The sequence below is a fragment of the Crotalus tigris genome, unplaced genomic scaffold, assembly GCF_016545835.1.
Source record: "Crotalus tigris isolate CLP2741 ecotype Arizona unplaced genomic scaffold, ASM1654583v1 scf7180000017625.6296891, whole genome shotgun sequence".
In the NCBI taxonomy this organism is placed as follows: domain Eukaryota; kingdom Metazoa; phylum Chordata; class Lepidosauria; order Squamata; family Viperidae; genus Crotalus; species Crotalus tigris.
The window spans coordinates 142,589-214,677 of NW_024096520.1; the positions used below are offsets into that span (position 1 = coordinate 142,589).

At 39.8% G+C, this 72,089-nt stretch overlaps 1 protein-coding gene across 3 annotated transcripts; it reads right to left on the reverse strand.

Moving 5' to 3' along the window:
- Nucleotides 1-10,103: 10,103 nt before the first annotated feature.
- RESF1 (retroelement silencing factor 1) lies at nucleotides 10,104-42,030 on the reverse strand. Of its 3 annotated transcripts, XM_039333042.1 has the most exons (6): nucleotides 41,708-42,030; nucleotides 40,996-41,186; nucleotides 20,575-20,639; nucleotides 12,720-18,004; nucleotides 11,836-11,913; nucleotides 10,104-11,080 (listed from the first exon to the last, which is right to left on the reverse strand). In XM_039333042.1, the coding sequence occupies exons 4-6, from the start codon at nucleotides 17,971-17,973 to the stop codon at nucleotides 10,923-10,925; spliced, it is 5,490 nt and encodes a 1,829-aa protein (XP_039188976.1). In that variant the 5' UTR covers nucleotides 17,974-18,004; nucleotides 20,575-20,639; nucleotides 40,996-41,186; nucleotides 41,708-42,030; the 3' UTR covers nucleotides 10,104-10,922. The 3 variants fall into 3 exon arrangements, with proteins under 3 accessions (XP_039188976.1, XP_039188982.1, XP_039188993.1); XM_039333048.1 differs by lacking the exon at nucleotides 40,996-41,186; XM_039333059.1 differs by lacking the exon at nucleotides 11,836-11,913.
- Nucleotides 42,031-72,089: the final 30,059 nt, after the last annotated feature.

Consider the following 72,089-nt stretch of genomic DNA (forward strand, 5'->3'; position numbering starts at 1 on the left):
TCTGTGGGCACGCGCGCCCTCATCCCAGTTCTAGGCCTTCAACTGAGTTTTATAAAATCTTTTTGCTTTAGGCCTCCACCGCCGTGTGCAAAAAAAAAAAGGTTCAATCAATCAATCAATTTCAACTTCTTGCCAGAAAAAAAAGATCTTGCAAAGTTGGAATTGATTGAACTTTTGAGTCCCACCCAGTCTGCCGTTACCACTGCAGCCACGCCCAGCCAATGGGCCACGCCCACCCAGCACCCAATCATGCGTAAGTGGGTTTTGGGTTGCAGTTTGGGCACTCGGTCTCTAAAAGGTTCGCCATCACTGATGTAAACCATCCCAACATTTTTATATTTCTCATGTCAAAAAAACAAACACAAAAGGAAAAAAAAGAAGACATACTATATTACTTAAGGGGTTCATCCCTCTTAAACTAATCTTCATTTATATTCAAAATCTTTCTATTTCTTTAACCATATTCAAACGAATGTTTAATTTTTAAATACTCCCTCTGGTAATTCCCATCATCTAATTTCTTAATTCTCACTTTAGCCTTTTTTTTCCCCCAACATCTTCCCTGTTCAATATGCTCCAATGAATCAAAGAAACTTCTCATAATCTTATAAATGTTATTGCAAATACAAAAGGCAAAACAGGTAAGATGTTATTATAGGAAGGTTTTGCCCCTTCATATTCATTGAAAATCTTTTCCTTTTTTTCTTTCTTGATTTTCTTTATTATTTTTTGTCTCTCAAGTTCTCGTAATTCTTCTGGCAAAATCCATTTTGCCAAATCTTTTTTCTGGTCCTTATTTTGTAATCTTAAAGTGTGGTTTGTCTTTTCTATATTCAGAGTTTCCTGTAAATTTTTTTCCATCTGGGTTAAGTCATATTTCCTTATACTATTAAATTTCATCTTGAAATCTCTCTCCTCTGTCTTGTATTCAGTTGTCTGGTTTTTTTTGCTCACTCTCTATTTTTTCTGAGAATTTTTATGTTGTAAAGTTAAATTGGAGATGTGTTCATTTATGTTTTCAAGGTTATGTTTAATTTCTTTGTGGTTTGAGATTATTTTTGTTTGGATTAGTTGCAACATAGCATAGATCTCCTTCTTGAAAGTATTTGTTTTTTCTTGGTATATTCTTTTTGCAGATCTCTGGTTTTCTATGATAGCCAAAAATCAGGGTTTTCCTTCCTCTGCAGACAGCTTTAGAGTCATAGTTAAGTTAGTATTTGTAATCCAGAAAGGTCAATTCCTTTTTTTTAGAGTTTATAATTCTCACTTTGTAGAAAGCCCAAGATGTTTTCCTTTTTTTTTTTCTTTTTTGTCACAGCTGTTCTGTTATTAAGACATTGAAGGTCACCAGAAATCAAATTTTTCCTGGGCCTTGCCAATCCCTGTAATAGAGCAGCTATTGTTGTAAATTTTCATCCACCACTAGATGTCACCACCAGTTCTTTCAGTTCATTTCAGTAATAAACAATTATTTACTTCTATTTTCGTGATATAAAAGGAAAATCTTAACAGATTCCACCGATTTCAAACTTATCCAAATTTAATCTTATATTCTTTTCATTTCAATATATTTCTGTTCCCTCTGAAAGGTTTAATTCGCCGCTTCTGTCTGCAGGAGGGTGGGGCAAAGATCCCCCTCCTTCTCACTTTTGGAGGCTTTTTCTTGGGGTTTTTCTTTTTCCAGGAAATCAATTTTCAGGTAGAAGAGAGAAAATCACTGTTCTTACCCAGTTCCAAACATATTGTTTACACTCAGCTTGAATTAGTACTTTTGAACTTCGGTTGCTTGTAGCTTGGGCTAGACTCGGAAGTTAAGCTAGCCTCTTCTCCTGCTGGTTTCTGAAGGGCTTTTCCCAAACTGATTGGATCAACTTGGCCCAAAGGCTCCACATCCTCATAGAGCTCTCTCAAAATGTGGAGAAGTGAGAAGTGGAAGTAAAGAGAAGAATATGAGTAAACACTACCTTCAAAAAGTGAACAGAGATCTCTATAGACAACCAGGGGCAGATTGTCTATTTCCTGGATTTGACAGCTCACGATCTACAATGGTTTTTGTGAAGTTCGGAAACCCACCAAATAAGTTAGTATGGCATCCCCTGCCATTTGGAGTTTGCCTACACAAAATTCTAGTGAACATACAGCAGTCTTTATCCCATTCAACTTTCCCTGATAATGGTGGATAATAAGAGCTGTGCAATGTCTGTTCTATTCCAAAACTTTTGCAATTTCCTTCAGCACAATGTGTGTGAAGTGAGAACCCAACACTAAATTTATAATGGATAGCAAACTAAACGTAGCTTGATACAGTATCTTTCATTCATAGTGCAATCATATCTTAAATGTCTGCCTTTGAGGCCTGAGTATCTTCCACCCATCCAGTTGGTCTTTGCAAAATAGTATGTGTCTCCATCTTCAACAGGGAGATAGGGTGATATAGTCCAGGGCTTTTCAACCTTTTCACAGATTGTACTACTTTTAAGACAGGACAATATTTGAGTACCACCAGTGCTTAGCAAGATGTTAAAAACTTGATGACTAAAAAAAAGGGGGGGGTGGATTTTACTGATTAGATTCATTTGTTGTTATAGAAATGGCTAGTTTATAATATTATGGAAAAGTAAAAAGTTGAGGTTCAATGTTAATGCTTCCTTCTACTGAAACAGAGGAAGTCTGTTCCTTTTTCCTTCTCCCCCTCACTTTTCTCCCTTTTTCCTCTCCACTGTGTCCTACTATTTGCTTTTGTATTTTTGTATTTTATTCTATAATCTAATAAAATAATACACTGTATAAAAAAGAAAAAAGTACCAGTTTTAATTTCTTTGGTGGCTGTTCCTTTGCTGAATCACTTTCCCTTTGCACTGACAAATGTATGATGAATTTATCTATTTTTATTAATATGCATCACTACCAGCTAACTCAAGGGTCTTCAAACCTGGCACTTTTAAGACTTATGGACTTCAACTCCCAGAATTACTCAGCCATCATGGCTGATAGAGGAATTCTGAGAGCTGAAGTCCACAGGTCTTAAGTTGCTAAATTTGGAGACGCCTGAGCTAGCTAGTCGGCCCTTCTTCCTCTCTCCCTTCTGAGCTCTTTCCATAGTGTAGTAAGAATGCATCCTCCCTAATCCCTGTACCCTTAAAGACACAGGAATCAAGTGGAAAGCAAGAAAGGCTCACAAAATAAAGAATCACATAAACTCGGGGGGGGGGGTTAATCCCTTTAAACAAATAGGTTTAATCCCTTTAAACAAATTACACTTAAACCTAGGGAAGTCAACACTTTGGACTCTTTGCTAGCCTAAAATACAGACTAAAATATTCCAATAACCATAGCACACAAAATGAGCCTCTGAATTACAAAATGCTGAAAAAAACTGTACAAAAATCCTTATGGTAACCCAATCAAGCTGCCAGCTAATCCAGAGCTAAATAAATCCACCTCCTTTCTGACATGCTCGTCTGCCGGCTTCAGTGCTGATTGCAATCTCCTGACTGGAGAAAACAAACCAGGGGACCTTTTCTTCCAGCAACCGCTGCTGCTTCTTCCCTGTCCCTGTTTCCTCCCTGCTTGCTGAGCTCTCCTCCTATTTCCCTGTTGTCTTTTTTTCCCCTTTCCTGCCCAAACCACCTTTTATAGTTTCACCTCTCCTCCCCCTTTTTTTCCAGTTCGCCTTCAGCTCCATGTTGCTTCCAGAAGCACCAATCAGCTGGAGTCCTGCCATCTCCTGGGGCTTCTACCGAGCCCAGACAGTCCTGCAGCTGCCTCTCCCTCAGGCTTGGGTCACTTTGACTCATTCCCCTCCCCGCTGCACTTTTCTGAGACAGCTGCATACCACCTGCCATGTGGCAAAATACCACAGGTGGTACACATACCACTGGTTGAAATCTCCTGATATAGTCTATTTGCAGGTTCTCAAAAGATTGAGTTACCCAAGGCTGAGTTCTTTTTATGGCATTTGCATTCTTCCTTCACCTTGAGGTGTGAACATTCTGTTTCCACAATTGTCCAGTTGCCTGATAAATTCCTAAGGGATTCTAAATGGTAGTGTAAATGTTTGATATCAAAAGCTGCAGACAGATCAAGAAGAGCAAGAATGGATGGGTCTGCAGAAACCTGTACCTATTCTGACCCAGGTCACTCTGGCAAGTGCAGACTCTAGTTAAGAGTCAGTTTATTGCACAGTGACAGACACCCTAATGGGGTTAATAAGGCTCCAACCAAACCTCCTGACAGTAGCCTGTCAATACTATATAGTCCCACAACCCAAGTCCTGAGACAGTGACAAACACAATTCCTAGATCCACACGATGCAAGGTCCACAAAGTCCAGGAAGGTGCACATCAAAGCAAATAATTGTTCCTGACAAACGCACCTTACTCCTGCCTCTGCCTAAATCACCTGACACCAGGTGTTTCGTGTGAGAAAAGTCAGGGCTGCTTCCTTGTGAGCAACCTCAATGATCTCCTCTGTGCCTCCCCCCGCTACATTCTCCTCAGCCATGAATTGGGTAGGGGAGGCAGCTGTTCCTCATCGGAATGATCAGTAGTCTTTAATAGCTGGTGGCCCTCGGTAGCCTATCTTCTCATGTAGGTGGCTAAGGCCTGGTCGGCTGCTCCTCCATATGCTGGATAGGCCTGGGACTGCATTGTCCTTGGCCCCTGGGCTCTCCAGGAATTATGGGAGAACCATGTCATCCCCGATGGATGATACAAGTCCTTCTCATCATAGCTGGCATCCGACAGGGACATCACAGTACCTTCAGAGGTCATAATTCCATCTTTAGTCAGTTTTTCTGTGCTATCCATCTCACAGAGGAACAAGTTAGGAAAGAGGGACAAGTTTTACCTGACAAGACAGAGACTGAATTGAAAGTGGACCTATAAATGACATGCCACAAAAAATTGTTACATTAGACCAGGGGTAGGCAACCCGAAACACTCAAAGAGCTACTTAGACCTGTTTCCCATCAAAAACAAAATACTGGGAGCTGCAAATCCTTTTTGATATCTAAAATGAAGATAACACTGCATATATCCTTTTTTACCTTTATTATATATATATAATATATATATTAGGAAATAAAACGTGAGCACCAGGAAGAGTTAAAAGAGTTTTATAAAACGTTAAAAGTTTAAATATAAAACATTTAAAAGTTTTTAAAAAGCAGACCTAGCTTTCGTTGGCTCCTGCCAACATCATCAAGGTGCAAACGAATCAATGGGAGAGACATTTATAAACAAGCCAGCGCCTGCGCTCGACTTCTGGACCGCGTAACAGGTCCCAACCGGCCAATTGCTGTACCTGTGTCAATTGCTACACAATTATTCAGTTTGTCCTCATCCCCCCCATCCACATGTGTACTAGCTTTCATTTTCCCACCTCTCTGCATCTGTGACTCGAGAGGGCATACGGTCTTTCTACAATACAGCGTGTGATCATCATCACCAAGTTGCTTCCACCCCTCTCCCTTAAAACCTTCTGCACAGATGGATCTCTTCCCCCCTCCACCCTTTCAACATCCATCACCATCATGTTCCTGCTCTCTATTCCAGGATCCTATTACAAACATCCTGCACGCACTCGCACTATCTGACTTCCCTTCACATTCGGTCTTTCTAACCACCCCCCTGCTGCAATCCTTGACAGCATCAATCTCATTCCTTCTTGTAATAGTTCCTATTCCTTTCGGAGAACCAGTCCATGATTCCTGCTGTCTGCTAAGCGGGGCGGCAGATACTCTCCGGGGTGATTGTTTCAGCGCCCGATCTAATTGGCATCCAATAGGCACCCCCTCTTCTTTCATCACTCGATACGCTGCTGTCCAAGGATGTATGATTGTTCCTGAGGCAGGGAGCTCACAAGCGCTCTCTTCCCGTGCAACTGCAGGGGGCGTGGCTTTCCTCGAACGCAGTGAATAGGGAGGTGGGATGAACCTGCGTGTCGTCGTCCTTCTGTCTTGTGGCAATTCTGCTGCTCTATACGGGTGCAAGTGCATTCCAGATAAGTGGGTGAGGAAGTCCACAGTAATGGGGGCTTCCATACAAGTGTGGGGAGTATTCAGACCGATGGGGGTGAGGTCTCTAAGGTTGTTGGGTTGCCTCATACACGGAAAATGTGTCTCCATCCTTAAGGTCAGGAGGGTCTCTGATCTTTGGTTGTTATTCTCACGGGTATCAGTTCTCTGAAGTGAGGGGATGGGACTACAATTATTGGGTCGTCCATTCCATGGTGATCGAATATGGACTTCCCACGCTCTTAAAGCTAAATGCGCAGGGTGTAGGTCAATGTGGCGGTTGATGGATCCTTCGCACGAAAGCCAGGCCTCCTTTAATAGCCTGCTACTCTTCGTGGTGTCATTGGCTATCCCCTGGACCCCATCAAAATCAAAGCTGGGGCTTCCTCGTACGGCTCCCCAGCCATGTGCGCCTCGGACGGGGCAGCCCGGGAAAGGGATATTCTGGCCACGCTTCTCCCAGGGGGAGGGGCACCCAGGTGCAGGGCCAATTAGGAGCCCCATGAAGGGGCAAATCTGCATGAAAGAGAGAAAGAGAAGGGAAGCGCAAGTGCCTCTCTGTCTCTGTCTCTCTGCAAATGGTGGAGGAGGCTTGGAGCCACAGGAGATGGCTCAAAAAACTGCATGCGGCTTCGGAGCCTCAGGTTGCCGACCCATGCACTAGACATACAAAAGAAACTGGCTGTTTTAATAATTAAAAGGGATAAATAATAAATCAAGAGAATAACTTGGATAATTTTTCTGTATGGGAATTACAAAAGAGACTTGAAGAATCTCATGAGAAGGGATAAAGAAGAAATGAAATCAATGAAAAGAAATCAAGTTCTATGACATTATTTGAAAGGGCTAAAGATAAAGTTTGTTAAAAGTAAAAGGGAGAAATATAAAGTTGGTGTATTTGATCAAGGTTAAAATAGATATAACTCTTGAGATGGTCGGTTAAGAAATAAGAAATATAAATAAAAATGTTATTTCTGGTAACCCTTCATGGATTTTTGCAGACAACAAGACTGAAATGACAATATTTTATGGATTTGTTTATAGATAAGAGAGGGGATATGGGAAGACACAATCGTTTGTTGTGATTTAAGAGATGAAAAGTTACTAAAATTGCTTATACTTTTCGTGATGAAGGTTGGGATTTATTTCTTTATATCTTTTCTTTTTCTTTACTATATTTCTAGTTTTTTCATTTTTTCTTTATTCTTTATGTCTTTCCTATTTTTTCCCTTTGCTGCCTTTACTCCTTTTTTAGATTAATTTTTTACTTTTGTGATTATAACCTTTAATAAAATTACTTGGAAAAAAAGGAAGTTGACCAAGTTTAAAGTGATTTCCTGTCAAGGTTTTGCATTATTCATAACTTTTATCTTAAGAGTTCCCCAACTTTTTGGGCACCAGGGATCGGTTCCATGGAGAGAGGTTTTTCCACGGACCAGAGGGGGTATAGGTTTGCATCACACAGATGGGGCTTCACTGATTTGCACGGACTGATTTCTGGCATGCCACGGACCAATACCAGTCCACAGATCGGGGGCTGGGGACCTCTGTCTTACCTCACTCAACGAGATTTTAGGGGAAGTAGTTTTAATCATTCAGATTAAATGAGTAACATGAATAAATATGTATCACTTTTTTTTAAAAAAAAGTTTTTGATATAGTTTGGATTTCAAGGGAGTTGCCAAAAGGTAAGGGTAAGAAAGAAACCCTGTGACATATGCAGAAAATACAGCCGTTTCCTTTTTTACCATTTGCAAGTTTTAAAAACTTCTAAGTTATGGATTCCAACTCTCAGAGTTCTTATCAACGGGCATGCAGGTTATGTTTATTAACCACATAATCAGTGTGAAAATCCACTCTTAAACATTAATCTGAATATTAGATAGTCATATTTAATAATGGTTTATTTATAAAAAATGAACTGCAGCTAAAAATGAATCCGAAAATCTCTACAAAATAAATAGAAGCAGCAGCTTATTGCATGACTTCATCCTCTGCAGGAGATAGATATAAATATATATTATATACAAAGTAAAGAAACTAGGATCAGTCAGTTTCAGTTCTCTCTGAATTGAACAGGACTGATCGCTATTTTTGGAACCAAGCTAATGCATAGTGGAAGTCCAAAAATGAAATTACAATTAATATCCAATAGCTTATAAATGAACATTAAAGGTAATAACTTGGCATTCAATAGTTACAGTTTGCAGACTTAACATAGAGATTTTAAGCAATTAACAATCTGTGGGGAATTTAACACATTTAATTAAATGACAATAAAACAGGCAGGTTCAAAGAAGAATGGAGGAAATGGCATTTTGAGAAATGGTTCATTTTACTGGAGCAAGGCAGGGGTCAGGTATAAACTGAGGAAGCAGAAAAATAAAAATAGAAAGATGCAACATTAAAGCGTTGACTCAGCCCAACACTGGGTTTATTATACCTAGAGCAATTTGAGCCAATAATCATACTGAAAGAGGTAACTGGAACTCAACAATTTATTTCTGTGCAGAATTAAAGAGAGGTACGCCTAGGACCCAAGTCCAAATCAAGTGTGCCTGCTGATGTTCAACAAGCTGATTTTATACCATATAACCACATTTTGTATCAGAATTTTCTAATTTCATTATTTGTTTCTGATTTGTTGAAGATATGTAGAGTTTAGGCTAACATCTCGTAAGTTGAGAAGTGCTCTTAATTAGCTAAGCTCTCTACTTCTGGGTATGTTTTTAATATGCTAATGATGAAATGTTTACCTTAGATCAGGGGTGTCAAACTGCTAGCCCACAGGCTGGATGCGTCATCTGGAAGCCGCGTCCACCCCATTGCTGGCAATGGCAAAACCGCCCCGATAAGTTGTGTGACGTCACATGACCTCGCGAGTTTGACATGTCTGCTGTAGACCATTGCCTGGATATTCTTGACCACAGTTTAAACTAAATGTCATGTTACCTTTCTATCTTCTAGTAATGGCACACCACAAAACAGCAGAATTAGGCTGGATCTCTGACTTAACACTCATTGGGACTGGTCTTGGAGAATGGATCAGACCAGCACAAGTCTATGCTATCCAGCCCCAAACCCCGCAGCACACAACATTCATACATGTTGGGAAAGACTCACTGCAATGAAATAGAAGGAAAATGTTACTTGTTATAGTGTGCCTATCCTCTTGGTTACAACAAACGATACCCAATATTTAGCTACATTAGCCATGATGACATCTACATCCAACTTTGATGGTTTGACCATATTTACAGAGGAGTTTGGCATCTTCTTACAGAGTCTCTCATTAGAATCCGAGAAAAAAAGGGAAATCCTATTTTTTAAAAAAACCCACAAAAGGATTTGCTCAAGAGATTTCTGATTCTATAGAAATAAGTAAGTACATAAACGCAGGAGTTCCATTAAGTTTAATTCCTATGTTTTAGGCTGCTCTTTGTTCAATGGCCCTTATTTCTTTGTAGAACTTTTTACTTAAGTTATCAATAGAATCATCGTGATTTGGGCAGCTGTATGGTTTATCTTTTTTTTAGCAGAGAATGATCCCACAAAGTTTAAATGGGTTTCTATTCTGTGTTGTTTTCCATTCTGGAAAAATAATAGTAAACTTTGTTTAACTCTCCTGAGTATTGTGTCCCACAGAGGAAATACCAGACTGACTCATCTTATCACATACCTCAATACTGTTGCTGTGTTTCATTCTTGTCACTTTTTCTCTTTTAATTGCCAGAAAAACAGTACAGATTCTAAGACTCTCCCTGGCACACATACTGTGACTTTGGAAGCGGATGCCAGATATCTGAAAAATCATTTAATCAGGAGAGGAGTGAGAGATTTGCTTACAGCGCCATTCCCAAACTGGAAGTGTCCCACAAATCATTCAATCATGTTTGTTTGTTTGTTTGTTTGTTTGTTTTGCTGAAAAGCAATGTAAACTTTAAGTCAAAAAAGCAAATCTCTATAAAAGCAGAAGTAAAAAAACAGATTTTTGGAGATGAGTCATCTTGCACAAGATGTCATTTATAATCTTATCCAACCAACTTAAAATTTGAGAAAGTAATTTTTACAAATACACAAAAACCACTTATGGTAAAAATAAACATGTTTTTAATTCTGTAAACAAATAATAGCATTTGAAAGTAACTAAACATTTACTCAAAATACATATTGCTGCCAAAATAAATGAAGTAACAAAAGTGCCAAACAATAAATTTAGGCACTTAAAATCAACATTCAATACCACAGTAGTTTCTAGGCACAATTCTTTGTGACATTTAGCTAATATAGCTTACTGAGACATTTGTCTTGTAAAAATAACTGGAAGAAGTCATATGAAATGCTTGTTAAAGTGGTTCTGAATGCAAATTTTTAAATATATTTTCATTTAAATTATAGTGACCATTTCAACAATAGCCCTTTTGCTTTTACCTGGAACCCTCCTCCCCCCTAATGTCCCAACAAAACAAATAGCAGCTAATAACCTCCAATGCTCCTTGATAAACCTACTAAGGCTTATTACTAATTCTTGTTAGTATTTTAATTATTTCCACAACATTTAATAAAATACAGTTCCATTCCTTTAAAATGTCTACATAAAAATGCAAACTATTTGGCCTTGTTTTGAACTGATATTGCCATCATTTCTGAAACTGAGGCCGGGTACTGAACTTAACTGTACCTAGGAAAATCTCCAACAGTTGAAAGTATAATACATTCCAGAATCCAACAATTAACATACCCATTTACTTAAGATAAGTAAGCATCATTACACACTTAAGATAGGCATGAAATAAATTATGGACGGTCACATACATGGAAGTCACATCATATTACAGGCCTGAGTCATCAGGACCTTAATATAAGCACAAGCAGTCAAAAATGTGATATTCACAAAAGAAAGCTCCTAGCTTAAGGGACTGCTGTCCAGGCTTCGACTTCTTTTTTCTAGATGCATTTTCCGGTAGGTCTCAAAGGTGGCTTTGGAATCCTTCATGGATCCATGGAATCCTTCATTTCCTTCTAGTAGTTTTATTGCAGTGTCAAGTGGAATGTCATCATTAACTGCAAGATTAGCAACAAAACCATACCACTATTTTAGTTTGATATCTTACAATAGAAATATGCAAACAGAATATGTTTTGCTTCATGCAAATAACAAATATGTTGTATCCGAAAATTCAGCTGGACCATTCTGAGCAGATTACAGTCTGGATGAACCTGAATTGTTTCAAGTATTAAAAGCTTTGAAAGTAAGTAGGACAAGGCCACTCTGTCCCTCTCCTCCTCTATGGGGACCATGAGCCTGTCCTCATATATTCATAGCAACTTTATCTTATCTATTTTAGCTGCCACACACCTATCCCATATTGGTCCCTTCACTTATCTGTAGACTAACACTGGGAGTCTCTCCTTGAGAAGTTGTGTGTGCAGTCCTCAAAATCAAATTACAAAGAAATAATCCATCTGGCTCTGCCCACACGTTTAATTAGCCTGACATCTTTAATCCACCACAGCTAGATACAATTCTCTAAGAAGCCAACAAGCAGATTGCAAATCTGTCCTGTTATCAATTGATTAATTATGTTAATTTCACCTATCTCATTTTTAATAGCTAGATTAGTCTAGCAAAAGTAATTCCAAAAATATCAATGTGCTGGGATGTTACATATATATATACATATATACATACACACACACACACACAGACGTAAATGTAAATGGAAGTGAGAACAAAGTATTGTCTGGCAATCTGAGTGGTATTGATGAAACTTCTGCTCATCTCCTAAATCAAATGGCTAAGTTTTAGACATGGTTACCTTGAATTTCATTTTCTTCTGATTTTCTTCTTTTCACAGGACAGTAATTTAACCAGTCTTCTCTTTTACTTTTGACTGCTGTAAATAATAATTATAAGCTTGTTGTTTGATAAAAGTATATAAAAAGCTAGCTAGTTTGACTACATACGGTACAATGGCTAAGATACAAGTAGTCCTTGACTTACAACAGTTTGTTTAGTGACTGTTTGAAGTTACAAAAGCACTGAAAAAACTGACTTATAACTGTTTTTCACACAATCATTGCAGCATCCCCATGGTCACGTGATCAAAATTCAGCTGCTTGGCAACTGACTCATATTTATGACAGTTACAATATCCTGTAGTTATGTGATCACCTTTTGCAACTTTCTGATAAGCAAAGTCAATGGGGAAGCCAGATTCACTTAACAATTGTGGCAAGAAAGGTTATTAAAATAGGACAAAATTCACTTAACAACTGTCTCACTTAGCAACAGCAATTTTGGGCTCAATTGTGATTGTAAATTAAGGACTAATATTTGCCCTAGTGGCTAATACATCAAACAAATTATATGAATTTATGCTATTTTACTATCTATATTAAGTTTTTGAAATTTAGGGAATTTCCATCGGAACAAGATGATGCCTAGAGTAAAATCCAAACCTGTATCAGATATTACTGTTATTGTGTTGAGATCTTTAGCATGTTGCTATAGATTTCTACTGATTGATGACACCCAAAAATTAAGAAAAAAGCTTTCTAGACAAATTAAAAGGGATTTATAGATATTTGGCACTTTAGAAATAGCAATACAAATGCAGGATTAGCTTGCATTTGTAATATTTTCGAAAAGAAAATACCATTATATTTTACATTGATTGATTAAAAGGAAATCCAACTGTACCTGTAACAGATATCCTGTTTTTTTCAGGAAGCTTTGTTGCTTCTAAAGATTGTTCTTCAGAGGTGGACTTCCTAAATAATATTTCTGGACACATTTTGAATTCAAGCATTTGTGGCCTGTTTGCTTCAGACATCTGGGATGAAGAGCTGCCTTTTTGGTGGGGTTCAGAATCCTCAGTTCCATGACTTGATTTCACATGCCAAACCGGTTTGGAATGCACAGAATCCAGGCTTGTCAAATGAAGAGTCTTCTGGGCAGTCCGTTTAAATGCAACTCTGTTCAAATAATTTTTCTTCTGTTCCTTTTGCAGAAAAAGAGAGTGTTTATTTTTTCTTTTAAAACATTTTTTATCAGAAAGTGATTTCACAGACCACTTGTCTCGATTACTACTATCCAATGTGCCTTCTTTGACTGGAGAGTGGATGTTGGAAGGATTATCTCCATTCTGGGATGCAAAAATTCGATTATCAAAATGTGAGCTTTGACATTTCCATGCATTTTTCTTATCTTTTCTGTATGCATATTTCTCTAAATTTATTCTCTTAACAAGCTGCGCGAGATTTTGTTCAATATGCTGCTTAGGACAAATAGGTTCATTATTTTGTACTTTTTTGTATCCAAATTGTTTCTCCAAATCTTGCAATGTTGTTTTAATTAAATGCTTTTGCGAGCCCAAGGTAGAGTTATGCTCAGAATTTTCATGTTTTTCAGAAGCAAAGCTAATACAGTTTAATGTTGAAGAGTGTGTGACCTCACTAGGCTGAGTTTCCAATGATGTAAGCTTTTCTTCCTTCATCATTTTTCTCTTTAGACTCCTGCTTGAAATTGGTCCTTTAATCATGTGTGTTTCATTGGTGTCTCGTTTAATTTTGTATTTTTCAAAATTGGTACTATTCTTGGTTTCTATTCCTCTGTGACAATCAATATCTGTTTTTGATTTCCGAGTTCTATTAAAAGACTTTTTATCCAATTTCATTTTGGTGAGTTTTTTGATAATTATCTTTTTGAAGTCTGTATTTAAATGATACTGTGCTTCACTTTTTGAAATATTCCTTCTACCCTTTATCTGGTCGTGTATTTTATTAGTTCCAACTCTTTCTCTCTGTAGAGGCTGGGAATCTGCAGAATGAGACAGTTCTATACCTCGCCTTTTAGGTTCTTGTGAATTTGATTTTTCCAATAAAGTACATGGAGTAGTTGCTTGCTCTATTTTGGGTAGTTTTTTTTCTTTTACTTGAGGTTCAGTTTTATTTAAAGATTTTTTATTCTGATCTCCCAAAAGAAAGATATTATTGGCTGTGTCCAATATGGAATTCTGTACTTCATTTTTTAGGCTACAATCAGTCTCATTGGATTTTGATTTCTCTTTAGATTGTGAATACAGATCAATTTTTCCATTCAAACTAGGTTCTTTAGCTAGCATACACGAACAAGGCTCCACATTATATTTTGAAGCTAACCATCCTGGCAAGCAGCAATATGTTCGTTCTGTTTTTCCAAGTCTTTCAGACTTGGTAATTTTGCTGTCAACATTTAAGTCCTGGTTAGACTTCCTATAGCGTCCTATATTTTTATCTTTTGAATCCATTCTTGTCTGGTCATCTCCATATTTATGTAGCTTGTTAGATGATTGTTGATTGCTTTCAGGAAACACTTCATTCATTTGTTGGGAATTTAGGATTACTATTTTAATTTGCTCTACTGCATTACTAGGATCAAGATTTTTCTCATGGCTCATAGTATTTTTTTTATCTTCTCTTTCTGTCAGAATAGTTATAGAATCTTTGGTTTCCATTCCCTTTACCATATTCAAATAACCAATTCCGTAGGGAAATTCTTTTGAAAGCTCAGTTAGCTGATTGTTCAAAAACATTACAGAGGATTCAGTGCTGCTTCCCAAATGGGCTTCCTTGCCTTCAACCGGGGTATGTTCCAATTCCCCCTTTTTTCTAATACTGGATATGTTGTTTGCCTCACCCAGACCCTCCTGATTTTTAAACACCTCACTATTGGACAAATCTGTATTGCAACTATAAGATACTTCTTGCTCATTTTTTTCCCCTGAAAGTGAAACGTCTAAAAAGTCATTGTTCTTTTGTTTCTCAGAGTTGCTTGCATTTGTTTCCATTGAGGTTTTGTCACATTGAGGGCTTTCTAATGTTTGCAAGTCTTCAATTTTTCCTGTAAAAGCTTTGGATAAACTTCCTGATGATACGCCACCTTCTTCTGAAAGACTCATCCCAACTTCAGAGTCATTTTTCAAAAGGCCAGGTCCCTCCTCATTGTGTTGCAAAGAAGCCATGTGTTCTTTTGAAAGCTTTATAGCAGGTTTCAAAGGGCTAGTACTAAAGATGTCTGCTATTTGTGAATTATAAAATGCATCACCCTGTACAAGAGTACATACACTGGATATTTGCAACATACTGTCTGTCAAGTCAACTTCAGCAGTATCGTTGGATTCCTTCAAATTTGGACCATGTTTTTTAGATGTTACACATTTTTGAGGAGATGCAGTTAAATGTTTAGTAATCAGTTCACATAGATGTTGGTCTCCTGAATCAAGGGCATATTGCTTTAATCCAAGTGGCGAGGAATTTGTTTTCTCTTGGTTTAAATCAGAAGAATGATTTATTCCAACTTCTGCTTTCATTGTTTTACTTTGTTCTGTGTATTTGTTTGTTCCCTGGTGCACATTTAAATCTTCACAATATTTATAGGAATCTGTGGGTGAATAAATAGTTCTTTTTTCTTCATTATTACTATCTGATTTTGTAGATATAAGTTTTTCTAAAGTATGAAAACTGCCTTCTTCATTAGCTGGATAAATGATTTCAGTATTTTTCTGCATATAATTATTTTTTGATAATACCCGTGGAGTAACAATAGCTACTTGAGGTTCAGAGCCTTTTGGCAAATTGGAATTTATTCCATCAAGGTTTTTTTCAAAAGACGAAGAACCATAAATTGGAGTCCTTTCAACTGTAATTTTAGTGTCATAATTTTGAATCGATATATTGGAGAGGTTTTCCAAATTTTTTGCGGAACCTTTGCCATCTATCCCATCACTGGAAGATTCAGTACTTCTGTTTAATAGTTCATTTAAGGATTTTGGAAGGCATTTTCTCCATAGCGCCAGGCTTGTTTTTAGTTCTTCCAAAGAACAAGTTGTTTCTACACCATGAGTTCCAGTTATAGCTTCAACTCCTTTGGAAATAGAAGAATTAGATGTATCAGCTATCTTTTCGCTATTTGTAGGTTTCTGAAGACAAGTGTTTTCACTAGGCTGAATGCGGCATGCAGGAGTAGAATTACCATGTTCTTCTTTCATTGAGTTTTTCATTGAGGATGATCCCTGAGAAACATCTGAGTTCTGAACCAAACTCTGAATGCTATCATTTAAACACTGAACACCATTTCCTGAATTTTTATTCTGTTTGGAAAAATTAAGTATGTCACTGTTAGGTACAGCTGATATTTTCTCCAATTGATTATGAGCAGATTTAATGGTGCTTGTCCCTTGAGTAGAAGCAACAGGAGTGACTTTATAGCTTAATTTAGTAGTTCTATCTGTGTTAACATTTCCAAATGCATCACCCTTAGAATCAGTACATGAATTCTCTTGAACAGTGAAATGCTTATTTTGGTATTTATCTCCACCTTCAACCTCAGCATTAAATAACATATTTTCATCACCAGTACCTTTCAGCATATTCCACAGTATTGGCAATAAATGAAACTTTGTTTTCTGTGGTATGACTGAAGAATTGTGTGAATTAGATGAAAACTGATTAGGAGTGACTTTTTCTGAATGAACCTGCTGGACAGTACATTCTATTGACGGGTTGGTATTATGAGGAAATAAATTATTAGGATTTTGATTATTTATAGACATATTAGAGGTCTGCCCACTCTGTAGAGAAGATAGATATATTTTTTGCTTTAAACTAAAATTGTCTTTAAGTTTTAATAATGCATTTCTCATTTCATACAAGGCTTGAACATCTAGTGATAAATTGTCTCTAGTTCTTTTAAATTTATTTTTAGATAAATTCTCATTCCTTATGTTCTTTTCTAGTTGCAAAGTTTGATTTGTTTGTTGCAAAGGTTCAGCAATCTTAACTGTTGTAGTTGTTGGTACATTGTTAGAAAGATTACTTTCAACTTCAACAAATGACTTTATTGATTCATTGGAAAGCTGCATTGCTGTTTTTAGTCCACTTACATCATAGGCAGTGGGGCCTACCACATTTGTTTCTGCACAGGATGACAGAGATTGAGATTTCTGATCAGGCCGAACAGAATATAAATTGCTATTCTGATCAGTCAGAGAAATATGATAACTTTCAACTTTTTCATTAGATAAATTTGCAGTTGGTTGTTGCAAAACAAATTGTTCATTGTTCGCTTGTATGGGAACCATCAGGTCCGATATTGAAGAGTTTATATTAGTAGCTTGGACTGCATTTCTGTAATTATAATGAGAATATATTGGATATGGCGGAGGGTTTATTTGATCAGAAGCATAAGGTTGTGATTGAATCGCTACCGGAATAGCTAGATTTGGGCATTTCTTTGCTGAGTAATCAGGACACTGGACATTTTGCTGAGGAGGTAAATAATAATTCGATGCAGAGTTAAGGGATGCTGTAGCATTTGCTTGGGAAGTAGCAGGTCCATTCATATAATAGTAGGGCATCAGTGTTGGGGACCCTTTTGGAGATGAAGCATTTAAGGGAGTTTGCTGATAAACTGAGGCTCCCATAGAATTTGAGCAATTTTGCATTGGCTGATTACTGAAACTGCCCACAGTCATATATGCATTTGTCTTTGGATGCGTATTTTGCACAGAATTAACTGTACTTCCCTGTAATGCTATAGAGGAAGAAATGTGCATGTTCCTTGATAGATTTGGATTCTGAACATCAGCTGCCATTTGGACTGTCATGGTGGAAAGTGAAGATGGAGACAAATTATAAAAATTATTGTTTGGTCCAAAACTTGTTTTAGACACTACTGCTTTAGGAAATACTGTCCTTAAGGTTTTAGAAGCCCTGTTACGTTGAAATTGTCGTTTATTTGTCAAGATATACTTCACACTTGATGGCACATTTGAAGTTTGGTTGTTTCCAGAATTACAAAAGTTCTGCATTATGGCGTTTGTTTGGGAAGTAACAGAAGCAGCAGAAGTAACTTGGGGCATCAGGTAAGATCCATGTGTTTGCAAATTATTGATTGTCCCTACATTCCAGTCCATTGTGCTGAAAGTTCTTTTAATTTTTACGAATCTAAGAGGAGAAAAAAGAAATCATACACTTTTATTTATATCCATCAAATGAAACAATACAGCTCCATATCAAAATACTATTTTACAAGCTATTTCTTCCCAGCCCCATATAAATTAAATGAACATTTCTGCTATCATCCTATCCCACATTAAAGTTGTGGGAGATGAAAATATAGCCCCCTTCTCATATAATAAGATAGGGCTAGAACAAACCTGAAATAGGCCCCCACAGAAGTGATTTGAAGCTTTAACTTGAACTTTATGTTGTTTCTCAGTAAGGGTGTACTATTTGTAATCTGCTGAGCTTTGTGCAATATAAATTGCAAAGTAGATAGTTCTATATAAGTTATTTGGAACATAAATATTTTACCCGTGGGAAAAGATGAAGTGAAAGCTGATGTATAGATGTTTCAGAGGGAACTGTCTTACAAAGTAAGAATTATGAGTGGGTGGTCAGTAGTAGAAAAGTATAAAAATGTTGGTTTAAGTCTGGCTCGGGGCCATTGGCCTATAACTGTCCCTTTGGAATCTGCTATGCCATATGGTCCTCATTGCAATGGGTTGTTAATGTAAGTGATGTTATGTTATTATGCTATGTTCCAAATTATTAGAAAAATAAACCTCTGGATCTTAAAGCAAGAATTATTGTTTTGTGTTGCTGTCTTGTCTTTTCCATTGGGTTTTTCCACGACAAAGTATTTTAAGAATTTATAAATGCTAGCACTAATATAGGCAAGTTAACACATCTCAATAGTTTCACATTCCACAATGTTCTGATTTTGGTAAAATTAGCAGTATATATTCACAACTGAAATTTAATCAAATTTAAGCAAGAATAGTTTCCATACATACATCACATAGAATGGTAATTATAGTCATTTAAAGCTTGACTTCTTAAGACAGCCTGTTTACAAATATTATAAGTTAACAGATGCACAGAAAGGGGAAGCTAAAAAGTTGGAGTTTTTCCCTTTTCTTCTCTTTTTTTAAAATTATTTGTATCCTAATTGCTGTATAACAAACTTTATTATCCTATTTGTTTGCTAGTTTTTTAAAACATGTATATAGCCTACTCAAACAGCATATTTGTTTTTAATATATACCAGGGGTCGGCAACCTTAAACACTCAAAGAGCCACTTGGACCCGTTTCTCACAGAAAAGAAAACATTGGGAGCTACAAAACCCTTCTGACATATAAAATGAAGATAACACTGCATATATTCTTTTTTATCTTTATGCTATGTATAAAAAAACTATAGTGTGTTGCATTTATGAAATCAATGAACTGCTAAAAAGAAAACAAATTTTTATGCTGGGGAAAAAGGGGGGGGGAAACACCTTTCTCCTTCATCCCAATAGGTGAAAACAATTTTAGTAGCTTATCTACCGTATCTTTAAATTCAGCATAATTATCCCCATACCTCATCTCTTAATTAAAAAAAATCAAAATATTTCATTAAACGTTCTCTCTCTCTCTCTCTTCCTCATCCTCTGCACTCAATCGACTGCTGGCGGCTTGGGTGGCTCTGCTCCATCCAAGTTGAAGAAAGCTGCTTTCTGCTGCACCTTTGCTTTTTTCAACTCAGATGGAGCAGAGCCACCCAAGCCGCCAGCAGTCGACTAAGTGCAGAGGACAAGGGGAGGGGGGGGAAGAGAGGGAGAGAGAGAGAGGGAGGAATGTTTAATGAAATATTCTGATTTTTTTAAATTAAGAGATGAGGTATGGAGATAATTATGCTGTATTTAAAGATGGTAGATAAGCTACTAAAATTGTTTTTACCTGTTGGGATGAAGAAGAAAGGTTCCCCCCCCCTTCTCCTGTCCTTCTTTTTTTCACCGCAATTTTTTTCTTTTCTATTTTTCTATTTGTAGTTTTTATAGTTTGCACCGGTTTTTACTCTTTTCATTTATAATCCTTAATAAAAATATTTGAAAAACAGAGAACACTGTAATGAGAGAGAGACAGAGACGGAGATAAAGAGAGATAGAGAATAACCTGCTATAATCATGCTGGAATGAAAGGTAATGACAGCTCAGATTAGATTGCAGGATCAGAGGGTGATGAAGTGGGTAAGAGATGCCAAGAGAGTGACTCATTCACGCAAGCAGCATGCATTGGCACTCGCATCCCTACTCATACTCACATCAGACACTGGTGCTCATAGCCTCACTGTACAAGCGGCAGGCACACTCATGCCTGTCCCTCATGCAAAAGCATCCCCTTCCCCTCTGCACTCAGCCGCCAACCTGTAAAGGTTGGGGGAATGCTGCCATAAGCTGTAGAGACTTTTTTTCCTTTTTACGACCCTTTAATCCCTTTATTCGAAGGAAGTTGGGACGATTGAATGGAGCTGCGCATTTACTGGCAGGATGCCCTTCCTGATGCCTATGCAGAGTTTGCAGCAGATATTTTCTCTTTGCACCCTGATAAACATCTGTTGTTGCCTAGGATTGAACTGTCAATCTTCCAAGTGTCTTCACTTCTAGGCCACAGCTCCACTCATAGTCATATAGCTCATATGCGCCAAAGACTAAAGGTCATTATATTTGGATATTAATCTAATACTTACGTTTTCTAATGGGTTTTAATGAATGTTGTTGACTTTTCAGTGTTGTTAATGTCACATGATGTTTTCTGAAAAAAAGAAAATACAAGAATTATGGTTCTTAAAACTTGATGCATGTTTCCCCATATTTGGCCAGAGCTACATAGAAAAAAAATTCCACAGTTTATTATATTAATCTTAATTAAGAATGAATATATTATCTGGGCTTGGAAACTAAGCAGTCTAGCTTAAAAGACCACAAGGAATTCCAAGGATGGATGCAAGCTCGGCTTGAAAGTCAAACCAGCATTTCAGAAGAAGACAACAGCAAACTATTTTTCTGCGTGCAGTCACTAGGACTGGAACTCAATTTGAGGGATTGCTTTGGGATTTATTGGTATGTGAAGCCCAATTCCCAGCCTGGCCCAGCAGCCAGGTCAGGCACACCGCATCAGCAGTGGGAGCAAGATGATGATAAAAGTCAGCTGGGCTGGTGGAATGCAGAGCAAGCAGGGGCCAAAAGGGCAGAATTGGGAGATGATAGGTGAGAACAGATAGGTTTATGCACCTGTAGTCATAAGTGCAGGTAAGCTGCCATGCACCCAAATTTTGAACACATGAACATTACGGTGGGTTATATAATGGCTGTAATGTCTGGGACAGGTTGTTAAGTCCCTTTGTTCAGAACAGTTGAAAAATCATTTTAAAAAATGATCATAAGTTGAGAACCACCTATATAGCTTTTGCCCTTTTATCCAATTTTCTCATGTGTCCAATTCCAGAAAATTCCCCACCATTTGGGTTCACCCAATTAGTTAGGATTGTGTCTTGCTTAAATAAAATTATAAACACTTGATGACCATTTTGTTTAAAAACCGATCACTGGTCCCAAATGAGGACTACTTGTAATTATTTAATATATAACTCTAACTTCTCAGTATTACACATATCCAGAAATTGAGATGCACTACTAAAAGCATTTTAAACCAATGTTACAATAGCAATCTAATGGATGCATAACCATTTTTATTTATATATTTTATATAGCTGCCCATCTCACAAGCAAGTGACTCTGGGTAGTGTACAACAAGACCAAAAAAAAAAAAACAAACCCCAATCCATGCCACAGACCACATAGATTCAATTTACAGAAGCTTCAATAGACAAAGTCAAGATGCAGTTGGCATCATTTGCAAGAAATAGCCCCAGATCTTCATCAGATAACAACAGACACTACTTTCTAGTACTACTTGAGGCAAGCTGTTCAAGAAGCTTTTACTATTACAGTGTTTCTTAACCTTGTCAATTTTAAGGCATGTGGACTTCAACTCCCAGAATTCCAGTCAGCAATGTGGAATTCTGGGAGTTGAAGTCCACGTGCCTTAAAATTGACAAGGTTGAGAAACACTGTTAGAAAATCTTTCTTGAATCCAGTAAAAAGCTGTTCCTTTTTGATGTAAATATGTTCTTTCTTGCCAAATGTTCTGGAACAACTGAACAATTCCGTCCCATTTTTCTAATGAGTTTTCAAATACGTGAACACAGCCATCATGTTTCTCTGCAGTCTTCTTTTCTATTGCCTAAATTTATCGTATGCTTCCAATTATTCCTTACAAGTTTTTATTATTTTTCTTCCAACCTTTATATGCTCTCGTTTGTCAACACCCATCCAAAAATGCAAAGACCACAACTAGATATAATATTGTCCTGCTGTAGTGGAATTAACTAAAAATGGACATTGCAGAATAGGAATAAATTGACATATTTCAAAAATAGGAACCCAGTTCCCCCTTAAATTGAGAGGAAGTTAGAAAGAGGATCTACAACATCCAAAGGGACTTAATGTAATTGTTAAGAAAATAAGAAAGTATACACACATCCAAGATTCTATAACCTAGTTTCTTTGTCCTGGTAATAATCCCAATTAATAGACTTTTATGAACCTACCTTTCTTGATTACTATTAGTGTCACAGTCTCAAACTGTTATGCACATTCTTTAGATCAGGCCCAGCATGGACAAAGAGATAGACTTCTAATTCTGTTTAAGTCACACGTTTATTCAGATCTGAGCAAAGGCGGATCTCCCCATGCTGGGAAGAACCCTGTGCAAATTTCAGCAAGCATTTATATTTTATTTGGTTACATAAGTAAGGAAACACAAACTAACTGTGGAAGAGTAGGTAAACAGAGAAGTTACTGAAATGTCCATATCACTTTCTCTCATCAGTGTGCATAAGCAATTTCAACAAAATTATTTAGAGAAACTTTGATGATTTTCAGAGAGGCTACGCAATTTCCTTTTGAAGACTTATTGCTGTCTCGTACACTTGGGGCACCTTTCTTCCAATTCAACACAATTCAACAAGATCACCTATATTAGGATCCTGACCAACAAAGCAAATTTGAAAAAGCTGTTTTGGCTGAATCAATAGAATGCCAACTTCAGGAGACACCAAGTCAGGGATCATCCAAGTTGACTGAATATAGGCCACATCAGAACAGCTATGCAAGCCAATGATGAAGTGTGGCTTCCAAGGCCCTGAAATTGATAAGAAGAGAGGAGAGCAGACCAGAGCAAAGATTGTTCAATGATACCCCAAGTGTGGTTGAGATTTAATGAAAACAGTAGCTGCAGCCTTATTTAAATAGCAACTTTGACCCATGTTTTTTTGTTGGAAACCAACAATTTGATCTCCTATGTCTTGTGTGCTGCTGTCTCCTATTCATGTAAAAAAATCTGAATCCTGATCTTTGGACTGGCTGACAAAATCTTGCTTGGCTCTGTGAGCTCCAATTTTTTTTTTTAAAACTTCCTTGGAAAGTAAAATCTGTTCATGCAACCATATCTTCAGAGACTATTTCATCTACATTTTTTTTGCTTATCTGCCATTTGTCTTTTTAGTCTTGAGTAAATTGTTTACCTGTAAATTTAAGGAAGCACGTATTGGAGAGCTAAATTCAATTTCTTGGAATTTTTACCTGGAAGATTCCTCACAGGCACTGCCCTGTAATAACATCGTGTTTTCTACAGTCTTGTCTCTTATTTTAAAAAGTTTGCTTTTCAGCATAAGCCTAATACGGTGTAAGTGCTAGAATTTGAGAGGTGATAAATTCTTAGAACAAATGAAGGGATGAGTTTTCCTAACCAAATGAGGGTTTCATTACACAGGCACATTAAGTACAAAGGATGCTCTCTGAGAGAGATGGGAGTTTAGAAACAGGCTAGATAGATAGGCAGGAAGGCAGGCAAGCTCCCCCATGCTTAAAACCTATAAATAATTAAGTGTTATAGCAGGAGTCATAATATTCACTCAGGTGTTTTATGTTCATTGCAGTACAATAAACATTGACAACAGAAAGAAAAGCAGAGAGTTGTATGAGAAAGGAAGAAAGTAATAGCCAAGTAAGGCAATGTTAAGACTACAATACCATCTCCAAAGAGCTTCATGTTCCTATAACTACAATTATTAACTTTATTAAGAATCTCAAGGTTCATGGAACTAAGCCAACAACCAAGAAAACTGGCTGACCCCAAGATCAAGATACAACAACATCAACTTGCATCATCCATTGCTGATGCATCATCCAACTAAAAGTTGCCTCCATGATAGAAGACCCAAGAAACTCTATTTCTGAAATACAGATACAAAAAGCCAAAGTGGAGTTTGTAAAACACATGTTCCATACCATTTTCACTTGTTTTAGTATTTACAATAATATGTCACACCTCAAAACCAAAGTATCTATTATGGACTATGGAATAAAGAATGATGGATACCATTCACTTCTGTCCATGTCAACTTATTTCTTTGGGAATATGTGGAGGTGGTACCAATATGTTTGGCAATCTCCATATTAAAGTAAAATATAGCTACAGCTTGCTGGATCAAAGTTATCAATAGCCATCTTTACATGATGCACATGGCTAGGTCAATGGATTTTTTCTATTATGCTTTAGATGCTGGGCTAATGATGTTCATGACTATAGCTGTAAAAAAGGCAACTGAACCATGTTGATAGTCCTACTGGTAAGCTGGGGCTACTCCAAGATATTAGGGATTTGCTTTCCAATTTCATCTATATTTCTTGGTTATCTTCTCCATTTTCTGCTAAAAATGCTTGATGCACTTTGACACATCCTTGCGTCCATATTGTACTGACAATTCACTGGTATGTCAGTGTGGCTTGCAGCAGAATTTCCTAGTGAAAAGTGATTACCTCATATTTTCTAAGCAAGATGAAAATCTTAAGTTTGATTGCCTACTGCTCCTTTAAGACTATTGGGCCACACCTTTCAACCTTTTAGTTATATAACATTTTCTGTTAATTCTGAAATGCCAAATCTTTTGTAAACACATTTTGAAGCTGTTCATGAACAGCATTGCTTTGTAAAATGTTAAGTGACATTCTTGTGGTTTGGGAATTTTACAAAGGCTCATCCTAATGCAGATAGTTTTTTGGCTGAGAAATAATCCAGCATTAGCAGCACACCTAAGTATGCTTCTCTAAGAAGCTGTCCCAGTAATCCTATTTCATAGAGTTTATGAAGCCCCTCGATAATTTCTGATTTGCTGACTAGCCTTAGGACATCACAGATGGAGCATTATTCTTCACTGTGTTATGCAACAGTTTCTCCAAAGAAGCTTGTTTTCTTCTATTCCCACAGTTTATAACATGAAACATTAAGTGTTGGAAAAAAGGAAACAATGAGGATGAAGGAAAAAATATTGGATAAATGATCCTTGCCCTGTTTGGTAACTTGAGTCTGCTCTGTGAGGGGCTGCATATTATGTAGATTGCTTAAATTGCTAAAAATGTAAGAATATAGCAAGGAACATTAGGAAACTGCCACAAGGAAAAGGAAGTGGGAGTCTTGGAAACTGCTGACAAATGCTGAATTAGCAATTTCTAGGCTAATTCTGCTGACTGCCAGCAGTTCAATTCTCACCAACTAAATGTTGACTCAGCCTTCCATCCTTCCGAGGACAGTAAAGTGAGGACCCAGATTGTTAGCGGTAATATGCTGACTCTGTAAACCGCTTAGAGAGGGCTGTAAACCACTATGAAGCCGTATATAAGTCGAAGTGCTATTGCTATTTGTATGAATAACTCAATAGGGAAGGGTTGCTTCAATTGCCTGAAGATGAAAACTATCATGAAATCCATAAAAACTTGTCTACATATCTTGCATTTACATTCTGCACAGTACTTTAATAAATTTAACTCATAGCTATGATTATGGTCCCCCATAAATACTTGTCGTGGAAAAACCCAATGAAAAAGACAAGCGACAGCAACACAAAACAATAATTCTTACTTTAAGATTCAGAGGTTTATTTTGCTAATAATTTGAAACATAGCAAACATAATAACACAACATTATTTACATTAGTAACCCAATGCAATGAGGTCCAGTGATATAGCAGGTCCAGCAAGGGCAGCTATAGGCCAATGGCCATGAGTTGATCTTGAGCTCTATATTTTATACCTTTTTCCTAATGGCCGCCCACAGATGGACATTATCTTGCAACATTTATGAAATCAGTTCCTTGTTCTTTCTTGCTGACCATTACTTTCCACATACATCTGAAACCTCCATCCATCTGCTACATTCAGCTCCCTATTTCCCACGGTTACAATGTTCTTGTTCCAAATATACTTATAAAACTATCTACTTTGCAAAATCATATTACACAAATTGCAACAGCTCAACAAATTACAAATAGTTCTCTTGTATTATGAAACCATCTTAGTTAGAGACTTTGGTTCAGGTCTTCTTTGGGTGGCCTTCTTTATGATACTTAGGCCTTATCAAATCTAATGAATTGATGGGCTATATTTTCTGCCTCCCACATTCCCATATGGGGAATTTTCCTCAGCAAAGACAATTTGGCTGCCACATTCTGTAGCAGCTTCAGCTTCTAGACCAGGGGTCCCCAACCCCCGCTCCATGGACCAGTACTAGTCCGCGGCATGCCAGCAACTGATCCGCACCAACACTACATCTCGTCCTCAGGATGTAGGCAGCACACAAAACGGTCCGTGGAAAAACCTCTCCCCACGTAACCGGTCCCTGGTGCCCCAAAGGTTGGGGACCTCTGTTCTAGACCAACCACACAGAGAACCTTGAATCTCTAGAAATGATAGCACCATTGCATGAACATTGTTATCAGATTAAACTCTGTCCACTGCAGTAGTGGAGCTACTGCAAGATAGAGCTACTGTGAGAAAAAGGTAAAAATGTTGTTTTTGCGCTAAAATAGCTATGCACTCTTAGGACAGGAAATGAGTTAAAATAGCACAGAAAAGCCAAGGAACATCTGGTTGAGTAAATAGGAAATTCTAGCCAAAATCAGAATTGCAATTGAACAGTCAAGTAGGCAAGCAAATAGTCTTGTAGAGTCATGCTATATCAGTGATGGCAAACCTTGTAGAGATCATGCCCCAACTACAACCCAAAGCCCACTTATTCATCGCAAAGTGCCAGGGCCGCATCAGCATTGTGATGCCCTCAGGGAGGGCATTGGGGTGTGGCCCACTGGGTGAGCATGGCTTGGGTGTCACGGCAGACTGGGTGGGTATGGCTGGGGTGGGCATGGCCACCTCGATGTTGCTCATGGGAGGATGCCTGTGGAGGCTGGGCAGGGTTGGGGGAGATCCAGGGGGTCTCTGGCGGGTGGGGCGATGGGCAGGAGGCCCACCATAGATGGGGGAAGGCACGCAATCCTAGCGGGGACTGAGGGGCCATGGCGCCAATGGGGATCCGACTTTCCCTGCTCAGGGTGGCCTTTGGCTTGCTGAGTGTGGGCGTGATCTACCACCTCTACTCGAGCTTGCTAGCTGGCCGCTTCACCTCCTTGTGCTGGGTGGGGCTGCCACTCCGGGTGGCAGTGGTCTAATGGACCTGCGCAAGTTGCTGGCAGCAGCAGGGCACTGGCAGTGAACGTGCCCGTAGAGAGGGCTCTGAGTGCCGCCTCTGGCACGCGTGCCATAGGTTCACCACCACTGCGCTATATAAAGGAACAAGTAAATAAGGGCTAGGGTGCTTAAAGCATAGTTATGGGAGATGTAAACAGGGGTGGAGATTCACATGGGATACTTTTAGGTGCTTCAGATAGGTTGTACACCTTGTAGTAGTACCCAACCAATGGGGAGGCGAGGGAGGGACTTCCACTTCGTGAAAAGGGAATACATGTAGTCCCCGAGGTACAAGCCTAATAGAGTCTGCCCATTAGGCTCATAATCGTCAAATGAATCAGACTCAATATTACAACATTTTAAAATCAAACTCATTAATTGAATCAAATGGGTCGTTAAATGAATGAAGATTTGACTTACTATTTCTTCCTATGGCTGCCTGAACTGAGAGACTTTTCCTGCAGCTGCTGCAGGCTGTTTCCAGCAGCCAAACAGCTGTTTCTGATTTCAGATAACTACAATACTGTAAACTGCCTCCCAAGCAGGCAACAGGCTTTAAAAAAAACCCATTTGTTGCTAGGCAGCACAAGCACAAGGCCAGAGGGGGGTGGAGAACTCAACAACTGCAGCTGCTACTAAAGTAATTAGCTTTAGCATCTCCAGGCAGGCATGCAGAGGGAGATGGGGGTGGAGTTTACAGAACTGTTGGCTTGCAACAGTAACTGAGATGGAATGGACCTTGAGATCATCTAGTCCAGTGGTGGCGAACCTATGGCACCATCACTTCAGCTCCGCCTCCCCCCACGGCCCCCTCACTAGCAGCCCCCCAGAGGAGAGTCAACCTGGCGCAGCCTGCACGGAGCAGCGCAGCCAAGCACATGGTAGCCAGGCAGCAGGGACAAGACTCTGCCCTCATGCCCCGTCACGCACAGATGATGCTATTGGGCATGGGTGGAGTGCGTGGCCACCATGGCGCTGCAGGGCTGCCTGGGCGATCTGCTGCGGCAGGCCATGGAGGTGGTAGGTGGCCCTGTGGGCGGGCGGAGTGGTGGCAGAAGGGGTGGAGCAGGCGGGCGGGTGGAGAAGGGGAGGGGCGGTTGGGAGCACTCAGTCTCTAAAAGGTTCGCCATCACTGATCTAGTCTAACCCACTGATCTCACAAGAGAGTACAGTACTGTACTGTATTTCTAATAGATGCCTCTTCTTAAAAGCCTCCGGTGAGGGAACATCCACAACTTCTGGAGGCAATTTAAATTTAAAACCTTAAAAAAAAAAAAAAAAAAAGCACTGCCCCTGATCAGCCAAAGCCTCTCCAGGCAGAATCTCTGGTGAGTCTGTGCTAGGGAGAGGAAGCAGCAGCAGCCATATGCTATAAGTTTCAGGCAGATGCAAACAATCTTGCTAAGTACTGTACTTACAAACACAATAAAAGGCAGAGCAGTTCCCAAAGTGATTACAAACGATACAATACAATACTATAGAGTAGAATATTTTAAAATACTTACAGAAGTAATTCTTGCTCTCTACAGTACTCCTCAAGCCCAGCAAGCAGCACATCAGGGGTATGAAACTCAATTTCATTGACGACCGCATCAGCATTGTGGTTGCCTTTGGGGGGGAAGGGGTGTGGGTGGCATGGGCGTGGTTTACTGGGTCCGAGGGTCTCCGGCAGAGAGGGGGTGGGACCGGGGCAAGTGCTGGGGCATGGTCCACTGGAGGTGCCTCACTGAGCCTCAGGACATGCAGGGGGCCCCTAGACAGTGGCATGGACTGCCCGGAGCCCTGGGTGGTAAAGGTCAAGTGCCCAGCCCAGCCCTTGAGCTCCCATGGCACCAGGACCTCACAGCCCTGCCTAGCTGCACTTCCCCAAGGGGGCACCCAGCTGTGCTTACCTCCTCCTCAAGGTTGCTGCTGCTATGCTCACTCTCTTTGGCCAGGCTGCTCATGGTGGGTGCAGGAGGGCAAAGTGCATGGGTCAGAGGGAGGCCCACTCCCTCTCCATGCAAGGAGATCTGGCTTTGTAACCAAAGCATCCTCAGCAATAGGATGGGAGACCACCAGGGGATGGCGAAAGGGCAGCAGGGCTGCTGGTGGCCATGTACTAAGGCAGGACATCCCTCAGACCCTCCCTCCCTCTTATTCCAATCTCCTTCCTTCCTTCCTTCCTTCCTTCCTTCCTTCCTTCCTTCCTTCCTTCCTTCCTTCCTTCTCTCCTTTCCTTCCTTGCCTCCCTCCTTTTCATTCCCATCTCCTTCCTTCCCTTTCTTTCTTCCTATTTCTCTCCCCTCCTTCCTTCCTTCCATCCCTCCCTCTGTGCCCAGGAAGGGACAAAGGAAGGGGTAGAAGTTGACAGTGCTTCTCGCAAAGAATAAGAGAGTTGGAAGAGACCTTTGAGGTCTTTAGTCCAAGCCCCTGCTCAAGCAGGGGACCTATACCATTCCAGACAATGGAATATCCAATCTCTACTTAAAAGCCTCCAGTGATGGAGCATCCACAACTTCTGAAGGCAAACCTTTTCATTGGTTAGTTGTTTTCACATGTCCTTAGTTCTAGTCTGGTTTTCTTCTTGATTAGTTTCCATCTATTATTCCCTTCTGATGCTTTGGAAAATAGGTTGACCCCTTCTTCTCTGTGGCAGCCCATCAAATATTGGAACACTGCTATCATGTTATCACCCCTAGTCCTTTTCACTAAGCTAGACATACCCAATTCCCACAAACATTTGTCATATGTTTTACCTCCAGCCCCCTAATCATCTTTTTTTACCATCCATTTAGACCAGATGGTCCCCCTGGTTTGGTTTATAGAACAGTGGCCACAAGCAGAGCCTTCTCAGAGACAGCACCCCAATTATAGAACTTTCTCCCAAGGAAAAGATAAACAGTGCACCCCTCACCTGTTTAGAGGCAACTCCAAACACACTGTTCAGCCAGGCATATGTAGAACAACAACACATTTTATGGTCAAACAGCACTAAGTAAATTACTAATATTTTTCTTTCTTAAAATACACACTTTTAATATTGTTTTAAGCAGTGCTGGTGAAGCTTTACAATAGCTGTCTTTGTAAACCACCTTGGATTTCCCAGAAACTTTTAATTTCAATGTTGATTTAATAAATTAAGCAGAAGAAATACATCTAAATCCCACAGAGCTACTGCCTCCTAGGCACATACTGCAGAGAAAATAAGACATTGCATTTCTAGCCAGCATAGCCACAGGATGATGGGAACTGTGGTCCGTGATACCCAAAAAGACATCAGTTTGGGTAAGGCTGGATTAAATTATAAAAGAGCAGATGATGGGAAGTAGGAGCAAGAAACACTTTCCACGTCTCCGACAAAATAATTGGGGGGGGGGAGGAAGTTCATTCGGCCTTTTAATTTCCACTCACACCAATTCCTCTTAACTTCCTATTCAATCCAAAGAGTTCTATTATTGTCTGGATTTTAGGGAGGGGAGGCAGCAAGAATAGACCACAAAGCCAATCTGCAAGTTTGCTCTCTCACCTATCTGCACACCACCTCCCTGACACAGCATGTTTGCGTGTGTGTATGTGAGAGAGAGAGATTCCCCTTTTGTAAGTTTGCTTATTCTACAACGCTCCTGGTTCTCCACTTTCGCTTCTCTGCTGGCTCAATCTCTCTTTCTCTGACACACATACACACACACACTCACACACAAAAACTCTCCTGCTTTCTCTCCCTTCTTATCCTTTTCCTCCAGCAGCACCTGAATGGAGTGGGAATTAAAAAAAAAAGAGAAGGGGAGGATAAAGGGGGAAGCTCCCCTTTTTTGTAACACCTCAGTTTCCTCCTCTTCCCCTCCTGGCTCTCTGTCTCTGTCTGTCTGTGTCTGTCTCTCTCACACACACACATACACACACAGAGAAACCCTTCCGGCTTTCTCCTCTTTCTCACCCTTTCTCTGCAGCTGCCAGAGGTTCATATGTTGCCCACCGCTGGCGATTCCAGGCTGCAGCTCTGCATGACTGCTGTGTCCCCCTCTCTATCCCTACCACATGGCGGAGAGGGCGACTAGGAGCCAGCAAATGCTTGGCTTGTGCCACTGCGTGCTCCCATCTCCGCGCCTTTTATCCCACAGGCTGGGCGTGCCGTTGGAAACTAGGCTTACAGAACACCATGTCCCAAGCGAGGAAAGGCGCGGCAAAGCAGAGCCGGACAAGGAGAGGCCCAGCAAAGCGGGGCACGGCCAGGTGTGACTGGGTTAGGCTGGGAGGGGTGGGATAGGCTGAGGCAAATGAGCTGCAGCTGCTGCTGCACACCATCAGCCCCTGAGCGCTCGCTGTTTTCTGTGCAGCTGGGTTGGGGTGGGCCAGGGCTGGGGCAGTGGGTGCCAGTCCCTTGCCATTTCTGGGACAGCCCCGGGGGGGGCAAATTTGGGCCCTCCCCGAGCCGGATCCGGCCTGCGGGCCTTGTGTTTGACATGTCTACAACAGATGAAATTCTTCAAAAGAACTTCGAGGCATTGTTTTCCTTAAAGAATCTTTTATTTGAGAAACAAATATTGGCACTACATAGTTAAAGCCAAAAACTGAATTCTCCTCCCCTGGGCACTAAGTAGCAAAGTACAACTCCCTCCTCCAATTAAGTCATAAGTCACATTTTCCAATTAGCTTGAAGCTCAGGCTTTCTCCCCAGCTCTCCAGCCCACCAAATCTTTATCAACTCTGGATGCAATAACCTTGGATTCCCACGGCTGAGTTATTATTGTTATGACTAGCTGGACTCTCATCCACCTCCCCCCTCCCAGCATCAACTAACTCTAAAAGTGAAAGAGAAAAGATGGCTACATTTCCATCTGTTGTCAAAGCAAGAACATCCGATGTTAGCAGCATTGACATGCAGCTCCATGTAACCAGGCATACACACACACACACACACACACACACACACACACACACACACACCACTTCTGGCTTCTTGTAGGCACGAACCGGCCCAGGCAAGTCACAGAGTTAAAATGGCCACCGCAGCAGCCAAGACTCAATACAAATCACATTGCTACAGAGGCCCGTTTTTGATCACCATTTTGAATTTCTAATGTAAGTACCGTTTCCGAATAACCTCGCTTCTGTGAAATCTCACTAAATAAATGCTCGTATCTGGGGAATTACCTGTAAATATGTAACCATTTTAATTTTGGGGTGTGTCACACTGCAACGGCGGCTTCCCCTCTGGGCTTGACAGCTTCCTCGGCTGGAGGAGAGCGGAGGGGTAGTGGGGCTCCAGTTGGGTGGGGTTTCTGCATGGACATGAGGCGAGGCAGGTGGCGGGGCAGGTGTGGCCTGGCTGAGATGCCCTGAGTGCATGAATGCGGTGCAGGTAGGGTGGGGCTGAGCGCAGCTTATTGGACGCCCCAGGCTCACATCCAGCTAACCATCGCTGCCGGGCAATGAGCAGTTGAGGGGCCATTGAGCTCTGCTGCTGCTGCTGGGCACTGCCAGGCCCTGGATGCTCACCACCTATGTTTGTGCCCAGGGAGACGGCAGGGGAGCCGAGACAGCAGGGGACGGCCCCCCACCATCTCCAGGGCGGCCCCATTTGCCAGATCTAAACACACCATTTGGCCCATGGGTCTTGAGTTTGACATGTCTAAGTTAGAGCCACCTTTTTCAATTAGAAAGTAGGGTTTATGAAGTATTCTGTCCTATGAGAGAAACCCTTCCTTTCAGTTATGATCAATTCAACTTCCTCAATATAATACTAAATAGTTCACTAAAGCAACAAAAGTTGCTTTAGTTAAGAAAACAGGAAAATGGAAGAATTATGTATAATAGCAAACATAGTTTACAGTGATCCTTTGTTGCTTTAACTGACTCTAATTTTGTCCCCCTTCAAAAGAGTGAGACTGTTTATTATTAAAAAACATATTTATATGGTAAATTGAATTATCAGTCTCCAGGGATGGAACTGACAGTAGAAGTATATTTTGGCAATATTCCCAAAGAGGATTAGTAATATTGTAAATACCTTTGGAGATACTATGAAGCCCAAAATACGTTTGCAAAGGAATTTATGTTTATCCAAGTAGATGGTTCTGCCCAAACTAGTAAAGCTCTGGTGTTAATTAAAGTGAGCTGTAGGGGGAGGGTTGCTAGTTGAGCATGCTAAAGCAATGCATTTGCTAATTAACTGCTCATAACCCTTCTTTCAGTTTTCCTGTTTTATAAGAGACAAATGGGTTATCAATCCCTCTGTTTCTGTACCATTCCTAATGTTCTTAGCAGCCTGCCCACCTCTAACTTTTATCAGGTACATTGTCTAGGATGGGAAGGATCTGGGCAGAAATTGGGAAAATTCTTGCAATACCATCTTGTCTGATCACAAAATTTAGAATAGCCCTTGGTCAAAAGCGCAAGTGCCTCTCTCTGTCTCTGTCTCTTTCTGCAAATGGCAGAAGAGGCTGGGAGCCGCAAGGGAAGGCTCAAAGAGCCACAGGTGGCTCTGGAGCTGCAGGTTGCTGACCTATGGGTTAGGACTATCAAAAAAGAAGAAAGAAGTAATAGTTGTCCCAGGATGAAAGGTCTGTGTTTCTTAAGAGGACCCAAGTGAAGAGTGGTCAGTCAGAAAAACCCCTTACCTGCTTAGGAGAACAGAGCCCAAAGCAATTGCTTGTCCAAATATTATACTTTCTGCTAGTTCCCTCTCCAAACCCACTTTATAACAAGCCTACTAGTGCATTGTCTTTTAAGCCACTATTAAAATTTCCATCCAATTTCCAATTTTTACTTTACATAATACTTTGAATAGTGTTGGCATCAGTCAAAAACAAAGAGCAGAACCTCTCGCAACAGTAATATGGGATATCAATCCCCTTTGCTCTCTTGTCTTTAGATCTGGAGAAAACATATCTCACTTTTCTGTTGGCACTGCAATGAGCAGGTAGACCAAATCAGGTCCCATCTTGTTGAGATCTCATAAAAAATCCCAGATATAGGCCCTATTTTTATTAAGACAAATGCTGTTACCTCTCCAGGAATAAAAGTGCGTTCAGAACTAGCTGTAATGCCCCCAGGTTTATCTCATGAATAAGCTGTGTCATCATTTTGATAGAAACAAAATCCTTGCACCAAATCATTTGGTATGTGGGCTCTCCATCACATTAGACTTTAGCCAAATTGTTCAACAATCAGTGCAGCATTATCCATGGTAGGCAGATAGAATTCTGGAGAATTCCGGAATTCTCCAACAACACATCTGAAATCATCTTCACTTGGTCAAAGAAACTATTGAGCAGCCGATAGGTGGTACGCCATAGTAACTCCAGTCTTTCTTACTTGGCTGGTAAAGCAACTCCTTACCTGCCTTAGTTCCAGCCAATTTTCTAGTGAGCAAGGTGAATTTCCTATGGATAACAGCAACTCTCCCTCCAACCTTGGGATCATACTGCACTGAAAATCTGATATACAGTAGTCTTAAACACATTTGAGAAAGGAAAAAATCATTTAGGGAATGATGCAGTTTTTATCAAGATGGCTATAAAACTCTACCCATTTGTGGTGACATTATCTGAGAAAACACCTTTTTCTCCATGTTTCCACCCAGTCCTGAAGAACAGAAACTGACTAAAGCAGTGGTGGAGAACTTATGGCACGGGTGCCAGAGGTGGCACTCAGAGCTCTCTCTGTGGGCACACGTGCCATTGCCCCAGCCTTGCCTCCCCCTGCGACCCCCTCACCAGCAGCCCCCCTGGAGGAGTCGCCCCTAAGCATGGCCCACGCGGAGCAGCGCAGCCAAGGACATGGCAGCCAGGCAGTGTAGACAAGACTCTGCCCTCACGCCCCATCGTGCACAGTTGATGCTGTGGGGTGCGGGGAGAGGGCGTAGCTGCCATAGCACAGCTGGGCTGCCTGGGCAATCTGCGGCAGGCTCTGAGTGGCCTTGCGGGCAGATGGGGTGGAGGCAGGGCAGGGGATGGAGCGGAGGTGAAGCAGCGCCAATTTTGGGGCACTTGGTCCCTAAAAGGTTCGCCATCACTGGACTAGAGTCTTCCATGCTGAGAAACAGCTGGTGGTTGTTTAGGAGCAGAATTTCTCCATGGAGGCTACCTCTAGTTATGTAATATCTACCCCAAAGATTTTACATATGTTACCAATATATTACAAATATGATATTTGTTATATATTAGAAAAAGTCATGAGTATACTGGGTTTGTAGTATAGTCATATATATCCTTTGCATGAATCCACTGGGAAACTCATATTGCTAGAATGTGTGTACTATTGAAGATAACGGAAGATCCGGAATTTGTGTATGAGTGATTTATCACTGATAACAGCTGGAACATTAGTGGGTGCAAGGAATGCAATGGATTGCATTTTTCATGGGGTCATAGAACAGGGTGTAAACGAGTGAAGTTCCTGACATGTCACATGAATTTAGAGTAAACAAGTTGGATATAAAAAGAAGACTGGAATGAACCAAAACCCGGAAGTGTGAGATGATCCTTGTTAGAACAGGGGTTACCCTGAATCTGCTTCCCAGCCCACTCTAAGTCTGATCACCTGTGTTGAGAGTGTGCATGAGTATTGTGTGAATGTGTAGCCTAGTTGGGCAACAATATCTACAGCAACATGAGTACTATTTAGGGAGGTGTCTTAGAAGAACTTTTGTTTAGAAATGTTGCACATACCTCTCAAGTTATTATTGTATGGAAAACAGGAGGATTAGTACTATATATATATATATATATATATATATATATATATATATATATATATATATGCATGCTATCTTGAATTCCTGAACCCAAAGTAAGATATAAATCTAAGAAACAGATTAACAAATAAAACAAATTAAAATAGATTCTATAAACAGTTCCAGGGTGCTGTTAAAATCAAACAGTACCTGTGTGTCTCCCTACAGCAGGGGTAGGCAACCCAAAACACTCAAAGAGCCACTTGGACCCATGTCCCACCGAAAACAAAATACTGGGAGCCACAAAACCCTTTGAATATCTAAAATGAAGATAACACTGCATATATCCTTTTTTACCTTGTGTGTGTGTGTGTGTATAGGTCTTTGGTTGTTTGGGTTTTCTCCCGCGTAAAATTGGAAGTGTCTTGGCGACGTTTCGACGAAGTCCCATTCGTCATCTTCAGGATGGTGTTTTCAGCTTCGTGCTTCGAGCAGCAATGTGTGATCATAGCTGTTTCGTGCTGCTCGAAGTACGAAGCTGAAAACACCAGCCTGAAGATGGCGAATGGGACTTTGTCGAAACGTCGCCAAGACACTTCCAATTTTACGCGGGAGAAAACCCAAACAACCAAAGACCTACATACAAACACCCGCGAAAGCCTCAGAAAACAAATATATATATATATATATATATATATATATATATATATATATATATATATGTAGGTCTATAAATATATATATACACACACACACACACACACACACACACACACACATACATACATATGTAGGTCTTTGGTTATTTGGGTTTTCTCCTGCGTAAAATTGGAAGTGTCTTGGCGACGTTTCGACGAAGTCCCATTCGTCATCTTCAGGCTGGTGTTTTCGGCTTTGTGTTTCTAGGAGCAATGTGTGATCATAGCTGTTTCTTCCTTTTAACTGCCAGTGGGGATATGAACTGATTGGGTGGGAGCTTGGCTGCATTCTGACTGGGTGGAGGTGTGTTCTGATTGGTTAGGGGCTTGGCTGTGCTCTGATTGGATGGGGGCTGGCTATGCTCTGATTGGATGGGGGAGTGTTCTGTTTGGGTGGGGGCTTTATTGTGCACAAACAGAAAAATATCCACCATCCTAAGAAACCCCAAAGAAAAATTGAGTGTGAAAATCAAGGAGTATATGAAATCCCATGCACTGCTTGCCCCACCACATACATCGGACAAACCAACAGAAGAATAAGTGCATGCATTGAAGAACACAAAAACTCAGTCAAAAAAGAGGAACCAACTTCTTCCCTGGTCCAACACCTTAAAGCCACAGGACATGAAATTGACTTTAAAAAGACCAGAACTATCGCCAAAACTGAACACTTTAGTAACAGAATAATCAGAGAAGCCATTGAGATAGAAAAACGCCCACACAGCATGAACAAACGAGATGATACCTCCCGCCTACCAGCCATTTGGAAACCCGCCCTTATTGACAAACGAGTCCCTAACATAAAGAATGACACCAGATCCACACACATGAAAACCACACAGGATGTCACCACCACACATCCACGCAAAAAGCAAACCCAAACCCACACCGATGATGAGGCACGACCACAAACCAGAAGCCAGATCATAGCTGCATCATTAGCCACTTTAAACCCCTCCAATCCATACATGAAGCAAACTGACACCCACCATGAAGATGGGGCACGACCACGAACTCAAAGCCAAACAGCAATTTAATAAACTGAGAAAATGAAATTGGTTCTAAGAATATAATCCTTGGCATTCCTATAAACATAGGAACAATTATAATTAGCACCTGAAGGCTGCAATCATACACACCATAGGGAGTAAGTCCCAGTGAAGTCAGTTGGACTGACTTTCAAGAAAACATACAGAGGTCTATGCTGCGCACCTGAAATTTTACACATATTTACTTTAAAGTAACTCCCATTAAAAGCAGCAAAGTTTACTTTAAAACACTGATGCAGAGGACTGGGACGAAATATTCAAAGTATACATATTTATCATCTAAATAAATATGGCTTTAGGTTCCTAGCACACACTCAAAATTTAAAAATTTCAGGATCAATTGTATGATTTTTTAAAAAATGAATTTTACTTGTTTCCACTAGTTTCCTGCATATTTGAATAACAGTGATTCAAAAGGAAATTTGTTATGGAGCACAAAGACCAAATGAGGCAATGAAAGCCTTCTAAACATGCATGTCTGTTATACATCTAAAATTACAGGTACAGTACAGGCTGTTATGACCTTACTTTCAATTCATGTTTATGGTTAGGAGGAAACAAAAGTTTAAGTAAGATGATAGAGGAGTCACATCTGTGAGAGGTCTCCAGAGAAATATTAGCAATAATTCAACATCACCTAGGATATTTTTGATGCTAAATGTTTTGATTATCCAGATCTCTGTGCCCTAAGTCAAACAGATTCTCACAAAATATAGTAGAAGCTATGTTCAGCTTTAAGACTTTTCCAAATTGGTGGGGTTTTTTTCAGAACCACACCTCCTGTCAACCACATGTAGCATAAACATTTAATGTGCATCTGGAGGGCACCAGTTGGGTAGGTTGCTATAAACCCATAAAGGAAAATAAGGAAATGTCAAGGACAGGAAAAATCACAGCTACAATTATTTCTATACCAGTCATCACTGCTGGACTATGATCAAGTCAGGAGAAGATAGATCCAGGTCAAATTGCTAAATAAGATTCAAAATTTATTTTTCTAGCATATGTGTTATATGAGGTAACTAGAACTGACTGCAAATATCTGGACCATGGTAGGTCTACAGGTTATTGCCAAGTCAATAATTTCTTTACTAAACTTCAATGAGTGGCTGAATAAATCTGAAGGTTCACTTACTATGATATGGTTATGATGAAATTAATTATAAGGGTGGGCAACCCAATAAAATGATTATTTCCTTAGAAAATTATAATTTTAGAGACCTGGATGTCCAAAAAAACCCAGATATCCAACAATCAAAGATTATTCTTTACTAAGGACACTGAATTATCTCACAGTACATATCAACTATAATTTGAGAAGAGTCTAGGCTGACTCCTGCAAAGCATTAACAATACAGACACTAAGATTCAGTGTGCCATCTTATCAAGATTTGCTAAAGGATACATACTCTACTATATCACATCAGTAACATCTGCAGAGGAACATATTAAAATTTACAGGATGGTGGGCACAGCGATTACCTCTTTTGTACATGAGTGATATTGCACATGTGTACAAAGTTGGCAGTGCTTCTACCATACCATGACATCCACCACCTTGCATAGTTTGACTTTGATAGAGAATCTGAGTGAAGGGTCTTCGAAAGGCCCAAACTTTAAGAAGAAATACCTAGCTTAGCTGCAGAAATAAACAGAATAACAGGAAAGTACCTGCAGTTCCAAGAACCTATAGCATAACCACAACTCGCACATAAGGCAACTGACCATGCTTAATGATATTAAATATTAACTGACACACTTTGCATATATCATCTGCTAATTATAATGCACATGCGACACATGATTTAGTATGTTTGGGGAGGTTCTGAGGAAACATATAAAAAGCGGTCAGAAATAGTGTAACCTCACAGTACCGCAGCCAATGGGGAATGAGGACGGATGTGGCAGAGAGAATAGTTTGCGTTGGAACTTTGGAGAGAACCAAGCTATAATAGCTTCTCCCCATTTGTTGCAAACAAAAGATCTTCACTGTGTCTTGGCTGGTTATTGGTCAGGCGAGTTTGCCACTGATTGTGAAGGAAAGTGGCCAGGAGCACATAACAACTCCCTGAGGAAAGCTTATGAAACACACTTTTTCTCTTTCCATAGTAATTACATTCATTGGATTGGGAAAAAATATTTATAATATAAAATAAATATAAAATAAATAAATATTTATTTATGTTACCTCAAGGCAACTCTAAATCTAAATGTGATTCAATGTTTACTAAGTATAAGATTACATCTCATCAAACAAGTTTATTAAAATAAACACATAAGAAAAATAGTCTATTTAAATAAAAATTCATATTCAAATTATCAGGTTTCTGAATCAGGTGGTCAATCCAACTGATATTTAATTTAGTAGATGGAACAATAAAGCATACAATGGGCCAGAACACACAGTTGTAGTTGAACAGTGCTTCAACTACGATTGGTTGGCGAGCGCTGGCTCATGCATGAGGCAATCTATGCTATGATTGGTTGCTGTGGGTGTAAAGAGGGAGCTTCCCCCTTTTCAGCCTTTTCATTCTGTGTGCTCAGTATGCTGTTTAGATTTACCTCAGTTACCTCACGATGTTCACCTGACTATCTTGTCTACTGTAAATATAAATGTTAAATATATTTATTTATATAAAACTACAGGTTTGTGTCAGTGTCTCTGACTTCATTTGAACACTTGCTGTGCAATTCTCTGACAGATTCTCTATCCAGCAAAGCAAAGATACTTAGTCAGGAATAGCTCCCTTCATGATTTCATGGAATCCAGACTGTTGGTCCCCATTTTTTGAATGAAGCCTTCCAATCGCTTTTGCTAATTTTGCCTTGACCTTCATCACTGGCGAGGAGGGGGGGGAGAGGACATTCAGAGCCTTCCTCATCTTAGGTTTTATCCAAGTAGCTTACAAAACCATTTCACCTTCCATAACTATCCATTCATTACTTTGCATAACGGGTCTTAGATGTATATTCAAACCAGATCCATGGTAGTCAACCCATACATAAGCTGTTCTTAAACATCCTACTATATACCTATGTATCTTAGCTTAGGAAAGAGTAAAACTGACACTATACGGATATGTAGCGGGGCTTCAGGAGCCCAGTGGAAACGCCACTCACTTTCTATCCATTCTCCAAAGCAGCACCAAATTTCAGAGGCACATCATTTCCATCCTTCAAGGCACCAGTAATCCTCCAACTGGGTGTGTGTGGGTGTGGGTGTCTCGTTGGTCTGCAGGCTTTTCCTCCAGGCAGAGCCAGAGGCTCCCTGGCCCAAGCCTCAAATTCTCTCCACAGCACTCTCTCCACAACTGGGAGTGCAAAAAGAAACAAAGAGAAAGAGAGAGACAAGGAGAGAGAGAGATCAATTAGTATAAACTTTTCTACTTCTGGAGATAAGCGAAATCAGCATCCAGGACTCCGAATCCCTTCCTTGGGTAGAGCCTTAAATGGCCGGGAAGTTAAGAAACAACAGAAAAGGCAGGAAGGAAAGGAGGGAGAGAGGGAGGAAAATCCGCTTGGGCTTCCTTTGCCTGAATCGTTTTTTTCTTCTGCTATTCCCACGCCTGACTTGCTGTTTCCCACCAGGGACAGAGCAGCCCCGCTAAGGGACGGACAAGCGAGGGCCAGCAAGCCGTCAGAGAGAGAGACTCCAACAGCATCGCGCCTCCTTTCCCGTTCGCTGCAATTAAAAGCGTTAAGAGTGGAGAGTGGGCCTTTCCCTCATTCCCGTTCGTTTTTTTCAACCCCAGGTTCTTTCCTTTCTCCCGCCCGCTTCCCACAACCTGCCTCTGGGCTCCTTTGAAGCTCGCCGGCTTGAGGCGCCACCTACCCGCCTGGCCAAGCAGGGCTCCAACGATGCAAAGAGGCGAGCTCCGGCACGGCCAGCCACCCCGGAGGCCAAATTTTCCAAGATAGGACGGCGGGGAGTCCTTTCCGAGGCTGGTTCCTCTATCGGGGACGAAAAGAACGGGGCGGCGAGAGTCACTTTCAAAGGGCGAGCGCGCCACTTCACCCTAGCGCCTCTGCCTTGGCGACCGAGGAAAGGAGCAGGAGCAGGAGCGGGGCGGAGGGGGGAAGGCGGCTTCCTGCAAAGCGTCCCCTCCTCAGCGTTGCAGCAGCAGCCACCGCCGCCGCCGATCCTGAAGAACTGAGGTTCGGCCCCCAAAAGCTCGCCTTCGCTTCTCTGCCCCCGCTTCACGTGGGACCGCCCCCGAGGCCTGGGAGGAGAAAAACAAGCCTCCTCAGGGAGGCTGAGGCGCTGGAGGCGGCGGGTGGACGCCGGCCTCTGCCGCGCTCCTCTAGCGCTCTCTGCTGACGCGGCCGCGCATTTTTCGTCACTCGCCGCGATGTGGGAAGGGGCGGCGAAAAGGCTCGCCCCGCCCGGATGCTAAGCCCCGAGTCCCTGCAGAAGTTTGGGCATAAGGATGAGAGGTGGGGAAGAGTAACTTAAAAACGGAATGATCGTCGAAAGAGGTTGTGAGGACTGGCCACACATCCGATGGTCATCCTTGTTTGGCTGAGGGCATTTTCTCTTGCAGAACTGTAAGCTGGAAGCCGAGAGCGCCTTTTGACTGAAAACATCCCGGGAGGCAGGGAAGGCGAGAAGAGCCCAAACCAGGGAATTAAGCCAACGATGATCCGGCTTCCGGAGCTTCTGACCAGTCTGGTCAATACTGTTTGAAATCAGTAAAGCTTTTTGTCTGAGACTTTCTTCTCTGTCCGTGTCGGAATCCGAATCCTTTGGGAACCGCTGGTAGGTGACTTCTTTCCCCACTTAGAAGGCAGAAGAAAGCAAGGGCGCTAAAAGAGACTTAAGCTGAATTTCCAATGTCTGTAGAATAACAGCAGCAGGAGTGTTTATTTCCTTTCCCTGTTTGTTTTTTTTAATCCAAAATGCTGTGATTCTGAAGATTCTTCAAGGAAGTGTATTGCCGAACAACTGATGTTTTTTTTTAAAGATCCAAAACAAATACACCAGCGAGTAAAGAGATTTTTAGCTTTATTGTTTACTTTAGCAAGTAGATTTAAACAGAAACAAAAGAGCGCAACATCCCAAGCAAGATGATAACAATTCTCTGTTCAGTTTTCAGGAGCACCAGTAGAACAGCAGCAGAGATTATGAGAAAGCCCACTTTAATCCATTTAAATTCATGTATTGTTTATTATTTACACCTAATTATAGCTTTGATATTTTGTAACTAATCTACTAGTTAGGCATATATGATGACACTAGAGGGAAGCCAGACTATCTATCTACCTTTGTATTTAGGAATGCCTACCCGTACTTCTCAAGGTGATAGCTAAGACCTTGGCACACAATTACTTATGATGGAAATGCTAAAACCCCCTTTCCCTAATATCTTTATATTAAGAAACTAAAACATAAAAGCAGATAGGCCTTGGTGCTTAGTAACCTGCTAGAATGGTCAAGAATGCTTTCAAAAGTCAAGTAATCAGGGCTTGCTCAAGTGAAACCCCAGGCATATCATAGGTTTGGGAAAAGAAGAACTTGGGGACTATGTACTAATTATGATATAATGCGTTGATTATTATTGGAAATTAGCGACAAATGTGCTGATCACTGAAGCTAGGTAAATATTTGCTGAAAAATAAGAAATTACTTGCTGAACTCAACATGGATAAGACCATAGGATGATCTAAGGCAGAGGTTCTCAACCTTTTTAATGCCGCAACCCCCAACCGGTCATAAGTCAAGGACTACTCAACTGGTGCAGCACCGTTTGCAGAATGGGACTTTTGGCAGACTCAGCAGGGCAGAAATAGCCTGGACAATTCCTATTGGCTTTTGAAAGCTAATAGAATTAGACTCTATTCAAGAGAGTCTATTCTATTGGCTTTCAAAAGCCAGTAGAATAAAAGGGAGTAGCACAGCTAAGGAAAAGGGGGAAAAAATGGCGGACTGCGTTGTTTGGCGACCCCTGTGAAATGGTCGTTCAACCCCAAATGGGGTCCCGACCCACAGGTTGAGAACCACTGATCTAAGGGGTTGGTTTAAGGTGGGCCTATGGAGAAGTAACTAAAAGTTGTACTATATAAGGAGTGGTCTTTACACAGGCCTATTGAGAGTGATCCCCCTGTGTCCTTTTCCTGCAGAGAATAAACTTTTTTGCACTCTCCACCTCACTGTGTGTTTCATTGGGGGTGGCACACTGGATACAAACCCAGCTTTCTGGGACAATACTTAAGAATGTTTGTTAGTGCAGGAATGTTATTGATAAGATAAAAGCCTTATTATACCTTTCAACCTTTAGTTGAACTATGTTACTGTGGAAAGCCCCCCCCCAGAAAATGAAATATTTTGGGGAATATTAAAAGAAGCAGAATATTTCCCCTAAAGGAGAAGAGGAGAAACATGTTCTTAAAGGCAGAAAGCCCCAGTCTTCCTGCTATAGGAAAAAATAGTCCCAAGCATAAGCCTGAAGTCTTTAGATATGGAAATTTCTAAAGCCAGGCCATCCCATTCATCAACAAAAGGCCTTCAGCCACAGCTCCCATGAAAGCTAGAGCTGATGGGATTTGCAAAAACAAAGGCTCCTAAAATCTACATTCCCCACCCAGCTCAATGGAGGGGGCATGATCTCCCAGCCACAATGGGAGTCAGGCAACAATAATTAGAATTTTTATCTAACCTCCCCTCCCCCTCCCACCAGCAGTTCCCTCCCAGTGACTCTGACCTGATGTAACCTCTCCACCACAAGACTCATCACAAGCCTCTCACTGATGACTGACACCTGACCTATCCCCCTCCCACCAGCAGTTCACTTCCACATCACAAGAGTCATCACGAGCCTCTCACTGATGACTCATACTTGACCTATCACAAGACCCTCACTTGACATACCCACACCTGAAACCCTTATAAACATCACTGACTGCTGAAGAAGTTACCTATCCTGGTAACAAAACATTTGGAAACCAACCCCCAAGCTCCGAGAATGAACCTTCTTCACCTTCAGTAATCTTCTATATATTTATATTTATTATATAAATAAAAATGTAAATGTTCGTTTGTTCAAAATCTTAAATCTCCAAAAGTTCTTCACAGATTGTTTTGAAATTTTGATACAATGTTGCATTCGAATATGCGCATGTTTTTATATACCTACTATTATATAGATGTCACACCTGTGATAGGTAAAAACATGCTTTTGTGAAAAACAGCGCCATCTGTTGGACGTAAAAGCAACACATGCTATGATTTCAGACAATCTCTATATCTGCACAGACAATGGAACAACAAAAAATATTGTATACCCACAAGCATTGTGAAATTAAACATATTACAAATGTGTGCTTTCTCTTTTCTTTCTTTTCCATTTAACCAGACTGAGCCACAGCAACAGTTGGCTGGGTACAGCTAGTTATAATATAAAATGGCACACTCAAGCACTGGTCAAAGTACATTTCACAACAAACAGGCATTTCAATCACAAAGCTGCAAAGCATATATAAAACCCCTACCTACTCTCAACTCCATTTTGTCAGCAACCCCAGAAACATGCTTTTGTCATTAGTTTCTGGCTACAAAATAAATAGAGATCTTCTTTTCTGCAGCCAGCCTCCATTTTCTTTTCAGCGTCTTTCTCCTGGCTTGGAACCTGATTTGATTTTTCTTCCCATATTACTATAACTACTAAGAATGTATATATGATGTTGGTTTTCATGATTGGTTTATAGAGATATTCAAAATTGTGTCACTCCAAAGTAGTGTCAAAAGAATTGGGGGGGGGGGCTGAACTGAGCTGGGGTTGCACAAGAACAAATCACAATGAAATCAAACACTGTTTGAAAGGGGAAAAGTTTATTTTGAAGCATAAAAGACAGCACTCAAAGGTATCAAAAAAGCAAAGAGAAATAGTTAATGTACCAGGAATTATTGGAAAAGCATTAAGGAGAATATGAAATTAAATCGAGAGCATTTAATGATAGAAGAATATGGTAGTCAATAGTTTTTCCCATTTACAGTCATCAAAAAGATTTAAAATGGATAAGAAGATATATGGCAGTGATAGCAAACCTTTTAGAGACCGAGTGCCCAAAAACTGGCCCCGCCCCCACTCCACCCCGCCCCCACCATTCCGCCTGCCCACAGGGGCCACTTACCACCTCCAGGGCCCGCCGCAGATTGCCCAGGCAGCCCAGCAGCACCATTGCAGCCATGCTCTCTGCCTGTGCCCCGCAGCATCAACTGTGCACGATGGGGTGTGAGGGCAGAGTCTTGTCTACATTGTCTGGCTGCCATATCCTTGGCTGCACTGCTCCGCGCGGGCCACGCTCAGGGGCGACTCTCCTCCTGCTGGTTAGGAGGGGGTCACAGGAGGAGGCAAGGCTGGGGCAATGGCCTGTGTGCCCACAGAGAGGGCACCAAGTGCCGCCTTTGGCATGCGTGCCATAGGTTCGCCATCACTGATATATGGTATCAAGCAAAGTAAGGCAGAATTTGCCACCTATCAACCGAGGTGGCGCAGTGGTTAGAACGCAATATTGCAGGCTAACTGACTGCTTGCTGCCAGGAGTTTGATTCTGACCGGCTCAAGATTGACTCAGCTTTCTATCCTTCCGAGGTTGGTAAAATGAGGACCCCGTTTGTTGGGGGAAATATGCTGACTCTGTAAATTGCTTAGAGAGGGCTATAAAACACTATGAAGTGGTATATAAATCTTATTGCTATTGCTATTGCTAAAACTTTTGTTGAAATTTGGAATGGAAGAACTGATTTAAAAAGTATGATAAGGTGGGCTAAGAATTTTGGTTATAATACACAGATGTCTCAGTAGGAAAGTATGTGGTCAAAAGGGTTGAAATTTATATTATGATCTTAAAAACAATTTTTATAAAATGATGTATCATTTATACATGATGCTAAAGGAATTATCTAGAATGTATAAAGGCATTTCAAATGTATGTTAGAAATGTAAACAACATGAAGGGACATTATATCATGTTTGATGGACACGAAAAAAGAATTTTTCAATTGAAATTCATATAGAGGATTTTCAATAATCGAAGTCAGACATTTTCCTTTTACAACTAATGGATAACTAGTGAAAAAATAATCATGGACGATTATTTCAATGTAATGATAGAGCAATGAGATTCCTATATGCAAAAACATGGAAAGATTTGGCATTCTCCATTATGGTTGGTGAAATTTACAAAACTTGCTGAGATAACTAAACTGACTTCTTTGATTAGAGAAAGATTTTTTGCAAGTTATATCTTGAAAATTTTTATTTTTTTAAAAACATACAATCATTTATAAAAATACAATAAAATTTTAAAATAGAGAACCCCCCCCTTACCCTCCCTCCCACCCCCACCCCCCTCCCTTCACTTCCCAGAGCAGAATACAGGGTTAAGAAAAAAAAAAGAAAAAGAAAATTATAATAATTAAAAAAAAAGAAAAAAAAAAGAGAAAGAAAAAAAAATATCATAATTAACCTTTAACTCCATAACTTATAGAACAATTCTCTATAATATTTGATATTCATTCATAAAATAAATAAAACTTTTTAATTCCATATTTTTTCTGAATATAATCTATCCACCTTCCCCATACAGTAATATATCTTTCTTGTGTATGATCCTTTAAATAAGCAGAAATTTTTGCCATTTCTGCAAAACTAGATACTTTAAATATCCATTCTTCTAAAGTAGGCAAAGAATCTTTCTTCCAATATAGACCTACTAGTAACCTTGCTGCAGTTAATAAATTCAACATCAAAGTAGTTTCTTTTTCATTTAAGTCAACAAAAATACCAAGTAAAAATAGTTGAGGAGTAAACTTTATCTTCTTTCTAAAAATCTTTTGAATGTTCCACCAAATCATAATCCAAAAAGCCTTTACTTTTTTACAATTCCACCAAATATGAAAGTATGTCGCATCATTATTGCCACATCTCCAACATTTGGGCTGTATGTTGGAATACATACAAGATAATTTTTTAGGATCTAAATGCCATCTATAAAACATTTTATAAAAATTTTCTCTCAAATTTTGAGCTTGTGTAAATTTAACATTTCTTATCCAAATTATCTCCCATAAATCCAATGAGATCGGCTCCTGTATATTCTGAGCCCATTTAATCATACAATCTTTAACCAATTCTGTTTCCGAATCTAACTCTAATAAAACATTATATATTCTTTTTATATGAGCCGGACCTTGGTTTTTAATCTGAATAACCAATTGTCTATCTTCTAGTGTTATTCCCTCTTTCTTGTCTACAGTCCATCTATCCATTATTTGTAAATATTGAAACCATGACTGTAGAATATTTTGCTGCCTTAATACATCTAGGGATTTCAAATGCCAATTCGAACCAGAACAAATTAACAATTCTTTATATGAAATTTTATCAAAATTTGTCCCCTTAGAGGTTCCCTCAATTGCATGTCTGGGAATCCCCCAGATAGGTATTTTATAATTTAATCTATAATAATACTTCTTCCAAACACGAAGTAAGGCATTCCTCAAAATATGTGATTTAAAAGTCCGATCAACTTTCTTATTAAAAATTAAATATGCATGCCAACCATATATTAAATCCCAACCTTCCAAAAAAAGAATATCCATATTTGTTAAATTAAGCCAATCACTTAACCAAGTTAGGGCGGCTGCATCATAATATAATTTCAAATTGGGTGCCTTAAGTCCCCCTCTTTCTCGAGCATCCTGTAATATCTTAAATTTAACCCTTGGTTTCTTCCCGGCCCATATAAAATTATTGATACCCTTTTGCCATTCCTCCAAATTTGCCTCTTTTTTAAGAATAGGTATCATCTGAAACAAAAAAAAAGAAACTTTGGTAGAACATTCATTTTTACAGCTGAAATTCTCCCCAACAATGACAATTGCAATTTTTTCCAATCTATTAAATCCTTTTGGACTTTTGCCCATAGTGGTTCATAATTGTTCTTGTACAATTTTCCATTTGAAGCAGTTAGATATACTCCCAAGTATTTAACCTTTTTTACCATCTGAAAACCTGTGGCTTTAATCAAACTTTCCCTTTCTTTAACTGACATATTCTTAGATAATATCTTAGTCTTATAATTATTAACTTTAAAACCAGAAACATTCCCATACTGTGTTATAAGTTCTAATAAACCATCAATCGCCTGATTCGGCTGTTCCAAAATTAAAACCAAATCATCCGCAAATGCCCGCAATTTATACTCATTCTTCCTTATCTTTACACCCTTAACTAACTTCGATTCCCGAATCTGAATCAATAAAATTTCCAATGTTAAAACAAATAACAATGGGGATAATGGACATCCTTGTCTTGTCCCTTTTTGAATATTGAAATTCTCAGTCAATCCCCCATTTACAACAATTTGTGCAGATTGCTGCTGATATATAGCTTTAAGTGCATGTAAAAAATTATCCCCAAAATTCATTTTCTCTACCAAAGAAAATAAAAATTGCCAGTCCAATTGATCAAAAGCTTTTTCAGCGTCCAAAAAGATAAAAGCCACAGGAATCTGATTATTCTTATCCAAGTACTCAATTAAGTTAATAATTTGTCTAACATTATGTTTCATATATCTCCCTGTTATAAATCCTGCTTGATCACTATGAATCAAGTCTTTCATAACCTGCATTAATCTATTTGCCAAATTTTTTGTAAAGATCTTATAATCAACATTCAATAATGAAATTGGCCTATAATTCTTAGGCTCTGTAAGATCCTGATCTTCCTTCGGAATCAGTGATATAAAAGCTCTTTTCCAAGAAGGAGGAACTTGCATACCCAACAAAATACTATTAAAGAGTTCCTTTAGTGGCTCTATCATTTCTTCAGATAAAATCTTATAATACCTAGAAGTCAGTCCATCTGTTCCAGGAGACTTTCCAACCTTTAACTGCTTAATAGCTAAACCAATTTCCTCCACAGTAATTAAACTATTCATCCCATTTTGTTGTTCCTCTGAAAGTCTAGGAAAATGTACTGATTGTAAATATTTATCTATATCCAAACCCCTTATATTATCACTTGAATATATTTTGTGTAAAAGTCCAAAAAGCTTTTTTTAATCAAATCTTGCTGAAAAACCTCAGTACCTTTATATTTTACTTTCTCTATAATTCTAGCTTTCTGTTTCTTTCGTAACTGATAAGCCAACCACCTCCCAGGCTTATTCGCATTGCAAAAAGTATTATGTCTCATATACGACAGATTGGTAGCCACCTGATCTGCCATCAACATGTTAAATTGTTCCTTAAGCATCTTTATAGATACCTTTAAATTATTATCAGTAGGGTTAAGAACCAACTCTTGTTCTTTTGATTTGATCTCTTCTTCTATTTCTCTACGTCTTTGTGACCCTTTTTCCCTAAAAACTTTATTCAATTGAATCAAAATTCCCCTCATATATGCTTTACTAGCGTCCCACACCATAGACATCGATGTTCCCTTATTCATATTTATAGTAAAAAAGTCCTTTAAATATTCTTTACACTTTTGTACGAACTCCTCCCGATTAAATAAGTTCGCATTCAATCTCCAGGATCTTCTATTCCCGTCTTCCGAATATAACTCCATCCACACCGGACTATGATCTGACAATGTTCTAGGAAAAATTTTCACCTTCCTCACTCTAGGGAGGAAGTCACTAGTAATCAAAAAAAAATCAATCCTTGAAAATGACTGGGGTCTATCAGAATAAAAGGTAAAGTCTCTATCACTTGTATTCCTTTCTCGCCAAATATCAATAAGCTCCAATTCTTCCTTCAAATCAAAGAAAGTCATAGGTAATTTAGTTTGAATAAAAGTTTTAGATGAACTTCTTTTGTCTATAGTTGGGTCTAAAACCCCATTCCAGTCACCCATCAAAATTACCGATTTATAATCCAACTGAGATATCTTGCCATGCAGCAACTTATAAATTTGTTTCTGTTGTTGATTGGGAGCATATAGTCCAACAATAAGAACCTTTCGGCCTTGTAATAATAATTCCACAAAAAGATATCTTCCTTCAGAATCAGCCTCAATTAGTTTAGCTGAAAAAGTTTTCTTCACATAAATTACCACTCCCCCTTTTTCCCAGGGGCTGGAGCAGTAAAATATGTGCCCAGACGGGAATTCATCAAAAATTTAGAATCCTTTAAAGTTATATGAGTCTCCTGCAAACATATCAAATCATTATTATGATGTTTCAAATAATGAAAAATCTTTCTTCGTTTCTGGGGCACGTTTAAGCCATTAACATTCCAGGTCAGGAACCTGACCATCCCCACCGGCCTGGAGCCTCTGGAGCATGGCCTGCAGATCTGCTGTCGAAGATCTTTTTGGTCTTGCCCCTCCCACAGGCTCTGTAACAACCAAACTTTCACCACTCTTCTGCAACTGCTTTTTCTTTACGTTTATGGGCAGCTCGTGTCATCCTTTGCTCTTTTATGTCAGAATTCGGTGCAGCTTGTTCCATAACCATCATTGATGAGGCTCCTGCCATAAGAGACTCTTCCGTCATCCTTATTTGTGGAGGTGGTGACAATCTTGCTTTTAAAATAGACTGATAAAAATCTCTTGCTTTGGAAACAGTAGTTAATCTGTGACGTATCCCTTCATAATTTACTATTATTCCTCTTGGAATCTCCCATCTGAACTGAATTTGACGATGTTTCAACTCATCAGACAAGAAAGTAAAATCTTTTCTGGCTCTTAAAATTTTTGGAGGTATCTCTTTTAAATTTATCACGTCTTGATCAGCAATTTGAAACTTTTGTTTGTAAAAAGCCTGTATAATTTCATTACGGATAGATCTTCTAGAAAAATAAATAACCACATCTCTTGGTAGATTTCTCTGTCTAGCAACCCGTGAATTAACTCTAAAAATTTTTTCTATCTCATTCTCAATTATTTCAGGCCGCCAACCAATATTAGGAGCAATATCTTTCACAATAATTAGATTAGATTAGAGAAAGATTTTTTATATTCATCAATGACTGAAAACTCTTACGACAATTTGCATAAAAATGATAGTATGATTTTGGGTTTGGTGATTAGAATGGTTATCAAAAGGGAATAATGAAGTTATCTTAGAGAGATTAGTTAGAATTATATGTATAAATGCCGAGAGAAAGATTGAAAGCCACTTCCTTGTATATTTTTTATGTTTTCTGTTCTTTTGTTTTCTTTGGTTTTTTTCTTTCTTTTTTATCAAATTTACTTTACTATATTTTTATTGAATGTACTATGTATGAAAAATCTTTTAATATAAACTATTTTTTAAACAAATCCTTATAAATTTATGATTAAATGAAACCAAACTAAGTGTACTTTGTGCCTTTAATTTCTGATCCTACTTTTTTAATCATAGAAAATAGCTCCTGGCTATCTTCTCTATGTGCCATTTTATGTATCTGAACACTAATATGTCTGCATTGAGTCTTCTTTTCTTGAAATTGAACATTCCAAGTTGCTTCTTTTTCATAAGGGTTTTCAAAACCCAGTATTATCTTTGCTAGCTTCCTTTGGATCTGGATATTGTCTGGATCCATAAAATGTCAGTCCTTCCTGCATGAGGTCTCTAGATTTTATATAGATGTGCTATCTTTCGAGATACGCTTGAAAGACTTTTGCTATACAGGAAGTCCTCACTTACTAACCACAGTTGGAACTTGCAACTCTATTGCTAAAGCAATTCAGTCATAAAATAAAAACTCATGAGACTGCACTTGACTTATGACATGTTAAGCAAATCACCACAGGTCATGAAACAAGACATTATATGACCATGATTGTGACTGCTTGCCGATTTGTCCATTTATTTTGCTTGTCCGAGGCTGGCTGTGAAGTTTGAAAAATGATCCTGTGACCCTGGGAAGCTGCGATGCTCATAAATGTGTGCTGGTTGCCAATCACCCCAATTGTAATCATGTGTGTAAGGATGCAACAGCCACAAGTTTGAGGACTGTTGAAATCTCTTTTCAACCCTGACATAAGTTCCAACATTCACTGAACGAGCAGTCAGTAAGCAAGGATTACCTCTATTTTCAATAAAGATCCTTATTCAGTTTTCAAAAACTTCTTATTAAATTTCAAAAGAGAAAGTCTCTTTTTTTCAGTTCCTTATTTTCTTAACCTTAAGCTCTTCCAAGTATAACAATTTCCTACGCCTAAACAAGAGTATGTTATGCTAAAACAAATAACTTTCTGTACGCTAAATAAAGCAAAGGGCAATTCTTTCAGTTCCCTTAATCCCTTATAATTATTGCTAAGGAAGAAAGTACCAGGAGAAGAACAAAGTTGCCAATTTCTTGTCAAGTAGGAACAATGAGTCCAGGAAGTTACAAGCTGTTTACTATAGGACACAGGTCCCCTGCGGCTCCCAGCCTCCTCTGCCTTTGCAGAGAGAGACAGAGACAGAGAGAGGAATTGCACTTCCCTGCTTCTCTCTCTCTCTCTCTCTCTCTCTCTCTCTCTCTCTCTCTCTCTCTCTCTCTGTGTGTGTGTGTTTGTGTTTTTTTTTTGTGTGTGTGTGTATGTAAAAGAGAGTGGACTCAACAGTGTTTTCCGAGGAGCTGAAAAGCTTTCTGGGCGGAGCTCCTCCCTTTGCTGCGTCTCTGCAGGAAGCAGGAAGGGCAGGAGAGAGCTAGCTAGCCCAGCTAGGCTGACTCAGGAATTCTGGGAGTTGAAGTCCATGAGTCATAAAAGAGACGAGGTTGTCTACCCCTTATCTTGTTGGACAACAGCTTGACGCTTGTCAGGTGAGCAGCAGATAGGAGATGGGGGGGGAGAAAGAGAGAGAGAGAAAGAGAGAGAGAGGGAGAGAGAGAGAGAAAGAAAGAGAGCGGGGGAAGAGGAGTGGCAGGCAGACCAAGGGCAGATAGAGAGAGAGGGAGGGAGAGAGAGAGACCCTTTTGACATCTAAAATGAAGATAACACTGCATATATCCTTTTTTTACCTGTGTGTGTGTATATATATATATATACACATACATACATATACACATACACACACACACACATACACACACACATACATACACACACAAACACACACGCACCTATAATAAAGGTAAAAAAGGATATATGCAGTGTTATCTTCATTTTAGATATCAAAATGGTTTTGCGGCTCCCAGTGTTTTGTTTTTGGTGGGAAACGGGTCCAAGTGGCTCTTTAAGTGTTTTGGGTTGCCTACCCCTGCTATAGGAGAACCTGACCCTGTCCAGAACTGAACCTGAAATTTCTCTGGAGTCAGTTGAATCAAAACTCAAATCACTCCCTCTGGGTGGAATTAAGCCTCAACCTGTTCTTCTTCATCCTCATCTGACCTCTGGACAAATGTTTGATGGCAACGTTGTTTAGAATGCTACCAAGCCATAAAATTGTGTATCATCAGCATATGGATGGTATCTATCCCTATATCAGACATGTCAAACACAAAGCCCATGGGCTGGATTCAGCCCATGATTGGCCGATATTTGGCCCCTGGGGATGCCCCAGATATGGTGAGGGATTGTCCCCCACCACCTTGGCCCTGGCCCTGCCTGGCAGATCCCAAGATGCATGCACAGGAGGCAGTGAATGCAAGGGGGCAGACAGCATATGGCAGCAGGGGCCGCATAGCCCGCTGTGAATACTGGGCTGACTCTCTAGCAGCAGTGCTGCGGCAACATACGGAGTCAGGGTCACATGATGCAGACCACTGGACACGCCTACTCTGTTTCATCGCTTTTTGGTTTGAGAGCAGGTCGACACTCAGGGTCTTGCCTTTGGCCCGCGGGTGGAGCGCATTCCCCTCGCGTACCTCGGTACCTGCCACAGCCGCCATGATATGCAGGTTCTGAGGTTTTGCTTGATTAAAAAATACAGGAAACCAGAAGTAGCCTTCAAGCTTTATGTTTTTATTCAGCTGAACAAAGAACGGACTTCTCTCAAAGAGACAAAAGCCCCAAATATCAGAAAAGCCTTATTTTTATACCTACTTTGATTACATAAGCATTTCACCCAATTGCTTTATCTTATGAGTTAAGATAAAGACTTCACCCTTTAAGGCTGGCACACTATAGATAATAAGAAAGAAAGTAGAAGTAGTTAGTATGTTCCCTTTGGGATGTTTCCCCAAGATACCATATGTTCACTGTTGGGTGATTTGGGTGTTTCCCCCCAAGACACCAGCTGTTCTCGGGTGGGTTAGAATATGAACTGCTGGCGGCAGTGACCCAACTTAGGGCCAAGGTGTGTCGGGTACATGAGGGGAACAGGCTCCACACGCGAGTCAAGGGGAAGTTCTGCGAGGGGGGCAAGGAGATGATCAGGAGTGATCTGTTCTCCAACCACAAGCAAAAACAGATGGGATGGAGTCAGTGCATCCAGCAGTCTGCATCATGTGCCTCCCCCTTCCCTACTCCTGCTGGAGGTTGGCCCGGTATTCACAGTGGGCTGTGGAGCCCCAGAGTATGCCAATCGAGGGGCCAGCAGCCTGTGGCTGCTGACAGACACCGTCGGCACCCATGCACTCGCTGGGCTCTGAAGGTTGATGGTATCAGGCAGCAGCTGCCCCACCCCCAGCCTCGCCTCACCTTGCCCTGCAGTAATGGCACCCCCGCCCCGCCCTGCCCTGCCTCGCTTCACCCCACAGGATGAGCCCCCACTGCCCCACCTGCCAGAGACCCCCTGGATCTCCCCCAACCCTGCCCAGCCCCCATAGGCATCCCCCCAAGAGCAACATCAAGGAGGCCACGCCCACCCAGTCTGCCATGATCAGCACAGCCATGCCCACCCAGTGGGCCACACCCATCCAGCCCCCCTGAGGGCACCACAATGCTGATGCGGCCCTCAATGAAATTGAGTTTGACACCCTACCCTATGTGGACAGATTATCTCATTCATCAGCTTCATGTGAGTGTTAAATTAAACAATGTTTAATTTTGTTTAACATATACATGACAAATAGAATTTTAAAAATTAAACAAATTAAGCAATGTTCAAAATTACTTAATGTTTACTATTGTTTTAATTAAGTTTATTTTAATTAATTTAATTAAATAAATAAGAATTCAATTTAGTATTTAAATTAAATTGAAAATATTAAACTTAATATTTCCTGGTGGAGAGTGGTGTAGTGGTGCAGCATCAGCAGCAGGGGGGTAGCGTGGCAGGGGGTGGAGCAGTGGCGGCAGGGGGTGGAGCAGTGGTGGTGCTGCAGCAGCATCAGCAGGTGGTTGTGGTAGTTCTTGACAACAGTCCCAGTTTCAAATGTGGTCCCATGGGAAATTTAATTGCCCATCCCTATTATATATACTTGTTCAATGTTGATAAATCAACAAGACAAACACCGATACACAGTATTACCTCTTTTAAAAAAAACAACAGCACTGAGTAAAGATAAAGTGTATGCTAAAGTCTTATATTCTAGGCAAGGTGATCATTGATTTTGCCTGTTACAAATAATCACAGAGAGAAGAAACATAAATTAAACACAGTGACCTTGGGATTTCTCCTCCAGCCATGGCACCCACACGCAGGAGGCAAAATAATCCAACAGAGATATATCTTTTCAAAAGTGTCTATCCATAAACGAATAAGAGGATATCTCAATTGCAGCCTACCTTTCCCTTCCCTCCATCATGATGACTGTTCTGTGACAATGCTTACAACCAATTTAAAAAAGAAATATATTGGTTGCATACAGCACTGAAGATGCAACACGACTTCTCTTTTTAACAAACAAAATCTATGGAAAGAATGGCTATGGGAAAGTTCTGCTTTTCTTGTTGGGTAACTGCTAGCATTTGGCAAGAAAGAGGAACTTAGAAGTATAGGCATGCTTCCAAGATACAGATTACTAAAAAGAATTAACAATGAAAATAGATTAAATAGTTTTTTAAAAAACTATCTAGATAAAATATAACCTAGCTTGCATACTTTTGATAAAACTATTACAACTAAAGGCTCAAGCTGACCCGAACAATAGTGTCCAGCACAAGACTTGAAGTTACAAAACACAACCAGGAAATGTTCAGGATGTGAGATTTCATCAGAAAAACATATGGGCACTGATTAGAGTTATGTAACTTAACCCTCAGGCCTGTGAGCTGCCAACAAGTGATGAAAGAAAACAACTTTTTTGTAGAACTAAAAAGATCTAAACCATTAAGAGAAGCCAAGAAAAACAACATAACAAGAACAAAAAACAAACAAAACCAAAACCAGCAGCTTTTAACAGGAAGACAAGAGAAAAAGGAAGTTATGGCCAAAAAAGAAAAGAAGGCCCAAAACTCAAAAAGAAGAACAGAAGTCTAGAGCAGTGTTTCTCAACCATGGCAGCTCGAAGATGTGTAGACTTCAACTCCCAGAATTCCCCAGCCAGGACAGTTGGCTGGGGAATTCTGAGAATTGAAGTCCACACATCTTCAACCACCCAAGGTTGAAAAACACTGGTCTAGAGGCATTTATTAGAAATGGCAAGGTATCAAAATGAGAATAAGAGCAAAATACAAAGCAGGGTTACAAAGCTGGACCAGTCTCACCCAAAAAGCAGTCGTCTAGAGCAGGGGGTCTTCAAGCTTGCCCATTTTATGACTTGTGAACTCCCAGAATTCCTCAGTCAGCGTGCCTGGCTGAGGAATTCTGGGAGTTGAAGTCCACAAGTCATAAAAGGACCATGTTTGAAGACCTCTGCTCTAGAGACAGGGCAGGTATGGGTTCTTACGAAGAGCCAAAAAGTACATCTGGGCTATCGATTTTATGTGATTCTTCTCATTCTGTTATGCTCCCTAGGTCTGGTCTGGAGAAAAATACAGACTGCAATTCTCTCCAAGTTACACGTTTATTCAAGTAAAGATGGGTGCTTCCATGAGGCCAGGAAAAACCCCACAGAATATTTCAGCAAGCATTTATACTTTATTTGGTTACATAGGTAAGAAAACACGAGCTATGTGTGTAAGAGTAGATAAACAGAGAAGTTACTAAACTATCCATATCACTTCTTCTTGTCAGTGAACATAAGCATTTTTCACAAACTTTGCTTAGAGAAACTGCAGTGGTTTCCAGAGAGACCAGAACAATTTCCTCTTAAACAGTTTTTGCTGACTCCCCATCAAACTCTGTCACAATTTTCACACACCCAGAGCACCTATTCCCCAATTACACCATTTAACATAGGACCTTTCATCAAGGTCACCTGTGCTAGGAACCTGGTCAACGGTCTATGAGGCAGCACAAAAGGATGCTGGCATAATTTGCTCTGACCCCACAGCTAATCTTCATTTTGCCTTGGTTGGAAAAGGTGTTTCTGGATTCCTGAAATAAAGGCTTGCAAGAGAAAGCAAAGCAGCACTTTATTGAAAACCATGTTTAAAAATAGTGCATCTCTAACCAATGGGTCCAAGAGAGACTCCAGTGAAATTACAAGGATTAAATTTTATAGAATTTCAAGGATTTCAAACCATCTCTATTATTATCCTTTTAGCCAATCAAATGCAACAAGTTCCAAGGTCTCTTTCTTAGTCTTCAAGTCCCTCTTATCTTATCTCAAGATCTTCAGGAATGTTCCATTTGCCCCAGAAGGCAATCATTAGTTACTAGCACATTCCATTAATTTGACTACATGCTTCCATAATGGACTTATGGAAAATTCCATAACAAGAGCAAAATAATCTTTTGAAGAACAGAAGCAATATTTTGAAATGAGCAGGTGCTGCCCCAAAGCAGGGGTAGAAAATTTTTTTGCATAAGTTTTGGAATTTTATTCTAGACATTTCAGGCTTTAGAGAAGCTCATTGATTAAGACGCTAATTCTTAGGCCGTTAAAGGTCTATAGCTCAGCAATTTGAGTGCCGTGAGATGGCATGAACTCCTATTTTTTGTCCCAGCTCCCACCAATTTAGCAATCCAAAAGCCTGCAAATGCAAGTAGATGAATAGGTACTGCATATAAGTGTGCAGGAAAATAATAGTATTCTTTGTTTCGCCATGTGCTTTGTGCTGCGGTGTGATGTCATGCCGATTACAAAGTCTCCGGATAATGCTGGCTCTTTGGCTTAAGAAATGGAGATGAGCACAGCCCCCTAAAGTCAGTCACAACTAGTAGGTAAAACCCATGGGGGCACTGGTTTATTATGGGCTTTAACCAAGCAAAACAAAAAATTAAATTCTCAGAAGATAAAAATGTTAATAAGTAAAGTAGTGACAATGCAACTGTTGAAAGAAAAATGAGGTTCAGTTCCAAGCTGGGAATAAAAACAGAGGCTACTTTTGAAAGAAAGTTTCTTTATTGATTAACAGAACTACCAACAGAATGTGGTTCTAGGACAGCTGACCACTTGATTTGATGAGTACAGGGATTTTTGTACAGTTTTACAGCATTTCATAAATAGGAAGCTTGCTTTGTATACTTTTGTTATTAGATTTGTTTAGCTTGTTTCACAAAGGCTAGTAATGGGTCTAAAAGACTTAGTTCCTTGGTCCTAATCCTGTCAAATACATGTACTGTATATTCCGGCATATAAGGCGACTGGGCGTATAAGACGACCCCCAACTTTTGAGAAGATTTTCAGGGTTTAGAAAGTCATCTTATATGCCAGAAAATACAGTACAATATTGAATTTCTGTTTATAGATGAGCACAATAGGAGCTCCATTCCTTTGCTGCTAGAAAGCGAGTGTTGCCCACCACTGCTTCCCTAATGCTTCCTGAGCTCAGCTGGTATTTTTTTCCCCATATATTTTATTGATTTTTTAAAACATAAATCACTTAATAGCTGATAAACAGTGTGTTTGCTGGGTTTACATTTGTAAAGAAAAATTTAAAAGGGATTTTTGAATGTTTTGTCCTGCTGGCTGTGGAATTCTGGGAGTTGAAGTCCACATGCCTTAAAATTGTCAAGGTTGAGAAACACTGTGTTAGTGCTTATTTCTGTAAAAAAAAATAGGGCTGGCCACTAGGGGGCAGATTGGTTTTAAATTCAGAGAACAGCTACCCGTATATTCCGGCGTATAAGATGACCCCCGACTTTTGAGAAGATTTTCAGGGTTTAGAAAGTCGTCTTATACGCCGGAAAATACGGGTAGCTGTTCTCTGAATTTAAAACCAATCTGCCCTCTAGTGGCCAGCCCTATTTGTCCATTACCTCCACTGAGCTGTCTTTGTGAATCACCATGCCAATTCAATGTTTCTGCCTTTCGTAATAGCCAGGGATTTCATGAGTGAAACATTGCTTCTCTATTTTTTTTCCTAACATTTATTCTTGTGCTTTGGGGGGCATAGTAAAAAGGATTGGGGGTGGTGTTCTTACAATTCCCATTTTGTTTTAAATAAGTAAGGGGTGGTGATGATGGTAGGGTGGCATCCATACTTATATTTGCATAAGATTAAGAATTAATTCAAAGGGGAAGGCAGCAGAAAAGGATCCCTGCAATGGCTCCCAAAAGGAGAGCTTTCAATCCATGAAAGTCTAGCAACCAGGGCAAAAGTGTTAAGTAGAAAACAAAGTTATAGTATCCAATATTCTGTGCCAATTTTGTTTTAGATGTTGGATATCACTTCCTGTGCGCTTTCAATCAGCTTTGCACATGCCCCAAATTCTTCACAGGCAAGTTCTGCCTTTAGTAAATAATTACTGGCTGCCTATTTTCAAGGGTTACTTCCTGAACCTGCCTTAGTTCTTAGTTTAGTGCAGACATGTCAAATTCGTGACATCATGTGACATTGCGCAATGTATCGGAACTTTTTCCCCATTGCTGGCAATGGGGTGGGCACGGTTTCATTGTGAAGTGTCCGGCCTGCGGACCACTAGTTTGACACCCCTGGTTTAGTGCATCCAGGGTTTGTGATGTCCAATTAAGGTTAGCCAGTGTGCAATCCAGGCTATTACTAAGACTCCCACTAATGAGAACACCATACTGGACAGCATCATTTGTGAATCACAATCAGGGCTTTGAAGGTCTCTTTTCTGCTACCTCCTCAGTGAGGGCATATGAATCACCTGAGGGGGCATGGCTCCCTCCCCCATGGAATTGACAGGAAGATATGCATGCAAAGGCCTTAGTGCCACAGAGCAAGAACCAGCCTAGGGGTTTTTATGTGGAAGTAGGTGAAGAGGATAGTCTCAGTATGATTCTGAATAGTGTGTGTGTGTGTGTGTGTGTGCACAGCTACTTCTACAAGACAGGTAATGCAAACATTCTGGACAAATTTTCCCTCCCACCAGACAGAAGTCCAGGGTACTCAGAACTTGCTATGCCAACTATTTCCAAATGTCATCCCTCTATGAATCCATTTAACTGCCTAATTACAACATAAGTAAGATAAGAAAGAAAATCTTACAATGAATTTCTGCTCTCCCCCCATAGTCTTTCCAGTTGTCTTCTGAGGCTTTACATGGGGGCCAATGACCTTCTTTCTTCTGCAGCTTTCACTGGCACAGGGTGATGTAGGCCCAGGGAAGATCTGCTTCACTCTGGTTGCATGATGACTTTCTAGTGCAGTGGTTCTCAATCTTTTTAATGCCGCGATCCCCAACCGGTCATAAGTCGAGGACTACTCAACCGGTCGTAAGTCGAGGACTATTTAACTGGTGCAGCACCGTTTGCAGAATGAGACTTTTGGCGGGCTCAGCAGGGCAGAGACAACCTGGACAATTCCTATTGGCTTTTGAAAGCCAATAGAATTAGATTCTATTCAAGAGAGTCTATTCTATTGGCTTTCAAAAGCCAATAGAATAAAAGGGAGTAGCACAGCTAAGGAAAAGGGGGAAAAAATGGTGGACTGCGTTGTTTGGCAACCCCCATGAAATGGTCATTCGACCCAAATGGGGTCCCGACCCACAGGTTGAGAACCACTGTTCTAGTGGATCCAATTCCCTGGCTCAAATGAATGGTCTCCTCTGGAGGCAGTGTCTGGATTAGTGTGCTCTGTTTCCAAAGGTTGCTGAGTCATCAGTGCAGGGCTGAAAGATATGAGAACAGGACCCCCTCCACCCTTTGTGGGTGACTCTCCCAGAAAAGGCATTCTTGGTCTGACATAGGCATTGAGAACAGAGGATAAGAAATGGAGAAATGGGACTTCCGCTTCCGGATCACGGCACATTCAGCTGTACAAAGAGATCTCTCGCTTTGTCGGCTGTTTTTCCTACACCAGTAGATCTTTATGCGGGTCTTAAATCGCCCTGGAGGGGTGACTACTGTCGAGGAGGCTCTTGCTTGGCTACAGTGGAGCGGCGGCTCCCCCTACAGTCCGAGCTAATTCTGTAGGGCCAACGGAGAAGAAGATTGGCCAGTAAAATAGCCGATCACTTTGCTGTGCCAGCTGAAGTCAGAAAATCATCTAAGCATAAAGAACCACCGTGGTGAATCCGGGTGAGACCTTTCCTCCCTCTCTCTGTCCTGACTATTTGCCTGTAAAAAGTTTTTGATCACTTCCCTGTCTTAAGAGAGCAGCTTCTGTCTATTTGGGAAAGAAAGTTTTAAAAGAACTAAAATAGCTAAAGTTTTATTCACTACTTGAATTTTTTTGGGGGGGGGAATACCTAAGGGCCCTGAAAAAAATAAAAAATAAATGCTATGTTTTTTTACTTTATCTACTATATTGGAGATACCTGTTTTTGCTTTTTACATTTCCCGGAAGAGATAAACTTTTACTTACTTGGAAGAAAGAGTTTACAGTCCACTGAGGACATCTTGTGGTGAAAAGTGCCATTACAACTGTATAGGTGGATATTTGTTGACCTTTTTGAAATATAGCCTCCACTAAAAGATCAAAGACTATTCTTGATCAAAGTCTATCTCATGATTGAAATGGAAGAAGCTTATCCACAGCTCGACTATGAACTTATATTGGAAAAGATTTTGGAAACTACAAACTATATGAAAGCTTATATCAAATCTTGGAGAAAAATCAGAGATGATACTAGAGAATTACAAATTGACTTTCAACCATCGGTTCAAACTACAGACCAAAGAATAACGGAGGAAGAACAGAGCAACCCTAGAGAGGTTCCCACTCAGCAAATTATACAACTGAACAAGACAGAGAACTGCACTTACAATTCAATTATGAACTTACAGTAGAAACTACTGAGCAAATTAATTCTGGAGAACATTGACAATCAAAGAATAACATTAACTGAACTATTTGATCTCCCAAAAATAACAGAGCTTGACATTCAGCTACAAGTTATTGAAAATTGTGACAATGTGGACAATCAACTAGCAACTTTAATAAGGAATAAAATTGACCATACTATTCAAATGATATTCGAAGAAAGAGAAGAGAACTTTGACTATTTTGATGTATTGAGAAATAGCCTTACTCAAATGTTGAGATTTGATGATGCTGAGGCTTTATCTTGGAAACCGGTTTGGCATAGAAAGAAAGCTAGAGTTAGATTTAAAAATGTGGTTTAAAATTCCACTGAATGAGTTAAAAAGGTTGTTGACACTTGGATTATTTTAATAACAAATGAAATAGAAGATTCTGTAAAAGGATATTTTTTGTTATAATATTTGGTATTAGAGATGATAAATAGTTGGAGGGATAAATTTTACTTAATTGATTGATAGAATATATATTTAAAATAGACAGAAATGTAGTTCTTTGGACTGATATCTTTATTTTAACCAAGATAACTATTTTGTAATAGGGGGAGAAGAGGAGATATTTGTGATAAGACAAATAATAATATTAATAAATGATGAATTAGTTTAAGCAATAGGCTATATTTAGAAAAATGTAAGGATGTTGCTTTTTGGGATAATATATTTATTTTAGATAGAATCATCATGATAGGGAAAAGAGAAATGAGGGATGCCTGAAGTGTTAATATGTCTACATAAGCGTAATTGGAATATGGTAATTTCTAAAATAGTAAAGCTTAAAAACAGGATTTGGATTCTTATAATTGAAATGTGATTTCTGACCGATTGGATTGATTGAGCTTTTTTTTATAAATGTAATAATTTTAATTGGTAAAATAATATATGGGAAATAGAGAGGGAACTTTTAAGGAATTAATCTGTGTGATATATGTATGATTTTGTTCTTGGATAATTGATAGCCCAATCACCACGTTGTTTCTTCAGCACTTTTATGTAAAAATGAAAAAAAACAATAAAATTTCTTCAAAAAAAAAAAAAGAAAGAAATGGAGAAATGGAAGGGGGGATAGCTTGCAGGCAGCGTTTGAAAAGACATTAAGGTTAACATGTTAAATAGACAGATAAAACCCATTTGAACATAAAGTAAAGGAAAAATGAAATTTTTCCTGTAAATGAACTTAAAACATTCTCTCCTGACAACTTTGAGCTGTTCTTTAAAGATACAGAGAGGGAAGGAAAAGGAGAACTAGATTCTCTTCACCCTGTTTTGCTTGCCAGGCAAACTAGAATGAAGGTATTTTTCTTTGGTGGCTTATTCTTATTTTAACATTTTTTCTAGTACAATTCAAAATTCTTTAGGAATTAAAGACACTTGACAGTTATATTTGCTTCGAGGACACATAAAGACTTTGACACACATACACACACAAAGACAAGGAAAAGAGAAAAGTAAGGGTCTGGGAGGACTCTGACTTCCTTTTCACAGAGTATGAGGGGTCCTCCTAGAAGAGTGGAACTTTGCCCCGAGATTTCAGCTAGTTGACCAGGTTTGACTCTCTTATTCACTTTTCCATCCCATTTTCACACAGCTCTCCCTTTTCCCCAACAACAGGTCCTGTGCTCTGGCCAAACCCGCTTGCTTTCCAGAGTCTGTCGGTTAAACAGATCTTTTAGCGGTTAGGAAAGGCCAGAGGGAGCAGGATCCAGCTGTGATTGGGAGAAGGGTCCTCTCACTCACACACACAGACATACACACATTTCTTCTCACTCCCCTGGGCTCTAATAGTTAAAATTTAGAGGTACTCACCTTTTTTCCAAGCAGCCCTTGAATTCAAAACCCCCTTTACTACCCTTGCTCCAAATGGGCAGGGCCTGGGAAACCCACCCACAGACACAAGGGGTATGCTGCCAGCAAGGTGGAGGCTTACTAAGGCCTGGTCCATTGGTCAGATTAGCTTGGAGTCCCATCTGGCATACCAAATTGTTGAAAGAAAAATTAGGTCCAGTTTCAAGCCGGGAATAAAAATGGAAGCTGCTTTTGAAAGAAGGTTTCTTTATTTTTATATATAAATATTTTATTAGTTTTCTAATTTTAATATCATAAGTACTTAATAAGCAACGTGTTGTCTGGGTCTATTAGTAATTCAGTGGTACATTTTTCTCAGTCTAGTCTGATATTACACCATCCAGTGCTTCCTTGGTCCTCTCTTCTTCCAGTGGTATGCATTTTTCCATACTGGACAAATATAATTCTTGTTACTGTTAATACATATACAATTAAATACAGACATCTTCATCAATTTTTTCTGGTATTATACATAATATTGATTGTATCAATTTATAATATCTTTTCTAGCCTAAATACGTCAATTGCATTTGCACTTAAAATCCATTCAATCAATATTCAGTTTTTCCTGTTTTTAAAATTTTTTCCCATCAGTGTTCAAAATATCTCTATTGCTTATAATTTTCTCATAATAAATTATATTTGGGTAACCAAAAGCTTCCCTTATTCAAACCCTTTTAGAATTTTCATATTTCCCATCTCATAACAAAGCATAATATTCTGGTTGTAAATCCTATCCTTCTAATTATAATAATATTTTTATTTCTAACAGTTATCTATTTTCTTAGCCATATTCAAACATCTATTTAGTAGTATAATATCCAATCTAATAGGTCAGAACTTCTATTTTCTTTTGTCTTACTCTAGCTTTCTTCCTTTGCCAAATAACTTTCCAAGTCAGTACATTTAAATCAGCAAGTAGTTCTTCCTCTGTTTTTGTATATATTGTTTGGAATGAGGAAAAGAATTTGATTGAAGTGTATTTGGAAGAACATTCAACCCATTTATATCCATTAAACAGCCTCCATCCTTCTCCTTCAGCATAGTAAAAAGGATTGGAGGGTGCATTCTTACCACACAACCATTGGCTAGACCAATGCTTTTCAGTCTTGGCAACTTTAAGATGCGTTGACATCAATTTCCACAGGTATGCTGGCTGGGGAATTCAGGGAGTTTATTTATTTATTAAAGGTATATGTCACCCATTTTGTTGTCTAAGGTGACTCTTGAGTTGAAGTTCATACATCTTAAAGTTGCCAAATTTGGGGAAAAAAAACTAAGTAAGAAAGCGCCCCAGGGATACGAAAGGAAAATCTTGATGAATTAATTTCTTCCTTCGTCTGACTCAATTTCTCATGCTTTTCAGAGAATTATTCCCTTCTTTTCTTAACTAATCCAGAATAATTGTTTCCTTCTCAAGGGTTCACATCCTCCTTCCTCTTAGGTAACAAATTGTTGTTGTTGTTGTTAATTGCGAAGTCGTGTCCGACCCATCACGACCCCATGGACAACGTTCCTCCAGGTCTTCCTGTCCTCTACCATCTTCTGGAGTCCATTTAAATTCACACCTACTTCTTCAGTGACTCCATCCAGCCATCTCATTCTCTGTCGTCCCCTTCTTCTATTGCCCTCAATCTTTCCCAGCATTAGGCCCTTCTCCAGTGAGTCCTTCCTTCTCATTAGTGGCCAAAGTATTTGAGTTTCGACTTCAGGATCTGGCCTTCTAAAGAGCAGTTGGGATTGATCTCTTCTAGGACTGACCAGTTTGAATGACTTGCAGTCCAAGGGACTCGCAGGAGTCTTCTCCAGCACCATAGTTCAAAGGCCTCAATTCTTTGTCGCTCAGCCTTTTTTATGGTCCAACTTTCACAGCCATACATTGCAACTGGGAAAACCATGGCCTGGACTATACGCACTTTTGTTGGCAGGGTTATGTCTCTGCTTTTTAGAATGCTGTTTAGATTTGCCATAGCTTTCCTCCCCAGGAGCAAGCGTCTTTTAATTTCTTGGCTGCAGTCCCCATCTGAGGTGATCTTGGAGCCCAGAAAAATAAAATCTGTCACTACCTCCATTTCTTCCCCATCTATTTGCCAGGGATTGAGAGGGCCGGATGCCATGATTTTGGTTTTCTTAATGTTGAGTTTCAAGCCAACTTTTGCACTCTCCTTCTTCACCCGCATCAAGATGCTCTTTAGTTCCTCTTCACTTTCTGCCATTAGAGTGGTATCATCTGCATATCTTAGGTTGTTGATATTTCTCCCGGCAATCTTAATTTCAACTTTTGTTTCATCTAGCTCCTTTCTCATGATGTGCTCTGCATATAAGTTAAATAGGCAGGTGCCTGCCGTACTCCTTTTCCAATTTTGAACGAATCAGTGGTTCCGTGTTCGGTTCTCACTGTTGCTTCTTGACCCCATATAGGTTTCTCAAGAGCAAATGAGATGGTCTGGTACTCCCATCTCTTTAGAAACTTGCCACCAATTTTGTTTGTGATCCACACAATCAAAGGCTTAGCATAGTCAATGAAAGCAGAAGTATATGTTTTTCTCTGGAACTCCCTAGCTTTCTCCATGTATCCAGCGTATGTTGCAATTTGATCTCTAGTTCCGCTGCCTTCTTCGAAATCCTGCCGACTTCTGGTATTCTCGATCCAGATACTGCTGGAGTCTGGCTGTAGTATTTTAAGCATAACTTTACTAGCATTGTGGAATGAGTGCAATGGTGCGATAGTTGAACATTCTTTGGCATTGCCTTTCTTTGGAAGTGGAATGTAAACTGACCTTTTCCAATCCTGTGGCCACTGTTGAGTTTTCCAAATTTGCTGGCAAATTGAGTGTAGCACTTTTACTGCATCGTCTTTTAAGATTTTGAATAGCTCAGCTGGAATACTGTCACCTCCACTAGCTTTGTTGTTGCTCAGATTTTCTAAGGCCCATTTCACTTCACATTCTAGATGTCTGGTTCGAGGTCAATGACCATCTCATTGTGGTTATCTGGGATGTTAAGCTCATTCTTGTATAGTTCTTCTGTGTAGTTTTGCCATCTCTTCTTAATCTCTTCTGCCTCTGTTAGGTCTCTGCCATTTTGGTCCTTTATCATGCCCATCTTTGCATGAAACGTTCCCTTCATATCTCCAATTTTCTTGAAGAGATCTCTGTTCCTCCCTATTCTGTTGTTTTCTTCTATTTCTTTGCACTGTTCATTTAAGAAGGCATTCTTATCTCTTCTAGCTACTCTCTGGAATTCTGCATTCAATTGGGTGTATCTTTCTCTTTATCCTTTGGCTTTCGCTTCCCTTCTTTCCTCAGCTATTTGCAAAGCTTCCTCAGACGGCCATTTTGCTTTCTTGCATTTCTTTTTCTTTGGGATGGTTTTAGTTGCTACCTCTTGTACAATGTTGCGAACTTCCATCCATAATTCTTCAGGCACTCTGTCTATCAGATCTAATTTCTTAAATCTATTTGTCACCTCTACTGTATATTCATCAGGAATATGATTTAGTTCATAAGGTAATAAATAGTTTGTTGCAAATATCCAAGCCCTCCTTGATCCAATGTTAGACAGAGCACAGTGATTCATTGCCAAGATTGAAAGGAACAAAAGACACTTCCAATCCGACACAAACATCCAGAGCCTTACAAGCTCAAAGAACACAAGCTACCCTGGGAAAGAGAATTGTGACAAGAGCTAGATTGAGAACAAACACTATTATTTCAGCTGGCTTGGAGAAGTCAGAAGAGTTTTTGTATCATGGTGGTGCCAATGTTGTTAGTTCAGTTTGGGATTAGCTGAGATCCTTTTATAGCCAAAGTTGATACAGTGCCATGTAAAAGTACTCACAAGACTGACTAAGCCACAGATATAGGTGTTGATTAGTATTATTTGTATGTATTTCAATTATAAGCAAGAGTTGCTACATAATTTGTTCTCCTTAGTCTTGGATGTCAAATTGTTATCCTAGAAAATTTGAATCCTTTTATCTGGCATGCAAGCCCAATGAACCACACCAGATAGTTGGAAAGGGAAAAAAAAGAACTTTTATTTGCAAATAAAAGAGTTATCCAGAAGCAAGTTCCAAATGGGCACACCCCAACTTGGAGTGGACTATCTTTTATACAATTGTGAAAAGCATATGTTGCCATGAGCCAATCATGGAAACACATATTAACCAATCATTAGGAATAACATCATGCATACTTCTTCAATGGGCATACTAACACACATACTAACTAAAGGTTTCAGGGTATGTTACAGGGTAGTTTGAGACCTCTGTCATATCAATCTTATTAATAAAAATATCTCTAAGCAATTTGGTACTAGGATCTCATCTATCTGTCTAGCGCCAGGCATTCCTGAGCAGGAAGGCAGATGGTTTAACTCACAGTGTTATCTCTGCCTATAAAACATTTCAGTCCTACATAGCAAATATTTCAACTCTATAAAAGTTGATGCTAAGTCCTTACCATTCCTTCTTTATTTTTTTTTTGTGCTAAACAATGAACAGTATCTTAATACATGATTAGCAGACAGTTTATGAATACACAATGCAATTGGACTAAGGTTAAATAAATGCTAAATAAATGGTTAGATAAATTGGACCAACTTAACATAATGAGCCAGATAATAGTGAGGAGAAATCCTCCTCTGTCAATAAAACAGTCACAATTCGCAATCAAGGCTGGAGAATGCAATCTTTAATTAAGACTTAACTTTACAATGATTGGAGTGATGTGCTAATAATTCATGATGTGAAACAAAGAGGAGGGGGTCAACTTTCCCCTCCTACAGTGAGAACAATTAACCACTGGAACAGCTTGCCTTCAGAAGTTGTGGATGCTTTATCACTGAAGGTAAGAAGAGACTGGATAGTCATTTGTCTGAAATGGCATAGGGTCTCCTGCTTGAGCAGGGGGCTGGACTAGAAGACCTTGAAGGTCCCTTCCACCTCAATTCTGAACAACAACAACAAGAACGACAACGACGACAATGATGATAATGATGTTGGAAGGAACCTTGGATGTCTTCTAGTCCAACCCCCTGCTCAGCCAGGAAACCTCAGACAAATGGCTGTCCAGTCTCTTCTTAAAAACTTCCTGTGTTGGAGCATTCACAACTTCTGGAGGCAGGTTGTTCCACTGATTAATTTTTCTAACTCAGGAAATTTCTCCTTAGTTCTAGGTTGCTTCTCTCTTTGATTAGTTTCCATCCATTGCTTCTTGTCCTGCCTTCAGGTGCTTTGGAGAATAGTTTGACTCCCCCTTCTTTGTGGCAACCCCTGAGATATTGGAAGACTGCTATCATGTCACCCCTCATCCTTCTCTTCATTAAACTAGACATACCCAATTCCAGCAACTGGTCTTTATATGTTTTAGCCTCCAGTCCCCCTAATCATCTTTGTTGCTCTTCTCTGCTTAGATCTACTTGAATATCAGAGTTTCTGATTCCTTTTTCTTTTTTCTTTTCTTGCTTGTAGTATTATCCCAGCTCAGCACTGAGAACCACTACCTAGTGTGCCCCTTGTCCAAACTAAACACACTAAGGTCAGAACTGTAAAAGTAGACTTTATTCTGCACAGAAGAAAGGTACAAGGAGATGTCTCCCAAAGCTTGCCCACCAGCCGGTGCTCACTTAGTAGTTTAAGGTGAACAACTGTCCTCCTTTAGGGAGGACAGTCCTTTTGTGAGTTCTGTCCTCCCTCGAAAAGTGTCCTCCTACATGTCCTCCTTTTCAATATTTGAAGACTAATCTTCAGGGCTTTTTTTTTTTCTCATAGAACACTCAGAACAGCGTTCCGGCACCTTTTTTTGATGGTTTTTTTTTTTTGTTAACTTTTGCATGAGCTGTGCTACTCCCCCCTATTGGCTTTCGAAAGCCAATAGGAATTGCTGCTGAGCGCGCCAAAACACCCGGCTGGCAAACTTTGCATATGTAAGTTGTCTCCAGCGAAGGTGAATTGGCAGGAACTTTGCACCCCTCCCTGCTACCCAACTAATCTCCTAGTTAGTCCCGAACGGTAACTTTCTCTTGATCTTCGGCCCAGCTAGGACAATCATGGCTGCAGGCACAAGAGGCAGGGCTGGCGGGGCTGCTGCGGGCAGGGGTGTAAGGGGTGGCGGTGGCTGGCTGCCCCCTGTGCTGTGGGAGCTGCGGGGCCTGCTCTACATGGGGCTGCGCAGGGTAAGCAGTGGTGTTGGCGGGGCGGCTGCAGGTGGGGTGTGTTGACAGCAAGCTGCCCCCCGGGACCGGAGCCGACACAGCTGGTGGGGTGGCTTAGGGTGGGGGCGCAGCATGTAAGCATAATTACAATATAAAATGTTATTGTTACAAATGTTTTTTATTATGCATTTATCATATAGTGTATTCTGTATTATTGTTGCAATGAATAAAATGTTTCTTTTATTTACGATATTTTTTTCTTCAATTTATTTGTGTCCTCCTTTTCATTGTAAAAAAGTTGGTCACCTTAGTTTTATGCAATGTTTACCACAGCATATCTAATGTCACAATGTCACAAGACGTTTCAAATCAACAACGGCTTATGCAATGCTGTGCAATAGTCAACAAAACTAACTTTAACCTGGACAGAGCCTAACCATAAATCATAACACATTTTTGCAATGTGTTAATCTATTCACAATATAGCTATTTCATCAGAAAATATCTTATTTCAGCAAGTTATGTTTAGCTATGATATCTGCAATTTATCATTTTTCTTTTCTGCCTATGCTTTGTCCAATGATATGCCTGGGGTTACATTTTGTTAGCTAATCTCTGTCTTGTCTCAAAACTTGGATAATTTTTAATTGGAGATTTGAGCCTTTTCTTTCAGTATCATAGTCTTTGAAATATTATTCTAGTGGATTTTAACGAATTATCTATTTACCCTGTTTTAGTATCTTCTTATTTCAAAATTTATTTTAAAATGAATATCGAGCCATGTTTCTCAGGAGGCTAATCAGACAGTTTAATTTCCCTAATGTTTGTTTTACTCATCTCCTTTCTTCGCCAGATCATTCATTCACTCAATATTCTGAGACCAGAGCTGTTGTGTTCCGCTCCCACCAGCCAAATTAACATCCACATCCTCCCAAGAAACCATATTGAATTGCAAAACTTTTAATTGTGTAGAACCTTCTGTCTTTTATCCTGTAGATTAACACTACTCTAGGATCAAACTACCTTTTAGATTTTTTGAATTCAATGTTACCTACTTGTTTGCATGATAGTTGTCTTTTAAGATAATCAGTATTGTTGTTGATGGTTTTATTCTGGAGTCTGCTTGCAAACTGATCTCTGC

What these genes read in the sequence shown, in the direction of transcription:
- RESF1 (XM_039333048.1), bottom strand. Translation starts at nt 17,973, where the DNA reads ATGGACTGGAATGTAGGGACAATCAATAATTTGCAAACACATGGATCT. An exon ending in AAACAGGATATCTGTTACAG is followed by an intron (nt 11,914 to 12,719) that starts GTACAGTTGGAT and finishes TATTATTTACAG; the next exon opens with CAGTCAAAAGTAAAAGAGAA. An exon ending in AGAAGAAAATGAAATTCAAG is followed by an intron (nt 11,081 to 11,835) that starts GTAACCATGTCT and finishes CTAATCTTGCAG; the next exon opens with TTAATGATGACATTCCACTT.